We start from the raw sequence: 68,166 nt of genomic DNA on the forward strand, positions 1-68,166 counted from the left end.
GACAGTGTAAAAGGTTTTCGGTGGCTTTTAGCCAATTGACATGAGACACAAAACTCAAAATTAGTACTAGAGTTGTCTTGCACATTACATTGATTTAAAACACTGGAAACAACTCTAGAAGCTGGGTGGCCTAATCTACTATGCCACAAAACGTGATCTCTAGACTGAGCATGTGAAAGATTGGCTGAGGGAGAAGCCATACTTGAGCCGAAAAAACTGGAATGAGCTTGAGGTGTGGAGAGATGGGTTGGTGAGCTTATAGAGTTCCTGATCCAGACGACTCTGGAGTAGAATTTTCTTCAAGTATTGGTCCTTCATAAAAAAATGAGTTAGATGAAATTCAACTAAAGCATTATTATCAGTACACAACTGAGCTACACTAATAAGATTTTTTGTGATTTCTGGAGTGTGAATTTCCAAGTGAAGTGGTTTTGAGCGAGCTGAAACCAAAACATCACCAACATTATTAATTCTCTTACCATTTCCTACCATCACCTGCTCATTACCATAATATGGAGTTAGATTGCACAGGCCAGAGAAGTCAGAGGTGAGGTGATGTGAGGCTCCTGAGTCCATCAACCAAGAGCTGTCCTGAACACCGTTCGGTGTAGCCATCAAAGAGCTTGCCAATATAGCAGTCATGGGAGTCTAATGTGAGAGTTGAGCCAGGTGAGCAGTGAGTTGTGGTTGATATTTTAAATTGGTTATGTGTAACACTCAGATGTGGTGTGACCGAATTTCCAACAAATTTGACACTAGGCTCGTGGACCTGGAATTCCATCTTCCTTGTTGGGTTTGATTAGTTGGCTTTCCAAGTATGCTAGGTTGACTAGTGGGATTATGGTGGTAGCTATGTGGAGAAAATGATAGAGGAGAAGGGTTGTGAGAGTAATTGTTCTAAGTGAAGTTGGGTTTTTGATATGGGGTTTGAAATTAAAGGAATTAGGGTGCTGTTGTTCCTTTGGTGTAGGGAGAGAGGCTAAGTGGGCTTGAAGAAAGCTTAATTATTTAGAGGAATTTTGACGTTGGAGTTTGGGGTCATAAGTCAATAGCAAGCTATGCACCTCTTCAATCGATGGTTGCTCTGGTCTAGCCTCCAAGAGAGTAACAAAAGTGTTGTATTCTAGTTCAAGGCCTTTAAAAAGATATATCAACTAGTCCGAATTCGAGATCGGTTCTCCGATGGCGGTGAGCTTGTCTACTATAGTCTTCTTCTTGAAGACATATTTGTCTGCAAAAATTCCATCCTTCTTTAAGCTCTGCAGCTCAGTGCAAAGTTCTATGAGGCGAGATCTAGAGTTAGCTGCGTAGCTACTCTTAAGAGCTTGCTAGATCTCATAGGCAGTTTGGTAACCGACGATTTACCTAACCATGCTTTCGGTGAGAAATGAGTAGAACCAACTCATTAAAAGTTGATTTAGTCGTTGCCAAGTAACGAATCGGGGATTCTTATTGGTGAAGATCTAAAATTCTGGGAGGAGGTGGGTTAGAGCCGTCAATAAATTCTACTAACCCATTAGCTATGATGACATTCAGGAGCTGGTTTTTTCAAAGCAGATAGTTGTCTTGATCTAGTTTAATTGAGAGAGGTTGGTTGATAGAAGGAAGTGGATTTTGGTAGACTTGATTTGGGTTAGGATTGTGGTTTAGGATTTGGAAATTGTTTGGTTGGAAACTGGGCTGAGCAAAAGGATTTATGGGTGAACGAGCAGGAATTTCTTGGGTTTAATTTACAGAGGAAGAAGCCATGTGTGTTGTTGGAGAGTGAGAGGAAGAATCCATTAGATCGAAGAGACCTCAGAGGCTAAAATTCTCTGATACCAAAATAAATACTGCAGTGAAAGGAATAATGGAAAAGAAGAAGAATGTTATGGAATTGGAAAAGGCTCAGCCAAAAATATGTTGAGCTAAAGCAATTGTATTTATATGTAGTTTCTTCTACTGTCTTTCTAATTAACAGGCTTCCCACTCTACTCCTTCACGACAGTACTCCTTTGGAAAAACTGTTCAAGGTAAAACCCGACTACTCTATGCTTAGAATTTTTGGTTGTGCTTGTTATCCATGCTTAAGACCCTATAATACTCATAAGCTGCAATTCAGATCAGTTGCTTGCACTTTTCTGGGTTATAGTAACCAACACAAAGGTTTTAAATGTCTTAGTCTAGAGGGTCGGTTGTATATATCTAGACATGTCCAATTTGATGAGTCTATGTTTCCTTCCTCAACAAATGTTCCCAAATCCAGTCCTGAAAGTTCAACGTCCCTTTCCACTTGTTCTTTGCCAATACTGTCACAACCACTAAATGAATCCTCTCATGAGACGGATTCACAGACTCTCTCACCAGTACACTCCCCAATTGTGTCAAGTCCATCAATATCCATTAAGTCATCACATGATAGTCCTACCTCTTCATGTTCAATGTCACCATCTAGGAGTCCTGCATAGAACCAACATGTTGACAGTAGCCTAGGACTTGCGCCAGTTAAGAGCAATCATCATATGATTACTCAAGCCAAAATGAGTGTTTTCAAACCTAAGGTCTATCATGTGACTGATTTATCTTCTACAGAACCTCTTAATGTTCATGATGCTATGTCTTGTGATTAATGGAGAGCTGCAATGGACACATAATTTAATGCCTTACAGGAGAGCCACACTTGGTCTCTCATTCCCAAACCTCATGATAGACCTATTGTTGGATGCAAATGGGTTTATAAAGTCAAACGTAATCCTGATGGTTCTGTGTCTCGATACAAAGCTAGGTTGGTGGCGAAAGGATATTCTCAAACTGCAGGTTTCAATTTTTCAGAAACTTTTAATCCGGTTGTGAAGCCAATTACTATTCGGGTGGTGTTAACTATTGCCTTGACTAGAGGTTGGTCCTTAAAGTAATTAGATGTCAATAATGCTTTTCTTAATAGGGTTTTACAAGAAACAGTCTATATGGAGTAGCCTCCTGGATATGAGTAGCATTCTCCCTAAGGTTCACTTGTTTGCAAATTAAACAAGGCCTTATATGGTCTTAAACAAGCTAAGAATTTCACTTGCGCAGCTTGGTTTTTTCTCTTCTAGCGCAGACAACTCCTTGTTCTTTAAGTTTTCCACTACTTCCACCATCTTTATTCTTGTGTATGTGGATGATATCTTAATCACAGGGAGTGATAATTCTGAACTTGAGAAGCTTATTCATCTACTCAATCACAGGTTTTCTCTTAAGGATCTTGGCAGGTTGTCCTTCTTCTTAGGTATTGAAGTTTCCTATACTACTCAAGGTGGTCTCCTTCTTCATCAACACAAATACATTAAAGACTTGCTTCAGAGGGTCAACATGACATAAGCTAAACCATTGCCCACTCATATGATTGGTGGCCTCAAACTCTTAACTCGGGAAGGAAATCCGCTGGACAATCCCACATTACATAAAAGTGTTGTTGGGGCACTCCAATACTTGACTGTTACTTGACCTGATATTGCCTATAGTGTGAATAAAGTGTGCTAATTCATGTAACAGCCTTTAACAACTCATTGGCGAGCAGTGAAAAGGATCTTACGATACTTGCAAGGGACTGCTCAGTTTGGTCTTTATTTGCCTCGATCCTCTAATCTTTTGTTGCATGCTTATTGTGATACTGATTGGGATACTGATCCTGATGATCGTAAGTCCACCACTGGTTACTGCTTGTTCCTTAGAGCTTGTCCCATTTCATGGAGTTCAAAGAAGCAGCCAACCATTTCCCGATCAAGTACAAAAGCAGAGTATAGAAGTCTGGCAACCACCACTTCCGAGCTTGTTTGGTTCAATCCTTGTTGCGCGAGTTGAGAATTCTTCAGACTAGACCCCCTATTGTCTGGTGTGACAATCTCAGTACAGTTTCACTAAGTGCAAATCCCATTTTGCACTCGAAAATGAAACACATAGAGCTTGACTTGTATTTTGTCCAAGAGAAGGTCTTGGCTAAGACACTTGTAGTACAACACATACCAGATGTAGAACAGAGTGCAGACATTCTTACCAAGCCTCTCTCTTCTGGATTCTTCTATAAGCTCAGATCCAAGCTCAGTGTTGTCTCTTCAACCATGCTGAGCTTGCAGGGAGATGTTAGGCAGTGCTAATTCTTCATTAGCTCTAATTATGTTTAACACGGTTAGAGTTAGTCATGTGAATTTGTTACAGATATTTTCCTCACCCATATTTCTGGAGTTTGTTATTCTTTGTCGTGATGTGTGATTCTCTTGGGTTTTGTAATATTTCTTTTACTTTCTGATATGCCACCTGGAACCTTGCTATAGATTCAGTGATTTCTTTGTATTGTATATAAACACTGTACATGAGCTATTACAGATAAGGGCAATATACAATCATTCACATCATTTCCCTTTTCAATTATTTCTAACTCAATGTGACTCATTTTATTAATATTGTTTTGATTCTTAAATTAAAGGGACTAATTAGAGTAAGAGAATTAAGGGATTTACCTTACAGTTAGAATTAAGATGTCATATAAGGCCTTTTCTATCAATTGAAAAAATGAGAGCGACTCGCCATCTAATCTAACCATCTTAGAAGAAAATTAAGCTTATAATTCATTAAATCTATACTTGGACCAGGGAAATTAAATGTGGTCCTGAAATTAATTATGATAAAAGGTTAACGTCAATAATTTATATTTGATCACTCGAACTGGCAGCATTTAGTCCGCCAGTACTCAACTACTCTCTATGACTCTATCGTGTAGAATCTCGTGAATTTCAGATAAATGGTAATGAGAGAGATTAGAAAATAGGACAAATGGCGTAATTATATATATATATATATAATCAACTAAAGCTTAACTTTGAAGAAGACAAAACATTTTTTTAATTAATCCTGATTAATGTGGATGCATTATCACGAAGAAAAAGTGCAAGACAATCTGGTGTGTGACGACCAAAATTTTTGATCATCATCCTATGTTCATACTTAACCTCTACTACTTATTAGTTATAACCTTTTAAAAATTCAAGCCAATTTTTTTTTCATTCTTACCATGTACGTCTAAATGTTGTAGCATTTAACTAGCATTCTGTTTTCAACTATTTATAAAATGTTGTAGCATTCTGACAGCATTCTGTTACATTAGTCATACCTAAAATGCTGTAGCATTCTGACAACATTTGTTACATTAGTCATACCTTGTGACTAGATGTTGCTATGCATAGCCTCACTATCTCGTAAGCTTAACTTTCATTACATAACTCATCTATATTTATAAAACACTATTTACTTTTTACACATAAAGTTTAACAGCGTTTTCAAAACACGTGATGCATCCACAACCCACTTGCCCACACTCCGCAGCTACATCCTATCTGCATGCCCATCAACAAGTTTCAGGGAGCCGGTACCTTACCCGAGTTTCATACAACACGAACAAACTTAATGAGTTTTCGCTCAACAAGTATCAATAGGTCATAATAGATGCAATAATTATGCATACTCATATATGCATTCATGTCATATATCATAATATATTATGTACTACTAAAACATGTATGGCTTATGTTCTTCTTCTTTCATTACATACCTTGTTTTGCTTTCGTCTCATTTTAGTCGTTCACATTGTATTTTTACATTCTGAACGACTTTCATTTCGTGTTTCTCATTCTTTTCATTCTTCTTTACAGATACCGTACCTTTATATGGAATGGTTTCTGTTTTTCATTTTCTTATCTTTTACTTCTTATGGGCTCTGTCATGTTGTACCATAGCGTACATAACCAGTGAGGAGTGGGGTAGCTAACCAATCCAACTTAGTCACGGTTTCATTTCTTTCATAGTCTTATAATAACCTTTCCTTCGAAGGCTGGTTCAAACATGATGGTTGGTCTCTTACCGTTCATCAATTTTCTCATTGAAACGGTAACTTTGGTTAAATCTTATGAATTTGTTCATTTTTGAGCAATTTATCATGAGATTGACTTTTCATTAAATTTTAACTCTTTCTCTTAACTTGACCTTGACTTATCATCGATACATACTTTTCGCAGAGTAAAGTTCTACAGCTACTTAAGTCTTGTAGACACATGCTTAACATTGTATCTAACATTCAAAATTCTACCATATGCACAATTTTTTTGTGCAACATAGAAAAGTAGCTTGTTCATGATATAGTCATAGAAAAACTATTGTATTTACAAAAGTTTCACCAATGATGTGTCCTTTGTCTCACTTGATGCTTTCTGACTTTAATCGTTAATCGATCCTATTGCATAAATTTCTAATCATTAGATTCAAAATTCAAGATCAATAATTACATTAAAATTCAATTCGGAAAGGTCTACAATCCTTATGTTTGGTATTCAATCCCAAAATATTTTCTATCTTTAGAATTTGCACTAAAACCGTGCACTTTCCTCAGTCATGGCCCTAATTTCTCAGTTTCGGTCCAGAACTGTAAATTCTCATTGTGTTCAGTTTCTATACAACCCGATTATCGAAACACCTTTCTTTTCACACTTTAATCCCTTATTCCTCTTGAAATCCGGTTTTAGTTCAAATTACTCAAGCTAAATTTCGGCAGAGTTCCACCTATTTCTGCATGTTTCTCGAGCTAACCTTAGCTCATTTTATCCGTTGTTTCCACCATCAAACACCATTCACATACTTCCTCTTTCATTCACTTTTCAATTTCTAGGGTTTCATCATATATCCATAAAATTTCTCCATACCAAAAATTGATAGAAATAAAGGTTAATTAACCTAGAATCTATTCTTGATTCATCCATTTTTAAGTTCCTTAACGATCACAAGCTAATCTTCCTTTTAAATGAAATTTTTTTCATCTTTTTCCCTATACTCCACGTGCAAATATGGTTGGGAAATAACAAGAAAATTTTGAATTCTCACCTTAAAAAATGAAGAAAAAGCTTCGGTGACATGAACTAGCGGTGTTGTTCCGTCAATTTTGATCAAAATTCGCTTTTCTCACTTTGGATGAATTTTTTTCTCTTCCTTTCTCTTTGGCTGAGTTCCCTCTGTTCTTAGCGTGAGAAATAAACATTTCTCATGTTTTATCCCTTTAGTGAACCGACCATCCCAAAAGGCAAAGTCCAAAAAAATGAAATCTTGACATTTCTATGGACTTTTTACAAAATTCCCAAAATATCCCAAAAATATCTCTCATTTTTCTTCTCCATTAAGTCTTGGCCGGCCACCTCTCATGCCACATGGCTCAATCTCAGCCTTCCATCCAATTTTTCACTTTTAATCTCAACCATTGATAATTTTATAATTATCCTATTTTGGTTCAGTTTAATTCCTATCCGGTACACGTTTTTTAGACAGATAGTCAACTTAGTCAACCTTAACCATTCTTGACTAACTTTTTGAGGGCGATGTTTTGGTCGACTCTTCGTCAACAAATTTTGACTTGGTCAACTCAAATCAGTCCTAACCTCAATTTTCTCGGTGCAGCCTTTTGAACCCCTTTTTCGTCTGTTTTTCGTTCCGACTGTTTCTAAAACCCTAGAATTGATGTCTTTCAATTCTTTTCCATTTCTTAAACTTATCATTCATGTGTTTACCCACTTGTGGGCTTAACACAACATTCCATACTTCTTTCTTAAATACAGTCTGAAAATCGATAACTGCATCGTAGTTCAGAAATTTCTGAACTTTAGCTTATAACTTACTATTTCATACTTATATAAACAAATACTTATCATAATAGTATTTATATTAATGATACAAAGGATTCTAAGAAATATTATCATATACAATAATTTTGATAAATTTCTCGGCCATGACACATGGACTTATAAATTACGAAAAAATATGAGTATTGCTCGCTCACGTAAGCATAAAAAATGGCAACATTAATAATTGTTAATTCACGGTACTCTTTTTATTCCAAGTAGAGTACTTGCTCTCATTTAGCAAAATCTAATCTAATGAACTACTCCTACCATACAAACGCTAGTGCTCAATTTTGAAATGGTAGTGTCAGTAGAGATCCCAAATATTTCACCGAAGTTTTGTAGCAAGTAATGCGACAAGTGATTTATCATAATCCAATTTGTTAGTCTATGTATAGATTGAGAGTCACATTTTATCAATGAAAATAAGCAATGCATTCTTTGACAGGAAAATTTCCAAAGTAATAACTCTAGGAAATGAAATTAGTAGAATTTCCCTTTTTTATTTTTACACTCAACGACCACCTTAGTTGTTCAGTGTAAATGTCAAAATCATTTTGCAGATAAAAATCGTGAAACAATCATTTTACATAATTCTATTTGTAAGTCTATTATAAATAGAAAGTCACATTTTACCAATGAAAATAAGCAATGCATTTAATAAAATTACCTTTTTTATTTTTTATTTTTTAGTTTTTATTTTTACATTGAGCAACCATCTTAGTTGTTCAGTGTAAATGTCGAAATCATTTTGCAAATAAAAATCGTGGAAAAATCATTTTACATACACAGTTTATTTAGCTTATCTTTTGTTTGATTACCAGATTACTAGTATGATTACCAGGTAATTTGGTCAATCAATTCTTACGTACCTGTTTTGGCATCCGGTACTTCCAGATCACCTCCGTCGTCCCCAGATCCCGGCGTCGGCGGACAAGTCCTGAGGTCCAAGGACAGTTCATTCTGACAATAGCACGTCGTTTGATTAAGTATCCCGTCGTATCCACAAACGCCATTGGAGTTCTTGCACTCCCCACAAGCCTCAAAGTCCACCTTATATTTCACAGGAAAGCCTTCTGCTAACGCCTTCGAGATCACCGAAACATTTCCTAACTCGCCGTAGTTGCGCACCGGATCGGGAACTCTCGCAATCACGCGCGAGCGGCAAACCAACTCAGCTCCTCCGCTTGTCGAATTCCCTGGCAGTATAAACCCCTTCCCACTGGCCGAACAGTTAAAACCTCCAATGTAGCTGTTCTTTTCAGGTGAACAACCATACAGCAGTGTTATATCTCCAGAGGCCGGAGCATATTCAAATAGCTCTGGATCCAAACTGGTGTTCCCATATTGTGGCACGCAAATTCCGTTCATGTAATCAGTTCGAGCTATTTTGAATATCTGGGCGTTTTGGTCTACCTCCAAAACTTGGTATTTCACACCCTTAATATAAATCGTTGCATTATTTTTTTCGCAGTTCAGCTTCAGACCAGGATGGCCACAGCCTTCTGGTCTACCATCTCCGACGAAAGGAAAATCTGCTTCTATCGCCCCGCAACGGTATTTGTTACTACATGTCGTGTACCAGTCGAAGCTCGCGGATAAAGGAATTTTGTCGAAAATTAGGAGTGCAAAACAAAAAAGGACAAGAAGATGAGACGACATTACCGAGAGTTTTTGATTCATTTCCGGTGAAGAGATAAAGGAAGCGAGTTTCTGGGGATTGTGGATTGTGCAATGGCCGTTTGAATGGCAACAAAAATAAAGAAATCGATCGGACCACGACGATTTTCGGAAAAAGTACTCAATTCAAAGAAAGTGATTTTGGGTGAAGAATCAAGGACGAAGAATTTTTAGGGGCTTGTCACTTGCCTTGTTATCGTATTCACAATTAATGGCATGTCACAATAGCATGTTCCTTAATTTCTATTCCATGTGTGACTATTTTGTTTGTGTGGGATAATCTAGCATGTGAATTACTCAACAACGCCTTTCCATCCAAGCAAATGAATGTTAGAATTATGTGTATTGATCAACTAGCGTCCGTTTCATGATCATTGGCCATCCATAAATAAAATAAAGCCATTTTGAATAAATCTTAAAGAAAAACAGTGAATATGCTCTATTTTTATGGTCGAATAAATCTTAAAGCAATTTGTGAAACTTACACTAAGGTAAAATTCAAATCAAAAGATATTTTACTTTTTGCATATATACAGTTTCTGAATAAAATTCTTCAATATTAAGTTTAAACAAGTGGGGGATTGTTGGGATTGTTTAAATATAACATATAAGAATTTGTTAAGTTTTATCATATATAAAAGCGCATTGCATTCTCTGCATTTAAGAGGTAGCCATTTCCAGCAAGAAGGGCGCCGCGGCGCCAAGTTTGGGTGTTGCGGCGTTGAAATAGACACAATATAATTTCCAGCAAGCAGGATGCCGCGGCGCTGAGTTTGGGCGCCGCGGCGCTGGAATGGGCACTGCAGCGCCAGTGATGGGCGCTGCAGCGCTCGGGCTTGCACATAAAGTTTTTGGTTTGCCAGAAACTGGCGTTGCAGCGCCTGAAACATTCCACTGCAGCGCCGTAACGACCAGACATGTTTTTAAAACTTAAATTGACACCAATTCAAATGAAAAATGTGCCTTTTTAAGTTTGGTTGTGTCTATACGAATTGGTATGACAAAAAAACTATAAAATAACAAGAATTACTGATAAATCAATGAGAAATAATTTTCTATAATTCTTCTCTCTTCTTGTTCAAAAATTTCCAAAAATTCAAAGAGTTCTTGTGTTCTTAGTGTTGTTGTCATTTTGCTCGTGATTAACAACTTGAAGGCTTGTTATATCCTGCGAGCGATTTACCGAAAACCCGAAGTAATCTCTAACGAGAGGGGGCAAATTACGCTTTAAGGAAAGCGTACTTTCTACGTGTTTCAAGTCTCCTTTCCCTCAAGATTTCTAACACTACCAACACTGATCCCAACAACCATCGACACAACCCTAGCAACATTCTTAGCCTAATTTGACTTGACCATGGCTGTAGTTTCGACCCAACCCCTGCACCTGTCCCTGAACGTGAGTTCAACCCAGCGTTGACTTCCCCTGTCGCAGAATTCAGCTTTTATAGTAACCACAACCTTAAACTTAAATATATATATATATATATATATATATATATATGTTATGAAGTTTTTATTTCCACGACAAAAAGATTTATAAGAATTAAAAAAAATACGTTAGTTTCTGGTGATTCTAACAACTTAGTCCGCGGTCACTGAGCCAATGTACACGAAAAGTGAAACGGACTTGCATACATAAACAAAGATAAATTATGGTGCGTTTTCAACGAAAAAGAGACCTTTTCAATTATATATACATCCAGCTCTTTTGTCCTCATCCACTCCCGTCTCAGTCAATTGAGATTTCTAATATCTTTTAAGTTTCAATTAATAATGTCTGAACGCTGGCTTCAAGATTAATTTAAAGTCGTATATTTGTAGGGAACAAGCAAATTAACAATAAAGTGATAATGTTGATTATTGCATCAAACACTAACACACAGTACACTACGATTTTATATTTGTTAAACTATTTGCTACATAGTAATGCGTGGATCAATCTTTTGTATTGGTTTTAAATAAAGAAAGCACATAAATTAGAAAAAGTAACGAGATATATGATTTTCTTTCTCTAGTCAAAAAAGAAGACAGGGATAGTTTAGTTCCGGTTAATTCAAACAAAGACTCGTAAATATTCTTTCCAAGAAGGATCATAGTCAATAATTATGCATGAAAAGTCTACGTAAATTTCACCCACAAGAGTTAAGATCACTAATTTTCAATTTTTTCCTGATTCCCCTACCAGATAGCATTGGCAAATAAATAAATAATAACAATGGCTTTTTCAGGACTAAAACTGTTCTTCCTGATCTCTTCCATTATATTCATGTTAACAACTTCCAGCATCAATGCCCTAACAGAGTTCCTAGGTTACTCCTGCAATAACAAGCCTAATTTTACTTCATGTGAAACCTAAAACATTTCAAATAGCTCTGGATCCAAACTGGTGTTCCTATATTGTGGCGCGCAAATTCCGTTCATGTAATCAGTTCGAGCTATTTTGAATATCTGAGCTTTTTGGTCTACCTCCAAAACTTGGTATTTCACATCCCTAATATAAATCGTTGCATTATTTTTTTCGCAGCTCAGCTTCAGACCAGGATAGCCACAGCCTTCTGGTCTACCATCTCCGACGAAACGAAAATCTGCTTCTATCGCCCCGCAACGGTATTTGTTACTACATGTCGTGTACCAGTCGAAGCTCGCTGATAAAGGAATTTTGTCGAAAATCAGGAGTGCAAAACAAAAAAGGACAAGAAGATGAGACGACATGATCGAGAGTTTTTGATAACGATTTTCGGAAAAAGTATTCAATTCAAAGAAAGTGATTTTGGGTGAATAATCAAGGACGAAGAATTTTAGGGGCTTGTCACTTGCCTTGTTATCGTATTCACAATTAATGGCATGTCACAATAGCATGTTCCGTAATTTCTATTCCATGTTTGACTATTTTGTTTGTGTGGGATAATCTAGCATGTGAATTACTCAACAAAGCCTTTCCATCCAAGCAAATGAATGTTAGAGTTATGTGTATTGATCAACTAGCGTCCGTTTCATGATCATTGGCCATCCATAAATAAAATAAAGCCATTTTGAATAAATCTTAAAGAAAAACAGTGAATATGGTTGGGATTATTATAGCTAGCCACGTGGTTATGATATCAAATTCACAAATTAATATATATATATATATATATATATATATATACGCGTATACATGTGAAATACAAACTTATGTTCATGGGAGAAGAAAGATCACGGCCGAGGACGACCGCTGTGGAAGAGAGGAGAGAGAAGGCAGAGGAGAAGAGACATGGAGATGGGCGGAGGAGAGAGAGGGAGAACGTGTAGCAGACAACATCACTTTACGCTTGAGAAATAATAGCAAAAAAATAAAGTTTGGGATGGGCACACTTTGTTGATATTGTAAATGTTAAAAAAAAAAAAAAAAAAAAAAACATGATCTTGAATAACAAGTATTTTTATAAGAAAAACATGTTTAAGTTAGCTAAGTAGTGGTCTTAAAAGTCGAGTCGTTACAATATCAGTGTTCTTAAAAAGAAGGGTACACAGAAAAAAAATTTAGAAACATTTAGAAATAAAGAGAGAGAGAGAAAATAAAAATTAACATATATAGAAAGACCCGTTTTTAACCGAGGAAAAAAAAGGAACATGCAATAGAGAAAGTTAAAGTTAAGAAAACTCTATTAAAACCCTCCAAAATAGTTTGGATAAGATGGCTTAAAATATATAATTGGTTAGTCACGGTTTGGAACAAAAAATTTTGAATGTGCTATATATGTTGGTGTCATTTTCACGAATACTTCACATAGTGGACCATTTTATGACTATAGGACACAGTTTTAGCTTGGTTCACACTCGGACTCCCAGTAAGTATTTTTCCCTTGGTCATATGAAAAGATTGCACAGAGTAATTCATCATGAGGAAATTTGTTTTTCTTTTTTTTTTTTAATGAATTAGATATTCAGGATTTTTTTTTTTTTTTTTTTTTTTTTTTGCAAGAGCATGTCGAAGGAAAGATATCAAGAATTTCTTGGACATCACATAGGTTCCTGCATCAAACCTCCAACAAATATCATCAATTAATAAAAAAAAAAGAAAATTGCCAGAAAATTTATGAACCAAAAATAAAAACAATAAAACCAAAAAGACAAAGGATGCATCCCAGAAGAATGAAGTATATGACTTAACTCAAGCCATATATATATATATATATATATATAAGTCCAATTTGGAAAAACCAACGTACAGCCCCACCTGAGACAAATTTTCATGGAAGATTGTCTCCCCTTTCATGAAAATTGACATTTTGGTTTTATTGACTATTGAAAGACTAGTCCTCCTAGATATTTTATATCTTCCATGAATTATAATTGTCTTTAGGTGGGGCTGAACGTTGGTATTTCCAAATTGGAATTTTTGCTAACTCATAGTTAGGTCATAATCGATGCTCTACTCAGTTACGTGTTCAATGAGGAAAAAAAATCAAAAAGCTTGCCTTCACATTTCAAACAATCCATGTCAAGAACAATGATCGACATCGCCTATCGCCTCATTAATGACTCTTCATGACAGAAGAATTTAAATTCATAAATGGCGGCTTCCATGGTCCCTACTATATATTACTTTTCTCTGAGGGTTCAATATATTATATGAGACTTTTTCTGATGTATTCTCTTTTTTAGAAATACTAGTGTTTTCTGCTTATCAGTCATCGAATATGTATCACTTTTTCAATCTAATTTGAATTTTTACCAAATTTAATACAGATTCGAAGGTTGATAAGCATGTAACACTCACCAGAGAAAGTCCCGAGAAAGAAATGTTGTTTAATTAAAGAAATCTTGAAAAATGATACTTCAGATGGAGATGAGAAAACAAAAAAGAGAACAAAGAATAGACACATGGGACTTTCTCCGGTGTTCCCTCCTTTTTAAGAACATCGGTGTTTTCTGCTTTTCAGTTGTCAAATATGTATCCGAATCTGTCTGTTCTACAAACTTTTTATTTTGGTGTGATTTTGATTAAATTTAACGGCTGAAAAAGCAGAGAACATCGGTGTTCCTAAAAAGGAGGGAATACTGGATAAACTCCCTAGAAACATTTAGAAATAAAGAGAGAGAGAGATAAAATAAAAAATAACAGATGAGAAAAAGAGTCCAATTTGGAAAAACCAACGTTCAGCCCCACCTGCTCCACCTGGAGACAAATTTTTCATGGAAGATAGTCTCCCCTTTCATGAAAATTGAATTTTGGTTTTATTGACTATCATCCCCGAGAAAGACTAGTCCTCCTATATATTTTATATCTTCCATGAATTATAATTGTCTCTAGGTGGGACTGAACGTTGGTAGAAAGATTTTTTAGCACATTTAATTTACTGCTATTTATTTGAAATAATTTTAAAAATCTGCTATTTACTTTAATTATTTACTGAAAATTTACTATTTACTTCATTCTCCCTTTTTCTAATCACACAAAATTTAGCTATTTAATTTTTTTTACTATACAAAATTCACTTTTGATGTCAAATTTACACAAAACTCATTGTGTCTAAGTACACAAAACTCGTTGTGTCTAAAGGAAAATGATTTTCTGATAGAGAAATCCCAATACTATTAAATTTGATTTTAATTTTTTTCAACATTTGAGAGAAATTTATTAACTTTTTTTTAAAAGTTTTTTTTGGTTGATTCTTGACAAATTTGTTGTTAAAATCAAATATTGCTCAATTGATTTTATGTATGACCAAAAAACAAAAACAAAAAACAAAAACAAAAAAAACTTTTTGCGTGTAGCTGATTTTATTTAAATCTAACATTAAAGATGAATATTGCATAATTAAAAAAAAAATACTAGATTATCTAATTAGAAAAACGTAAAGAATAATCTCAATATCTTTTAAAAACATAAATTATATTCTTATATTTTGATTAAATGAGCCTAAGTAAACTAAAAGCATCTACAAGCATCTATTTAAGTCCACTTCACATAATATACACTGTCAGTCAACCATTTCAGAAAATTAACACTAAATCGCTAGCCAACAGAAATGAGTTCCTCAGCTCTACTTGTATTCGTCCTTCCAATTTTCATACACCTTCTCACCACTCCAAACCTTGCCCAGCTTCAAGACTGCACCGGAAGCGCTGAGTTCTGCTGGAACTGTTCCGGCAGTGGCAACTACAGCAGAAATAGCACCTACAAAAAAAACCTACAGAAACTCTTACTCTCCATCTCCTCATCCATCCCCGACCAGGCCGATTACTCGTTTTACAATGCTTCCTTGGGGCAAGACCCCGACAAAGTCAATGCGATCGGTCTGTGCAGAGGAGGCCTTGAGTTAAACGATTGCCAAAAATGCTTAAACGAGACTAGTTACATGCTGTTGGAGAGTTGTCCTAATCGGAAGGAGGCAATCTTGTGGGGAGAGCGTTGTATGGTCCGGTACTCTAGCAACTCCATATTTTCCATCAGAAAGGACGAGCCCATTAAGTTGTTGTCGAGCCCGAATGAAGCGGCGGATGCAGAAAAGTTTAAGGAAGCGTTAAAGCCTCTGCTTGACGACCTCATCACTAAGGCTGCATCCGCTGTTCAAAAGTATGCGAAAGGCAGCGCAAAGGTGTCAAACTCGGAACCAATATACGCACTTGTCCAGTGCACTCCCGATTTGAGCCAGAAGGAATGCAACGATTGCCTACAAGACTCGAGCTTAAAGATTCCAGAATGTTGTGATGGAAAGAATGGCGGGAGAATTCTCAAACCCAGCTGCAATCTAAGGTATGAATCAAGCAGATTTTACGACTCTAACGGCCCTCAACAAAACGGGTTATGCACGCAGGCGGCAGAGTTCTGTTGGTACTGTTATAACGTTAGCAACGACACCAGTATTGCTACCTTTGAGAAAAATCTCAGAAATGCTCTCTCCTCTTTCTCTTCTAATGCTAGTAACCGAACAGATTACGGGTTTTACAATTCTTCTTCGGGAGAAAACTCCAACATAGTTAATGCAATCGCGCTATGTAGAGGAGATCTTTCACCAGAAATTTGTCGGAGTTGCGTTTACAACTCTAGCGAAAGGCTATTGGGGCGTTGCCAGAACCGAAGGGAGGCGATCCTATGGGACGAGCTTTGTATGGTACGGTTTTCCAACAAATCTATATTCTCTTTGAGGCAAGATGACCCGAGGATGTATGTGCCGAGCCCAAATGCTGCGTGGGATCCAAATCTGTTCAGGATTACCCTTAAACCATTGTTGGATAACTTGATAAGTAAAGCTGCATCTGGCGATTCACTAAAGAAGTATGCATCAGGCGAATCTACCATTCCGGGATACGAAACAATTTACGCGACAACGCAGTGCACTCCTGATTTGGACACGCAACAGTGTAACGGTTGCCTACAAGAGGCAAGCTTGTTCATTCCACAGCAATTTTCTGGAAAGCAAGGGGCAAGGATTCTTAAACCAAGTTGTAATTTGAGGTACGAAGTGTCACAATTCTTTGTGCCTACTGCCGATGCCCCAATGACGTCTCCTAAGTCCTCTAAAGGTATATGGTATATCCGTGCTTTGTTTAACTTTTTTGAATAAGCAAACATTTGTTGCTTCATGCTTTATATAAATACCTCAGCACAAATATATATATATATATATATATTTGAATTAGCTTTCTATATCATGATTTTACTTATTTTATCTGAGAAACTGAAGGTGTGTTCTTTTCACAACTCAAATTGCAACTCAAACTTTTTAATTTGAGAAAAAATACTGTAGCAAAAATGTTAAATTTTTGTGAGAGAAAATACTGTAGCAGAAAAGAGTGCATTTTGATTGAGTTGTGAAAAGAACAAGAATGTTTTGTCAATTCTGAACTGAAAAGTAAACTCTTTGTCTGCATGGTAAAATTGCAATAATGATTTTTTTTTTTCATTTAGTCATGTTTGGTAGCTTATATTGTATTGTATTGTATTATTATAATAAGATATGGAGTTTGATATCGTGACATATTGTATAAAGGGTCAAAATGTATATTTTTAAAATTTTAGAGTTAAAATATAATTTTTTTAAAATGAGTCAAAGTGTAATTTTTTAAAACTTTAGGGTCAAATTTTAATTTTCAAAATATTTAGGGGTCAAAATATATTTATTCAAAAAATTTGAGATCAAGATGTAATTTTCTTAAAATTGAGGGTAAAAATATAATTTTAAAAATAATTATAAGTTCCGGCATGATCCATGTTAGCCTAACACCGACCCGCAGTCGTACTCAATCTTGACATTGAACATGGATCCGCTATAAAATAAATAATACAATACACTAAAAATAAATCGTATTCTCTATAATAGGACATAAACTATATTATTTTACCATCTGTGTTAGTTTATAAATATAATGGTCACACTAATCATTGTATTAATATATTACTATACAATACAGTGCTCTAATCCGGTTAAAAAAAATTAAATTTTAAAGGTTATAGTGACAATATGGATATTTTTAGTCTCCACAAAAATGAAAAAATCCACTTTCTTGTTTTCGGTTTATATCTTTTTTTTTTTTTAAGGAAAAAAAAAAAGATCTGTGAGAGGACATTTCTTTGGTGAAAGGTTGAGATTGTATTCCGTTTCATAAGTTCTAGTTGTGTGACTTTTATATATTTATTTTATTTTTTCAAAACAAGAAACGTTGTTAATGTACACACTTGAGTTTTGCAGGAAAGAGTAAGACAACACATACTCTTGTTGCAGCTGTTATTCCTACAGTTATCGTGTTGATACTTATCATCAGCACATACATTTTTCTAAAGATAAGGAAGCCACTAAGTAGAAAACCCGGAAGTAAGTTATTTTCGCTTAATTTGTTGCTGCAACCATTCACTTCCAAGATTTAGCTTCCTATTTCGGCACTTTATCCTGTAATGATTTTTGTTTTGTTTTTCTTTTTTTTCTTTCAAATGAAGAGATCAAAAAACAATTTCATGCACATTAGAGGAAACTAGCAGATCCCAACTTATCTTTTAGCATGACATAAATGTGTTATAAAATGAAAAATACTTCCAGAGTGAGGGTAAAAGTTTGTCACGTCTATAATTGAAATTTTGTTAAAAAATCTACCGTCAAAGGAAATTCTAAAAGATCTTCTTGAAAAGGGAAAAAACTATGCTAATCTAGCTTTCAGAAGGCATTATCTCATGCATACCATTGAATAACCAACGTCTTCTTTCGAAGCTTCCGACGAAATTAGCTGGGCGGAATCTTTGCAGTATGACTTCGAAACCATAAGAGAGGCAACAGACAACTTCTCCGACGACAACAAGCTTGGACAAGGAGGATTTGGAGTCGTTTACCGGGTAAAGTACAATATTTGTCCAAAATTAAATACAAACGAGCTAGAGAAATTTGCTATATATATATATATATATATACATGCTATGTGTTCACTAATTGCTATAAAAAAAATACATATTTTGAGGATTAATATACATTTTCGTTTCTTATAACTTAATACACGACTTTATATGTAAATATACACGATTTATGCAGAATTATACAACTGTCGTTCCGGTCAGACACTTTCTAAGTGTTTGACCAGAGACCTTACCTATATATACTTGATAGATTCATATTTGGTATACAACTAAGAAATACTAAACTTAAATTTGGGCGCACTAATTTATTGATTAGTACTGACAAGAATATATATACTTGTATGAACTCGCAGATCCAACCAAGCGTGCAGAGTTAAATTGGGATCAACGTTTCAAAATTGTCCATGGCATTGTTCGTGGCCTACTATATCTTCACGAAGATTCTCGTTTAAGAATTATACACCGCGACCTCAAAGCTAGTAATATTTTGTTAGACGAAGAAATGAACCCCAAGATTTCAGACTTTGGAATGGCAAGATTGTTTGTGATTGATCAAACTCAAGGCAATACAAGTCGAATTGTGGGGACCTAGTAAGTACCCTTTTCAAACCAGGGGCTGCATTTTATACGACAAATGTTAGTTTGTACTAAGACATCAATATACAAGTCCTTGATATTTGACCATAAGCAAAAAGCAACTAGTGCAACGAAGAATAATGACATTTTTCTTGCTCGTTAATTCATTAATTTTTGGTGTTACAGTGGATACATGGCACCAGAGTATGCGCTTCACGGAATCTTTTCGGTCAAGTCTGATATTTTTAGCTTTGGAGTGTTACTTTTGGAGCTGGTGAGTGGACAAAAGAATAGTTGTTTTCGGGATATTGAAGATAAAGAAGAAAGCCTTTTAACCTATGTAAGTGCAAATACGATTCCTTTATATTTTTCTTATATATACGCTACAATGTATGGGGGTATAATTACAGCATATCGTGTACATATAGTGTAACACACTCCATCTCAACTAGAGGACACCACAATAAGGCTTTGTCTAGTCAAACTGGTGGACATTACTTCATTCTATTGATTAAAGAAGAGTTTGAAAGAAAACAAATATTTACATATTATAGCATTAGTAGATACATAGAAGTACTATTTACAACAATTTCAATCAAAAACCTCGTGCCTCAAGGAATTTCACCACTATATTTTGGGTCCGCTGGTCCCTCCTGCATCCCTTGCCTACCCAAATACTAAACCATATTTTACACTTCATTTTAAATTGAAACATAGGGGTACAATAGATTTACTTTGACAAATATGTTCATAAAACAATCACCATCATACAAGTCATTCAATCCATTTAGCACAGAAAAGACTTTCAAACACATACTATTGTTTCTTGTGAAGTTTGAAAACAAGATTCTACTTGAATTCCAATAGTTCTTAGGATAGAGTGGAGAGTGGATCCTTCTTGGTAAACTTGATGTGCTATAAACCTATCAAATGCACATTATATCCATTTAAGCACAAGAGAACCATTTTGACAATCACACATGTACAAATTTGCAAAGATCCTCTTGATATATAAATTTTAAAAAAAAAAAAAAACATAAACTTCAATACACAAACTCATTGGTCATGAAAATATGTATAGTAAAAATAGACATGACAAAGAAGCATCCTGCAAAATTTCACTTTATTTGAGGTCCATTTGAGTAGGTTTAAAAATAAGCCAATTCCGCCATCTGTCAGGAAAAAGTCCAGCAGCAGACCTGATTTGGTATTCGTCTTTCAGCCTTTTCCCATGAAAGTTTCACCACAGCAAGTTCAAAGTGTCTAGTTTCAATACCCAAAATTTCAGCTTTAAACAAGTACTCTAAGAGATATTCCGCTCGCAATCAGACGTGTTCAGACAACCAAAACAGAATTTTCAGCCAAGCATTTCACCAAACAAATTGCATACACCTCACTAAAACACATTTGAACAGAGAAAAAATGAACCAAAACTCCTCCAAATCATGTCTTAAATCAGATCAAAGCAAGAGAAACACACACTCAATTCAACAATAACTCACACTAGCCAACTAAAAATATGTCTATCAACAAAGAATTCATCTCTAACCAGCGCATAAACAAAAAGCCCATGAAAACCTCATCAAAAAGCAAGAAAAACCACAATTATAATATTTTGGGCATTACATATAAGGCTGGTTGTTGTTGTGGTCTTCTGGCTTTCGGCCTTTAGGTGGATATGCTATCCTTATATATATATATATATTTTTTTATCATTTTTCTTATTTCGATAATACTGGAGTGGTAGGATCTAGATACCAATTTAGTTGAGATGTTTTTCTACATCTGATGCTAGTTATCTTGTCTCATTATTTATTTATTAAAAATAAAACCCGGCCTGCTAATTCTTCACATTTTTAAAAACATTTCAGGCCTGGAAAATTTGGAAGGAAGGGACAGCTTCAAAAGTTATAGATCCCACCATTTCAGTCGGTTCGCGAGCTGAAATAATGAGATGCATACATATTGGATTGTTGTGTGTTCAAGAAAATGCCGCGGATAGACCCACCATGAATTCAATCGTTCTCATGCTTAATAGCCACTCTGTAACTCTCGCAGTACCCTCAAGACCGGCATTTTTTATGCATAGTGACATTGGACCAGACAATATGTTAGTAGCGTCTGATGGGAAATCGGGAGTAATGACAATATCAGATCGTGATTCCCAGAATGAGGTTTCAGTTTCAGAACTCTACCCTCGCTAGCTTGAGGATCAGTACTTAGTTACAACTCGGCTCGATCCATTAAGCATTTTTAGCAGTGGTTTTAATGAAACAATGTTTCAGGTTATATGATGTTAAGAGAACCAACATGTCTTAGTGACAATGCCAGAGGAACAATGGTTTTAGTGTTGTTTCTACCAGTCAATCCCTTAATCAAGGTCGTTTACGACTAAATAAAAGCTTTGGATACGCTGGTTGTTTAGTGTAATATTGCTGGACGTTTTGCTTAGCTGTTTAAAGTGGCTGTCGTTTGCCTATTTATAGAGTCGTTTTGCTTATCAGAACGCCTCGTTTTGGTGTGGAAGTCCTAAGAGGATGAGTCTATACTGAACTCTTTCAGATATGGAAAAATAACATTTGAGCTTGTAATACAATTCGTCTGAATTTGTGGTTTATAATGACTTCTCTTTATCTTCACCCTGTGTTTAGAATTCTGCGTCATAAAAGAAATATCATTAATTAAGAGGAATCTATAGATTGGAGTAAAGTAGTCAATGATTATAGTTTTTGGGTTATTTGATGTACAGGATTAGAGAATATTGGATATGATTAAATTTGAATATTGTGTTTAGTGAATTTTTTTTTTTATATAAAAATGGAGAAAATTAGCTCTTATCCAGGTCATGTTCAATTTTTGTGTCTATCGGGTCTGTGCTATGCACCATAGTTTTATTATTTTAATTAAACATGTACACTAATAATAAACAGTTTTAAAAAATGAAAACTTTTCCACCTAAATATACAGACACTGTTGAATTTATTGGGCGGAAGATCACTCGGGCTAATGATATAAATGTTTAAAATTCGTGTTCACTCTAAAAGTTGTCTCTGATTTTATTTTGTTACAAAACTGGCTACTTAATCGCATGTATAATGACACTACTATCCTCATGTTTTTTAGGGGAACTACTATCCCTAATTTTGGTCTCACAAAAATTGCAACTATATGATAATAAAATAACATTAGAAATTTAAAAAGGTAGACAACGTTATGTATCACACGTAAATATGGTTATTATTATAAGATTGTAGCATTAATTATTATAATGTTCACCATCATTATTAGCGAAATCGAACAACCAAACCTCTATGTTAATCAAAAAATTTTCCTTACTGGGGCTTTTCATATTGGTTTTTTCCTACCAAAGTTTTTAATGTAGCACGTCCTTCTAGGGTTTTTTTTTTTCCCCCTGGCTAGAAGATTAGATACTGAACAGTATTGGGAAGATTTCTGGTTCAGAGAGAGAGAGAGAGAGAGAGAGAGAGAGCGGGTAAGGAGAATAGTCCGGCCGACTATCAAAACCGTGTTTCCGGTCAGCCGGCCCCCAAAATACACCCTCACACTCTACGTCGGCCAATCTACACAATGGTGGAGTCCGTGTTAGTATTTTCTTCTCTTTTTTCAGTCGTTGGTGAATCCTCAAAAATTACTAAATAGACATAGCTTAAGCAACAAACACAAAAATTGTCAAGAGTTGCGAATGATTTGAATGTGTGTGCTTAGTCTTTTCTCATTTTGTTCAATGTAAACCGGGTAAGTTTATGCAAACAAGAAGACCAAAGAATCTCAAAAATAAATAAGTCCCATATGTTTGCTTTTCATTCCTCTCTCCACTAATGTCAACTAACACTGTATCAAAGATCAATAGGACTTCATTAAACTTGTAATGTATGGCTAGGGTGAGGGTTAGGATATATATGGAATAAATTTATGGCTCAAGTCACCCTCTAAGCACATTAATCTTCTAAGACCTTTGAAGAGCTCCTTTCACTCACCTAAGTAGACCTCCCCCAAACTTATTTTCAACTTTCTTTATCACAAACTTTATTTTCTTTTTTTTTTTGTTTTTGATTTTGTTGCTTTTGTTTTTTGTATTTTTTTTTTTTTTGAGCTACTACACCCCAAACTTACCTTTCTTTAAGGATGTAGCATTCTTTCTCTTTTTCTCTTTTTTTCTTTTTCTTCATTTTATTTATTTTTTTTTGGCTACTACACCCTCAAACTTTGTTTTCTTTTGTTTTTTTTTTTTTTTTTAATAAGCATTCAACAATAAAGAGAAAATTAACAACATGAACACAAATAAAACGAGACATTCTAAACTCCACTCTTCCTCTCATAACATTAGCATAGCTGATAAATAATTCCTAAGAAGATCAATATGCTTAAAGAGTCTAGGACGGAAAATTGGAAAATTATTTAGAGCCTAAGCTAATATGTGGATAACAAAGAAAATGAAAAAGTTAGGCTCAAGTGGGTATACTAAAGATGCAAATATGTTATGGTAGGCTTGAAAAGCTCAAACGGTCTAAAGATGGACTAAATCATTTTCTTAGCGTAAGTGTAGTCTAGGATTTTGCTTCAAAGAAAATCAAACAAATTTTAAGACTTGTGAGATCAAAAGAATTCACATTCACATAAACCTTCTCTAGATAAACACAACAACTCAAAGATGGTGAAACTAACACAATCAAAATGAAACTAACACAAGAATCAAACACAAACCAAGACAATATTCGCACTTTTCCAAAATCTATACAAACTATCAATCATAATCTCATCATAGGAACGGCCGGGAAAATCACCAAAGAAAGCACAACGAACCTCAAATTATTCAAACATTTTAGTTTTTCTAATATTTTTCTTTTTCAAAACAAATTAAAAACACAGACAAAAGTTTCACCCTCCAAACACAATATGCTTAAGTTCTCTGAATGTGTAAGAAATCAATAAAAATTTAGAGAAAGTTTCAAGAAACTCCCCTAAGTGGTGCTCTGGTTTAATGGCTTGGATCCTTAAAGTCCAAGGAGCTTGTTCTCTTAAAATGACACCAACTCCCCTTGTTTCGCTACTTGGTCCTTTAAAAAAAAACATAACAAAACAAGTAATGAGACTCTAAAACTTGAAAGTTTATTGAAATTCAAACTAAATAAGGAAAAAAGGTTTTAGAAACTTAGGTTGTCTCCCAAGAAGCGCTTGTTTTAAACGTCTTCAGCCGGACGTTTAAAGAAGCACTCATCAAAGAGCAGTTTCCGCCCATAGTAAGTGTCAAAGGACGCTACAAATCGGCCTTGGTTGTGGACACCCTCAAACTTGGCAAAATTTGGACGGATTTGGTTCGTGGAGCCAACATGAGTTGGCTTCGGTGAATTTGCTTAGTAGGCAAAAAGGAGTGATGCTAGTGTAGGTGGAGGAGGTGTTGGCCACATAGGATATGCGTAGATGTAAGCTTCAATATTCGGCGGTGGCAAAACGAGTTGGGCACCATAGACTTTTTCTTGTGATTGTTCATCAATGACCGAGTCTTGTGTCCCCTCCTTACTTATAGAGTCGTCATGAAACAACTCCAAGTATTTCTCACATGGTGTAGGCTTCTCAAGATGACATTCTCGGATGTTTCCGTTTTGAGTATCTATGGTAGAAATGGATGCGTTCAATTCTTTAAATCCCTCTAGCAATTTATCTATCTTCACCATGCTTTGAGCAAAAAGGGTTTCTAGGTCCCCCATTGTCTCTTGAGATTGGGTGTCAAACCATGGCTCCTCAAAGTTCAAATTGTTCTCCCAACCGTGGTTGTTCCTTGAACAATTCATGTTCCAATAATCAAACTCCGCCATGTCTTCCAACATAAAGTAGGCTTCATCGACGGATTGTTGGTTGGTATCATTTCCCTTTCAACCCAACATCTTGTTAGAGCACATAAGCCATTAAGGAAAATCTCTAATTGACACTCTGTAGAAAAATCATGAAATGGAAACCTAATTAGCAAGTCTTTATATCTCCACCAAGCACTAGAAAATGATTCCAAGTCACGTTGAGCAAAATTCAAGAGGATTTGCTGATGGAACATCGTGAAGTACCTCAAACAAGAGAAATAAAACAAACAATCAAAAAAAAAAAAGAAAGCAAAATAAAAGCAAATAAAAAGTTCAAATTAATCTTAGAGCTAATTGGTATTGATATTAACTAAAAATGAAACAAAACAATCCCTAACAATGGCGCCAAAAACTTGTTGCATGGGATCTGCAGGTGCATAGAATCGTAACAAGTAATAAAGAGTGAGTAAAGTAACGTTCCCACAAAGATTGTGTTCAATTTGCGTTAATTACCGACATTGGATCAACTCTAAGATTATTCAAATGACCGAATAATTAAAATAAAAATAACAAAACTAAATCTAACAAAATAAACTAAGAAATGGAAATAAAATCTCTAAAACCGCAATTTCACCCATAGTTTAAAAAGGAGAGTGCTTCGAACGTCTCAAGGCGCGCCTTGAACTGAGGGATCCTCAAAAGTGGAAAGTAAAAGACAATCCTGACTAGTAAGAAACAATAACGCAAAATCTCCCATTTAAGATAAAAAGAAAACACACACACACATGTTAAAAACTTAAAACAAACCCTAGCAACCCTAGCAAAAGCTGAAACGTGAAGGGCTGCCTCTTCTCCGTCTTCGACTATAGCAACCAGCAGCAACTTCAGCAATTCTGGCAATCACTAAAACTTATATTGATATTTCTTGATGTAGGGAGTAGGAAGAAAACCTTGAGGCTTACGCCTCGCCTCAATTAGACAAAACGCCTCAGCTTCCGTTTCCGCCTTTTAAAACCTTGTTTCACCCAATTAATGTCATTCGAATTGATTTTACTCTCTAAACGATTAAGTTTAATCAATTGAATTGTTGGTCAAGTGCACAAACCTCTCTACTAGCCTCTTCCCATAAACTAATAGATATATCCATACTAATCACAGTCCTATATTCCCATGAAGCATGACCTAGCATAAATTCATTAAGCCAAGGCACTCACTATCACCACATATGTAATGTAGATATATTCCTATTCTATACTTACATATGCTATCCTATTATTAGGCAAAAATTTAGAATCCCTCTTCCAAGTTCATCGAAATTCCTACGATCTCCTAATTGTTGGCCAAGTAATTAGGAGCATTAAGTTCTTAATAAGATGGGCAATACCAATTAATCAACTAAAAATCACATAAGCGAAATCAACAAAAATCCATTAGTAGGGTTAGATTGCAATTCTAGAGAAAAAGAAATTACTTCATAACTAAAATAAAATATCACAATCCCAAAGAAATTAAATGACACTGAAGCACAAAATTAAAGAGATTAAGGAATAGAAAAACATGTAGTTGAAAATCCCAATCTTCAGGCTCTTCTTCTCCCATCCTCCTTGAAATTGCTCCTAATCCTAAAACTAAAATTAAAAATAAAATCCTAAAACCTTAAACAAAAAATGTCCTAAAACCTTAAACTAATAATGTAATGTTACATCTTTTTTCTTTCTTTTTCCTCATTTCTCTCCTCTTTCTTCCTTTGTTTTTCTCCTCTCTGGTTCCGCTAATGAGCTGGTGGGAATGTCCTCAGCTAAAATCAACACAAAAAGCCTTTTATTTCACGCAGATGGGAGAGAAGAAAGAGGCCAAACCCCAAAAGGCTTCTGATGCGGCGGGCCTGGTAGGGAGAAAGTGGGTACAAGCCACGTGGAAGTGGTGAGATGCTGCAGCTTTGTTGCTCAAACGTGCCGAGAGGAGAGTGTACAACACTCGCGATCTAAACCGCTAATGGAAGAAATCTGACGGTTACAAGAGCGATCTTCTTCACTTTTTCACTCGCGAGAATGGGCTTTGTTTGGTGCTGACTCAAAATTCGAGTTCGAGCCCTTTCTCTTTGCATTTTTGATCCATTTTGGTCCGGCGAACTTTTGATTTATAAATTTAAAGTTATTATTAAGAATTATTTTTAATTTACGTAAATTTTTGTGTAAAAAATATTATAATAAATCACGGTAATTAAATGCACTATTAATATTTTACTCCTTTTCACCTAATTAAATTACACAAATGAAAAAAATAATTATTTTGAAGAAAAAACTAGTAAAATAAATCAAAATTGCACCAAAGTAAAATCAATTAGAACGAAATCAGCTAAAATTTAACTATTGAAATTGCACAAAATTAAACTTAAATGAGATAAAATCTTAAGAACTTAGCCAATTTAAATGCATAAAAATTAGTAAAATAACTCTATTTTTATAGAGTTATTAGTGGAATAAAGGTAGTCATTCTGCGACTATTGGTGTTTTTTTTCCTCACAAATTGTTAGATCTGTGTGAGATTTGGTTGTTTTTGTTAATTTTTATTGTGTTCCCCCACCAAGCTCTAACGTTGTGTGGGTTTTGTGTTGTTTTTTATCTTATGTTTACTTTTCGTCAGATGATCTTGTGTTTCGGTGAGCTTGATCTGGAAGAATATTAGCTTTTAGAGATCAGTCATTACAGAGAGTTTGCTACAACCCCCTCAGGAGAGCCAACCGTGCAAGGAGAATTAAACGAGCAGAGAGAAGTGCTCCAAATTGTGTCCATCATCGGATCTTAGATCCTTGTACTAGGATGCCAACGGATCTATCGATTTGATTTGTTGCATCAAATTTTTTGTATTGAGTTCTTTGTAAACTTCATACTTTGTTGATTAATGAAATGATGTTTTGCATTTAAAAAAAGAAAAAAAAGAGATTAGATCCCTTTTCTTCTGAGACTGTTTCTTGAGTTTTTATGTATCAGATTTTGGACATTGTAAGACCATCTACAATGTAAATGCTAATACTAATTATATATTTAGCATAAAAAATATGATATGTTATGATATTTTCATTGTATATTTAGCTTAAAAAAGATGATATGTTATGTTATGTTATTTTCATTTTTGTTCTAATGCATAATACTATTTGAAATGCTAAATTTATTTTTTCTCATAACCATTGAGCTTTAAAAGTTGTAGAAGTAAACTTTTATTTTAAAATAATTAGAAAAGGTAAGAGTTGCAATGATTACATGAAAGTAAACATTTCAACCAATAACAATTAAATGTTATGTTTTTTCATCTATGATATACTTTGTGAGAAATTTGTCACAAAATATAGTATATAAAAAATTTAACACAATAAATAATATTACATTTGAAAATATTTTTTACACTCAAATATTAAATTTATAATTAATCCATTAATTACAACTTGCATTAGAGATGCCCTAAGCCTTCCAGCCGTTTACTTTTGGATTTTTGTAAGTTATTTTTCTTATATTTAATAGAATTAAAATGGTGAGCTTGATATAGATCGTTTGTTAGCGTCCTACCAACATAATTAGAAAGGCCGACCTTTCATTAGTACTAGTTACTATCTCTTAATCAATATTTACAAAAAAAAAAAAAAAAAAAAAAAAAAAAAAAAAAAAAAGTAATATTTGTAAATTTCCCCCCTTTTTTTAAAGTTCGAAGATACCAAGTGGTGCCTTACCAAGTTTCGGAAGCAAAGTAATATTTGGAATGCCACACATTCTTTTTTTTTTTTTTTTTCAAAAGTCCTTTTTATAGATAAAAAAAAAAGTCGTACGCAGTTGTATTATTTTAATTTTTCTTAAATTCAGAAGGCTGCCTTGAAAAATTCAGACATGCAGCATGTCAAATTGTCGACAATATCAGACGAAAACAATGAAAGTAAGCAATGTATATATATTCAAGTCCTAACAATTATTGGACATGGATAGAGCAAGCATTAATTACGATCAGAAGATCAACACCCTTTTTACATGGCTGCTTTGATTGTCCTTATATAATCAGCATGTTTATTGCCCACAATCGGAATCATAAATCGGATTCTACATGTTTAAAGTGGGTTAGATTCAGGATAGAAATTTAGAGTCTTAATTAATTGTTTATTTAGGGATCTCTTTCATTGTATCCAATGCTAAAATATAAGAAATAATTAAAAAAAAAAAGTCTAAACCAACCAACTAATCTAAATATTAATGACCAGTTTTCCTATCCAACTTTCTCAAATTGATAGCTTACCAGCTTACCTAACCGGTCATGATTATAAAGTTCACACCTGCATTTTCCGTTAATGCCAAAAATTAGCCATGTTCACTTCGCTGATTCGAGTTTAAAATTCGAGTTTTTCTACAGTAAAAAACTCTCACAAACAATCACATCTAACTTTTTTGTTACAGTAAAAAGCTCTCACATAAAATTATATCTCAACTCGAATTCTAAACTCGAATCAGTGAAGTGAACGGGTCAACGTACAAATCCACTGAATCAAACAGAACTGTCCTGCACAGTAAGACACTCTATTACTGTTATATTGTTATCGTTATCAATATTATTATTTAATTCAAAAGTAGAAGATATTAGAATTTAAAATTATTGGGGACTTCTTAATTGAATTGGCCCCACCATCTCAATAATATTGTTTTTCGCAAAACTTTATAACGCTATTAAATAGAGGTTAAATTAAGAGTTAAAACTTTGAAAATGGCTCTAACGAGTAAATTACAAAATAAAAATCATCAGACTAGCTAGAAAAAGACATCCAAGACGAAAAATTAGACAAACTATCCATCGAGTTTATCTTTATTAGTATAGGCAATACCTTTGCCTTTGAAGCTGAATTGATGGTTGTTATTGTAGTACAAAGCTTGTTGGATCATTGGCGCTCTTTTTTCTTTTGAACAATGCATTTTGTTGTCTCTCACAATTGTCATGATGGTAATCGGGTGGCTGATTAGTCACCAGCTAAAACGGTTCATATAGAAGATGCGGTAATGGACTTCTTCTAACTTGTGCATCTCTTATAGCTCCAGATGTATCTAGTTATAGACATAGACGTGTCAAATAGTAAATGTAGAGAGCTATTTTTCTTATCTTGTTTTTCCTTATTGTGTTTTTATCTGAAAGGTTATAATGAGACTTTTTTAAGCATAAAGGTAGTTATTTTGCCGGAAATAGTAGAAAATAAGCCAATATAAAAAGCTCAAAAAAGTATATAGGCCAATTTTTAGTTATAGAAATTAATAGACCATAACTTGTGACAAGTTATGGTTCATAACCAAATAAGTTATGGACAAACTTGTCAAGTTATGGTTCATAGCCAGACAAGTTATGGATAAAAACTGTAAATTATGGACAATAACTTGTCAAGTTATGTTTCATAACCAGACAAGTTATGGACAAAAACAATAATTTAGCCTATTTATTAACTTATGTAAACTATTAACTTATTAATTTTAATTCATCTCAAGTCTTGACCTATTTCTTTCTTTCTCTCTTATTTTGCTTGTTAATTTAGGCCCTTTGTCAGGTTGACTCTTGTATTTTTTTTATTATTATTTTCTTTCTTCTTCTTCTACATTATTAATAAAATTGAGTAGAGATTTTAATACACGATTCGTAAATTAGGAGGTAGCAACCTAGTTGAGACATGTCTCGACTTCTTTTGATATCAATTAATTATACTCTTTTGTCATTGATTATAAAATACGATGGAAAGGGTAAATCCAAGAAGATTGCTACATTGCATTTACATATTCCTTTTTTTTTTCCTTGATGCTATGGACGACCATAGAATCAAGTGATCTTAAACCGTAGTACAAACATCATGGAACTATTATATTGAAATAATACAAGTTTACAAAATTCCAACAAGTTACAAATAAAACCGAACTGTAAAATAAACTGGTCATGTGATTCTAAAACCTCATGATGACAAGAATTATGTAAACATATTCTTTGTAAGTAAACCATATAAATTCACTTTAAGTTACTTTTTTTTTCAAAGTTTAGCTTTAGAACCCTCTTGTATGATGCTAATCTCATATTTATTAGAAGTATCCTTTACATATGGCTCCTATCTTGGAACTTTTTCCTCAGGATTTAGCCTCTATAACTTTAACTGATTAGTTCATAATAAACATAAGAGTTCACTTTATACACATTAAAATAGTACTCTTCATAAAACTTTTAAAAAACATGATTACAATATAACTTATATAATCATAATATCACAAAACGTTACATAAAATTGAAACACGCTTTTAAATCATATTAATGTTCAAGTAATGCAGTGGAAAGTGTACTTTACATAAGAAACTTATTAGGTAGAATACTCCCTATTTTCGTTTCTAAATTTTTCCTTTCTTTCCCTTTCTCTCTTTTCTTTTGTTTTGCCGGAGGATATGTGGTGAGACATTTCTTTTTGATCGCTACTTTATATAAAAATCATTCCGAGGTTATTAATTACTTTCCCACAAATGTGTGACACTTGAAAGATGGTCACTAGATATCTATGTAGCCGTGTTTACTATGTCACGTGTTAAAAATCATTCCGTAATGATTATTTGTAAAAAGCTTCTAAAGTATCATAGTAGCAAATTGATAATTAGTGAAAGTATTTGACACAACATGCTTAGTAAGTTCCTCACTATCCTTTACCATTAAGGTCCCATTTAAGATCACCTTAAGTAAAATATTTGCACGAAGAGAGTTACCCAAAATCACTCTTTAAATCCCCTTAATATTCAGTAGAACTTAAAAATAATAAAACTCTAAACATTTGCTTAAAAAGACGGTAAAAATCCACAATCATGAAGAATAAATTTACAAAGAGAAAATCGCACATCACGTAACTCTTTATATATTCTCTAATCTCTCTCTAATCAACCCTAATACGGCTTTTGTTTGTAAAGTAAAACTAATAAACCGAGACAATTGTTCAGTCCCTAAATTGCCCATATAAAATTTAAGTTTCAGGGGGCGGGACGGGAGTTTTCTGCCTCCCTTCCAACCCCAACAACAATCCACCACACAATGGTTAATCCATATATTGTTTCTACGTTAAAGCAATAATTAGATTTATACTTAGTCGTTTGAACGCAGTTATAACCGCCAAGTCTATGACTTGCAATATTTCGCGCTTCCACAAATGCGTGCGGAAATATTTTGTAACCAATATTTTTCAGAAAAAGAAAAAGAAAGGAAGAAAATGGTAAGCTAGATCCAACCAATTAGAGTGACCAATATTTTTCTCTCTGATATATCACCAAACATAAGTAACTATGCCGGTTTCCCAGATAACTAGATGGAATACCATGACCAAGTCGTCTTCAACACTGCTTTTCTTCATTTTGTCTGAGCAAGCAAGGTAATTATACCACTAACAGCACCTACCAGACCAACCTCTACACCCTCCTCTCTTCCTTCACCTCCAACCGTGACTTCAACCGCCGGGTTTTACGCTTCATCCCGTGGCGAAAACCCTGACAAAGTCTACGCCACTGGACTCTGCAGAGGATATGTTGAGGCAGATGTTTGCCGCGGCTGCCTCGACGACTCTGCGCGCCTTCTCCCTCAGCTTTGTCCTAATCACAAGGAGGCCATCGGATGGTACGAAAAATGCACATTCCGCTTCTCCGACCGCAACTTGTCAGGCACCGTGGAGACAGATCCTTTTCTTGATGTGAAAAACGACCAGAATGTCTTGTTGAACTTGGATGGGTTCAACCAAAAACTCATGGCCTTATTTGAGAATTTGAGAAGTCGGTTCTTCTCTTAAGTACGCGGTGGGAAACACGACTGTTCCGAATTACCTTGAAATAGTTTATGCGCTCGTACAGTGCACGCCAGATTTGTCAGGCCAAGATTGCGATAATTGTGCAACTGCGGCTCTTGGAAAGCTTGAGAAATGTTGTTATGGGAGTCTCGGCGTGTATGTTGCTTTGCTAGCTGTATGATTAACGATGCCCTCGATCGTTTACATGACCTAGCTGCTGAGACACCTACCGATCAACCGCCACCGCCGACCGATAGCATAAGAGCCGGGAAAGGTTTTTATTTTTTTATTTTTTTTCTTGGCAAGAAGTCTGGCTAGAAACAGAGTTTCTTCAAACGTTGAGACTAGTTTCAAAAGTCAACTCTTTACACGACATTGGAAATTTCTTTTTCTTATGTTTTTCGTTTTTTTTTTCCCTTTCTTTTTTCAGGGAAAAAGAAAGCTACATCACCAAGTGCGGCCATTGTAGTTGTGCCGTCTGTTTGTGCCTTTCTGGTACTACTAATTAGCATCTGCCTTTATTCAAGAATGAGAATGAGGAAAAAGAAACGCGAAAGTAAGTTGAGATTGTTGTTATAAATCCAATACGAACATTTCTTGTGATAAATTGATACAACATCGTAAAATTATTTAACAACTGGACTGTCGGTTCGTTTCTCCTGTGAAGCGAAGGAAGAAATTGACATCGACGCAGAATGCTTGCAATTCGACTTTGGCATGATTAGCTATGCAACAAATGATTTTTCTGATGAAAACAAGCTCGGACAGGGAGGATTTGGTGCGGTTTATAAGGTAATGAAAACGCCATTTTAAAAAAAAAATGATATTATTTATATAACACGTACTTAGTGAAGAATCTATGCCATATTTTTCAGGGTAGGTTTTCCAATGGAAAAGACATTGCAGTGAAGAGGCTGATAATGGATTCTGACCATCCTGGACAAGGAGATCTAGAATTTAAGAACGAGGTCCCATTGGTTGCAAGGCTTGGACACCGGAATTAGTCAACCTCATAGGTGTTTGCTTGGAGAAAAATGAAAGATTACTTGTCTATGAGTTTGTGCAAAACTCAAGTCTTGATCGCTTTATATTTGGTATGTGGGCATTTTATCACCTTAGGAATAGTAGTCTTTAGAATTTGCTCTTAATATGATTTGAGCACTGCAAAATATATCTCTATTAACTGAATTAATCATTGTATCTGTTTAAGAATGTAGATCCAATTGAGCGTGAAAATTTAAATTGGGACGGACGCTTCAAGATCATAATAGGCATTGCTCGAGGGCTCCTCTACCTTCATGAAGAATCCCATCTCAAAATTGTTCACCGTGATCTCAAAGCTGGTAACATCTTGTTGGATGCAGAAATGAATCCAAAAATTGCTGATTTTGGCACAGCAAGACTATCTTGCTTGTGATCAAAGTAACGAAAGAACAAGGCGAATTGTTGGGACCTTGTGAGTAACTAACGTCACTAAAAGATCAAATTTTCCTACAAAGTTATACGTATATGTGTGTATTTTCTTACTTGAAAAGTGAAACTCTCCTTCCATATTTTCTTGTGAATTTGTTGACATACAGTGGATATATGGCTCCGGAATATGCTAGACATGGACAATTTTCAATTAAGTCTGATGTCTTTAGTTTCAGCGTTTTGGTTATGGAGATTGTGTGTGGATAAAAAGTCAAAAATTTTCGTGAAGGAGAGAATGTAGAGAGTCTCCTAACTTATGTAAGCACTATAATCTTGGCAATTATGTATGGATTTGATAACTTATGCACTTGTAAAACATATTATTGTAACAATGAAATTTATCTATAATATTTTCTAACTCTCTGCATGATTGTGATCATGGCAGGCATGGAAATGTTGGAATGAGGGTAAAGCTATGAAACTTACAGATCCCACAATGAGGGAAGCTTCAAGAAATGAAATAATAAGATGCATCCAAATTGGGCTGTTATGCGTGCAAGAAAAAGTAGCGGATAGACCAAATGTGGGCTCAGTTGTTCTGATGCTAAGTACCAACTCTCTTGTCCTCCGACCACTTTCACGACCAGCGTATTTTCTGAGGTTCAGTAAAAACTCGAATCAGCGAACTAAAGACTATAAATTTTTTTTTTACTATTCTCCCCTTCGATTTGTTATAAACGAGGCAAGAGTGGCCATATATATATATATATATATATATCCCTGGATGAGTACACCTTTAATACGCGAGCACGCTCCATATGTCAGGTGAAGTTAATTTCGTGAAATGTGTAACCTTTGTAGCTAAATTGTTGTTGAATGTATCAGTAAAGAGTGAATATATGGTTGCAAGCGCCTAAAAATAACTCAGGTGGACAAAAATTTAGCTGGTATTAGTGCCAGTTATTAGTCAATGTAAAATAGTAGGTATTACTAGACAACAGTACGCTTCCTAGTTGTGGTGGCTCTTTTAACTTAAACGGGGTATTATGCACTTAAAATATCTTATTATACAATTGATGAAGTAAATAGATGCTAATATTTTCTGAATGAAACTATAATACTGGTCTACATGTATAAATTTCTCATATATTTCCATCTTTTTTACTACCAAGAAAGAAAAACATTAAGAAGACTAAAACGAGAGTTGCCTACTGATAGCAAATCTATGTGCATGCCTAGTTAAGAAATCAGAGAGTGCAAAACACGAAAAAATGTTAATAACAAAGTAGATAATTGAGCATAGATGTCCAACGAAACTAACCCCATTTCTAAGAACAAACTAAAAGAACGATATAAGTTTAAAAAAAAAAAAATCACCAGTCCCAATGCTTAGGCTAGGGGTCAAGGAAAGGGCAGAGACTGAAAGTATTGCGGATGCCAACTCTTAAAGTGAAAGTGTTGTGTATTGTTAAGGAGACATTGTCGGAGAAAACAAATATGGCTTTGGTGGAAACTCCATGGACTCCAGACTTGCTTCTAACATTTCTACCACCTTGCTCATCGATGGCCGATCAGCCGGGTTTGTTTGAATGCACCAGAAACTCACTAACAACATCTTCTTTGATATTTCGTTCTCTCCGTCCATTATGTTCCCCAAGATACTTTCTTCATTTTCCATTTCTAGATCCTTATAAATTCGATTTGGGTAATATATTTCACTAGTATGAGACGCTGCAGAATCAAAGTTCTTTCTACCTCCAACCATTTCAAGAATCAACATCCCATAGCTATAAACATCGGATTTATGAGATACTCCACCAAAGGCCCGACTGAATACTTCGGGTGCAATGTATCCTATAGTTCCTCTAGCTCCCGCCGCAGACACGATACTCTCCTTCGTTAGCCAGAGTTTGGCAAGCCCAAAATCAGAAATTTTAGGACAGAAGCCGTCGTCCAAAAGAATGTTTTGAGGCTTTATGTCGAGATGCAAAATCCTCGTGTTACAGCCTCGGTGCAAGTATTCTAGCCCTCGTGCAATGCCAATCGCAATTTCATATAATGTTTTCCATTCTAAGTGACGGTTTGTACTCGAAGATTCTTGCGTGAATATGAACTTGTCTAGTGATCCGTTGGGCATATATTCATAAACAAGAGCTCTGTTTGTCCTCTCATAACAAAATCCAAGGAGAGTGACTATATTAACATGAGAAGTTCTACCAATGCTTGCGACTTCATTGATGAACTCTTCTCCATTACTTTTGGACTCATTTAGCAGTTTTACTGCAACCAAAGAACCATCAGGTAACTTACCTTTATATACAGTGCCATACCCTCCTTTACCGATCCTTTCTGCAAATGACTTTGTCATCTTCTTCACTGTTGCATAACTATATCGCTTTGGGGCCAATGGCTCATAATTCCTTATAAATGCTTTCACATCAAACTCCTGATCTCTTGTGTTTGTCTTCCAAATAACTATTCTTGTGCTCCGTATGTTTTCTCTCTTGTAGTAGCATGCGATCGCAATGGAAAATACAACGATCCCCGACACAGCAGCCCCAATGCCTACATTTAGACAACGATCTCTTGAAATCTCGTTGAGCAAAGTAAAGAAGAAAATTAAGCATCCACATTGTCAGGGTATATATTTTTCGTTAGAGAAGTGGTCCTAGAGTAAGTAAAGATTTGACAACGGTCATCGTACCTATGATCCGTCTACCATTTGAAAGTAAGTGGTAACGAGTAAATCCTGCAAGAAACTGGCAACGAGTAAATTCATGCGAAATGAATGGTATAATAGAAATTCTTATTGTTAGTGACAGACTTACGAGCACGTATGAACAGAATTCAACATCATTTTTTTATCTTATTTGAAAACTTTCCCACCAAAATTATATTTTCCCGCTAGCTTTTATAAATTTAGGAATTTTAAGTTATTCAATTGTTATTATTTACATATATGGCCATTCTTAAAATACCCTCCATCATATTCATGTACACGACATCACTCTGTTTCAATAAAACATACGGTAACTAGAAATACCATTGCTATTAAACAAGAGTACCATTTGTTTTGGAACGTTAAATCATACTCCTTTTCCATCACTGTTCCTTTTGCTCTTAATTTAAACCAATTTGAGACTTAAAGTTTGTTATCGAACTAGATGGTACAAAAAAAATGAATAAATAAATTGCATGTTACATGTACCGGAACCTGGAGTAACCGAATCAGATCCACACATGAATTTATAAGGTCTGTCTTTGCAGTAGCAGGTGAATTCTCCGGTTGTGTGATTGGATCCACAGACTCCGTCGGACTTTACACATTCATCACACCTGCTATTGTTTGCTTCCCACTCCATCACAAATCCAGAAACTAGCGCAGCAGTCAGATTCGGTTGTAACAATGCATTAACAGCTTCTTCTATAACCCCAGCTTCTGAGTCGGAAATACGAACAACCACACTTTCCTGGCAAGTTGGACTGTATGTTGAAAGCAATTTCTTTGTAGCATCTGTGGCAAAAAAATTAGTAACTGTTGTTCCGTCATTGGGGCAACTGAATTGACTTGAAACCCCAACACTAACTGCTGATGAACATCGGTAGTACAGTGTCAGGTCTTGAGTTTCAGAAGTGTAGTCAAAGAAGGTGGAATCCAAGGTGGCGTTTTTGTGTTCTTGAGGACAGGAATCGTTCCAGTAATCGGTCCTAGCAACCGTGAGAAAATGTTCCCTCGAATCAATCCCAAGCACGCGATAACCTGTCGAATTAATGGTGATCACCGGTGCCTCTCCGCTGCAGTTCAGCTCAAACTTCGGGTGACCGCAATAATCTGGCCGTTTCGGACCCCAGAAAGGATAGCCAAGTACGCCCTCCATGTTTGCGCACTTAAAGGGTGTGTTGCAGGCCACGTATTTTTCATCTTCTTGAGCAAATACATATGTTTGTATATCAACAAAGATTTTCGTTGTGATGATAATCAGGAGGGCAAAGATGGTTCGGCGGAGATGGAAATTCATCCTGAAAGAGAGAGATTGGTGGTGAAAAAAAAAAAAAAAAGAAAAAAAAAGACGATCAAGCAACTACAACTAAGATGTGAAAGCTAACAACGTTTATGAAATTTTATTGGAGATGAAGCGCATCAATGATCGTTGACCCAAGTTCACATTTTACCGATTTAAGTTTAAAATTTAAAATTTAAATTTTATTACAGTAAAAAATTTTAAAAAATAATTACATATTTAATTTTTTTATTACAGTAAAAAATTCTCACATAAAATTATATCTCAATTTAAATTAAAAATTTAAATTAACGGGTAAAAAGTACGTTTACTTCTACATGTACACACGTACCTGATCATCATGGATTCTTTTGTGCTTAGACTCCCAAGATCTCACTTCTCAACTATCGTTTTTTTTTTTGTAAATTTGTTGTAGAAATTTCGGTTCGCCGACAGTTCTTCAAAACAGAGGGATTCCCTCTTGGCATTAGACTGAATCAAGAAACAGTATCAATAACAAGGAAAGGGATTTTCCAAGTAAGCTTAATATTATAAGTTGAAATATACAGTTCAAGTGCATGACTGGAGATGAAGAAGGTGGAGACTGGAGAGATGAGATGAAGCAACATCGGTTGGTTAGTCAACTTTAACTTGTGGACAATACTTTAACCAAAAAAAATAAAATGAAATAAGATGGGCCAGGCTTCTTGGAAAATTCTTGTGTTGCACCCTTTGAGGAAAAAAAATGTATATTTTAGGGGGGAAAAAAAAAAGAATAAACATGCCTAATGGGTGCATGGTTAAGAATAGTCATCCTTGTTTTGATAGGCTTACTCAAGGTTTTTTTTTTTTTTTTTTTTTTGGCTAATCCACTCAAGTTGATTAGTCTTGGGTTTGACATATCAATTATAATGCTTGACAAAGAAAACTAGTTTATGTCATTTGGAATTAGCACGAAGCCAGGAAGAAAGAGTGGTAGTGACGAGCTTGGCCTTGATGCAAAATTCTATAGCAACAATATATGAAGAAAGAGTAGTGGTGATGTTGTGCTCTAACCCCTACCAAATAGTACCAATGCTAAACACAATGTTATTGAACTACTTTTTTATTTTAATTTGTTTCTAAAATCAAAATATCCAACTTATACCTAAGTATCCAATTAATAGATAAAAAATGATTTCTGGTGGCACTTTTTTTTTCTTTTTATATCTAAACATATATGTTATCATATTATTAATATATTATGCATGTGGTCATATTTAACACTGCAAATAACTTGTGATAAATTTGTGCTGTTATAACTTATTTTTAGAGCATTTTAAAATTTTAACTATTTCTAATTTTGATTCCTAATTTACACAGATTCTACTTAGTTAAATTTACACATAAAACCTTAAGGTCTAACTGTGGGACGATTGAAAAGGCATGGATCAAACAAGGATTGAAGATAAACTTTAGAAACCCTTTGCAAAATTAAACCTCCCTTCCCCTTAAAAAAAAGATTCTCAAGAGTTTTTTTATCAGTAAGATCAGTTCTGACTATTAAATATCATCAAGATCATATCAAATTAAAAATATATATAAAACAGACAAATTTCTAGTATAGATTTACTGTTGAAAACATATACTTTTCAGTAATTTTATTTTCATCTCTAAAAATAATTATAATAAAGAGTGCTTTGAAACTGCTAATCCTCAACATCATTTCAGTCGGATGAAAGGATAGGATCGTCCCATTCAGAGACATCTACTCTATAAAACTAGGCGCGTGAAGGAACATGGCATGAGATTTTGAATATGACATTTGATTTATTTTAATAAAAATCATACTATGGTAAATGAAAAAAAAAAAAAAAAGCTTTATATACAATTATGAAACAGTCAAATTATATTAAAAGTTGTATTAAACATTAAAAAATTTAATAAAACTCAATAAGAACATATGATTTCGTTACATATGTTTCAATAACGTTTACCATTTTCTATATCTTTTGTTGTTGTTTTTGTGTTTGGTTCCCGAGAATCCATGGAAAAATGATGGAAAGTTGGCGTCTTGGGAGTTAGGATGGAAGTTTAATTCCTGATCTAATTTTATTCATCTTCTTTCCCAACATTTCCTCTTTTGCAAACCCCATGAAAAGGATGGAAAGTTGTTTTTTTTTTTTTTTGGTTCCCGAGAATCTGTGGGAAAATGATGGAAAGTTAGCGATTTGAGAGTTGGGTTAGATTATGGCTTGTGTAAGGTGCTGGGTTAGATTATGGCACCCAGCGGACCTCTTTCGGAGCGCCACGGCGCTGGCCTGTAACACAAGGCTGCTGTGTAGCTTTCCTAGCACCATTTTCTCCACTTTTTCTTACGTGCATGATTAGGCTCCATCTTCAACAATAGTGTCATGTTATTTTTACAGATTTAGGTGCCCTGAGAAACTACTCTGGTTCACCTTTTCTACCGTCGGATTCTGAAATCTTACTAGACTCTCCAGAGCAAGATGATATAGGTAAGCTCTACTGTATATGTTGAAAAAATGTTCTTAATTTACATCTTAGTGATTTTTGATCTTCAATCATAGGCAAACACGATTTGTTTGTAATTTCTAGAAGGGCTTATGAGTTTGTGATGTTCAGATATGAATAATAAGACTAATGTCCCATCATTAATTTCCATGATGCACATTTTTAGCCCCTGTTTGTTTTATAAGTTTGAACTAAAACCTTTTTGTTACAGTTCACAAAATTTAATTTTCAAACTTATGAACCAAATGGGCCATTAGTCTATCTATGTTGTTTCTTTGTGAAGGTCATTGTCTAATAACTTTTTCTTCGTTTCAGTTGAGGACTTCTTTGCTGATTCTGTTCCCGGGCCGCCATGCTCTCAATCAGACGAGGAAAAAAGCTAAGGCAAAGGATGCTCCTTTTCACATTAATGTTATACGTAGGAAGAAAAAGTTTAGATCCCCTCAATAAAAATTTGCTATTAGTTAGCTGTGATTTCTTTTAACTTAGTTTTTTCTTTTAATCCTCAGAAAACTTCATCATCTGAGAGCTTGAGGATCATAACTAGTTTTGTATTTAGACATGTTGTCAACATTGCCAACTAGGTATTCCCTGAATTTATTTCTCGAAAGTCGGAATAGATCAATGTCACTTCTTTGAATCTTAGTTTGATTAACCAAACTCAGGGAAAGAAATAAAAAACTTGTTCTTGACTGTAAAACAACATCATACTAACTATGTGAAGGCCCATTTCTCAACTTTCAATTTGAAACCAGGCTAAAGAGTAACATCAAAAAGTAAATATGACTAATGTGTCTTTGTCTACTTGGTTGATATATAATTTGAGACTATTAAATGTGAATGTTTGCCTCATTTTGTTTTTGTTAGAAGTTGGTTGGGTTAATCAACACACCATTGTGATAGATTTGACACGAGAAAATAGAACAAGATTGTCATTTAGCACTATAAATTTCCAAATGACAAATCTAAAATACAAATTCAACGCCAAGATACATACAAAACTAAAGGAGAAGAAAATTCAAAGCTTTTTCCATCCCGATATGAGAAAATTTTAATTCAATTCAAACTTTGATCATTTCCAATTTCCAGGTGTCTATTATTTTATAACATCAGTCTTAATAGTACATATTGTGCGTTTAATATGAATGATATATCTTTGGCCTGGAAGGCATGAATTCTCTTAGAAAATATCAACCATATTATATGTGCCAACAACCATATTAATTTTATTTTATTTTGTCTGTTAAAGATCAAATTGCAGTAAGTTTAATAAACACGACTTAATTCTTTTCATGCCTCTACTAGTTTTTTAGTATGGAATGTACATTTTTGTTGTATATGTTGATTACTCACTAATGTTCCTTTTTGTTGTAATTATATTGTGAATAAAGAAATGAAAAAAAAAATTAATTATCATAAATTTATTGTTAGAAAACTCAGAATCATAGCATTATGGTTTTTTCTTTTAAGTTAAATAAGTATTTCTAAATACCAAAAATAATTATATATATCTAAATTTCATACCTTGTCTATTTTGATCATTTTAAGTACCCACAATAATTCAACCTCACAATTTACCAAACGTTATTACACTGATTTTGGAATCAGCACAGCTAGTATAATTACAGTTTACCAAACACTCAGCTACTTTTTGTAACAGCTGCTTCTTTCTTCAGCATAGCTAAAAGTATTTTTTTTCTAAAATCCACAGGACTACCAAACTAAGCCTATAACTACGGAACACAAATAACTCTACACAAATTTTTAAGGGCTACTCCGCATTCTATATCCACGTTTATGAAAAAAAAAGAAGGAGAATTTATCCTTACGAGTGCATGAGTCTAGATCTTTATCCCTTATTTTTAATAATTACGAGTGCATGAGTCCAGATCTTTAGCCATTACTCTTAATAAATACCCTTTTATTAATGTAATTATTTGACTAAAAGAGTTATGAATCAAGAATAAAAGGTAAAAATCATGACCCATGCACTTTTAAGATGTATTTATCAAGATTACCACATGTTTATTGAAATGAAGCCCAAGGTCCAACACACGCACATGTTAATCTCACAAATGGTATTTGAGGTTGTCAATTCCACTTTTATCCATGACTTTTAAAACGTCTCACAATTAATCCCTAAAGTTTTACTCTATTTCAGTTTTAGTCATTTTGTTAGTTCAATGGTAAACATCTGACGGAATATGTAAAAATTAAAGACAAAAATTAAAAACTTATAAAATTTAGGGACTAAAATAATACAAAAAATAAAAGTTAATTCCACAGATAATCCTAAAGTTTTAATTATTTCTAATTTTGATTCCTAATTTACAGAAATTCTACCTAGTTAAATTTACATATAAACTTTAAAAACCAACTATGTAACGATTGAAAAGGCATGAATTAAATAAGGATAGATGGTAAACTTCAAAGGCCTTTTGCGAAATTAAACCTCCCTCCCCTTAAAAAAAAAGAGTTTCTCTAAGGTTTTTTTATTAGTAAGATCACCATTAGATTTAGTCAAAATCACATTAAATTAAAAAAATATATAAAACAAATAAATTTTTTGTATAGATTTACTCTTGAAAACATATACTTTTCAGTAATTTTATTTTCAACTCCAAAAAAAAATTATAACAAAGAGTGCTTTGAAACTGCTAATCCTCAACATCATTTCAGTCGGATATGAAAGGATTGGATCGTCCCATTTGGAGACATCTACTCTATAAAACTAGACGCGTGAAGGAATATGGCGTGATATTATGAATATGACATTTGATTTATTTTAATAAAAACCATACAATGGTATATGAAAAAAAAAAAAAAGCGTTATATACAATTACGAAACAGTTAAATTATATCAAAAGTTGTATTAAACATTAAAAATTTAATAAAACTCAATAAGAACATATGATTTCGTTACATATGTTTCAATAAAGTTTACCATTTTCTATATCTTATTTCGAAATTCCCCTTCCTCTTATATCGTTTTTGTATGATTCGGAAGAAGTCAAGGAAGCAAAATATCTTTCAAACTTTTGGCGAATAAAATAAAAATATCATGTCTTTGCCTCTTCACTAACGAAGGAGCTATACGCATCCGCCTAACTTACGTGTACCCTCGTACACTCGTGTATGTTTTGTAGAGATAACAACTCACGGCATGTTACCACTGAGATACCATGTCAGCACGTTACTGTAACAGAAAGAACGGCCGTGTTTGAAATTGATTCTGTTTTTATTTTTTTACAATTTTTAAGAAAAAAAATAAAAACGTTTTCAAAATGATGTTTGGCGTAATAAAGACAAAAAATAAAAATAAAAACGATTTTTTAGTTTAGTGTAAAATGAGAAAAAAAATGAAAAATGACTTTTAGTCATTTTTTATTTTTTATCTTCGTTTTATCCTCTTTCGAGTAGAGAGAGAGATAAAGAGAGATATTAATGAGTTTTTTTACACTGAAAATAATCTCTTGATAAAACTACTAAACGCATTTTTAAAAATTATTTATGTCTGAGATTGAAAACGTTTTCGTTTTTATTTTCATACAAAAAATAAAATTATTTTGGAACGAATTTTAAACACGCTTAACAATACATAATCTAACAATATAAAACCGCACCTCATTAATAAAAAATGAGTCTAACAATATAAAATCGATGGTGGTGCTTCTATACGTTTTTCTAACGAAAATGGAAAAATGCTCTAATCATTCAATATGCAGTGGTATTTAAATTTGCAAGTAAGAAATCAAGAGAAACTGTGTAGTGTGCTAAAATTTTTTGTCATTATAGTTTCTATTGGGTTACTATTGAGGATATGTAGATTTTTTTTATCAGTAAAAGTGACGTGATCTTTTATTATTAAACACATTCATTCAAAACTTTAGCATCCCAAATAAAGAAAAATCAACAATATAAACACATAAGTTTTAAACACTTCAAACTTTCAATACCTAGTTTAATTTACGCCCCTGAAAATTTCTTTTAGCTCGGGATAAAACAATTTTAGAAATTCGATCATACCCCGTTCACTTCACTGATTTGAGTTTAGAATTCGAGTTGATATGTGACTTTATGTGAGAGCTTTTTACTGTAGCAAAAAAGTTATATGAGATTGTTTGTGAGAGCTTTTTATTGTAGAAAAACTCGAATTCTAAACTCGAAACAGCGAAATGAACGGGACCTTAAATTATATAAATAATCAAAGAGTTTTAAAATTTGAAGCTGTAGTTTCCTGTACTTTAACATTATGTTTGATAGGAGAGAGATAGAAGGAGGAAAAGTGGTTGAAGAAAGAGTGAATGTTTTGTTTGGTTAGTGAGAAAGGAGGGAGAGGAGACATGCATGGAGAGAGAATCTCCCTTGAGACCCATTAATTTGGATCATTTTATTAATAAAAGAATCTAGACTCATTAATTTAGATCATTCTATTAATAAAAGAATCCAACAAATTCACTGAAATTTAATGAAAAAAAAATCTTTCAATAGAAATGATTAATAAATAATAAAAATAGTCAATGTATGAATAAATAAATAAATATCATTCATTCTTTCAGTTACACTTTACTTCTCTAAGGATTACCATAATCCTCTTCTTCACTCATATATTGCATATATAACATGTTTTTAACTCTGTCTGTCCTTTCTACTATTGATCTCTCTTATTGAACAGTCTAAGGTCACGTTCATTTTACTGATTCGAGTTCAAAATCTGAGTTTTACTACAATAAAAAACTCTCAGAAACATTCACATCTAACTTTTTTACTGCAGTAAAAAGCTCTCAGATAAAGTCACATCTCAACTTGAATCAGAGAACTACACGAGTCATAAAAACTACCTAACCAATATTAATATTTACATTACCTTGATGTGAAATATATTTCTATTTTCTTAAAAAAGGGAAATAAAAAATATGTATTATCTATAATCTTATTCATTTTATCGATTTAAATTTAAATTTTTATTATAATAAAAAATTTTAAAAAATAATTACATTTAATATTTTTATTATAATAAAAAATTAATATATAAAATATTATATTTTAATTTAAATTAAAAACTTAAATTAGCGAAAATGCTTAATAGAAAGCTACCCATAAACACTAGGCAACATATTTGCCCACAAGGCATGTGGTGCGCAATTTGAAAAAAACAGCGTCGCGTGAGTGGTGGTGGAGTGGACCTACACTAGGCAATCATATAAAGTCGCCGTCAGCCACCTCATTAAACACTTTCTCTCTCCTCCTTCTCTCTCTCTCTTTCTCTCCTATCTCTTTCTGTGTTTTTTTTTCTGTCTCCCAAACGTTTTAAGTCATAGACTTCAACGTTTCAAAAATTCATGGAAATAGAAAAGAAAAAGAAAAGATGATGATGATGTGATATTCCTCGCCAAACTTTGACACGCACTTTCCTATTCCCTCCTTCCCTTCTCTCCCACGCGCCACCGTCACCGTTTCACGCGCCACCGCCACAACCACAATATCCTCTCTTATCTCTCTTTCCTTCCAACTTTTGTTCTCTGCCTTTCCTTTTTGCTCACTTTCTCTCTTTCTTTTCCTGAATTCCAAACAAAACTCTTTCTCTCTCTCTCAAGAAGTTGGATCTAAAGGTAAAGGTGGAGCTTTAATCTTTATGAATTCGGAGCCTCTGATGAGAAGAAGAATATGGGCGGAGTGACGTCGTCAATCGCCGCCAAATTCGCTTTCTTTCCTCCGAATCCGCCGTCGTACACGCTTGTCGCCGACGACTCCCGCGGCGGTCGGTTCCACATTCCGGAGATTCCGAGGAGAGACGACGTCGACGTCCTCAAGCTCAGGACTCGCCGCGGCAACGAAATCGTGGCCGTCCACGTCAAGCATCCTAGGGCTTCCGCCACTCTTCTCTATTCCCATGGAAATGCCGCCGACTTGGGCCAGATGTTCGAGCTCTTCGTCGAATTGAGCGCTCGGCTTCGCGTTAATCTCATGGGGTAACCAAACTGCCTTCTGTTTGAAGCTTAATATTTTAGCTATAATAACATAGGATTATATTCTGGACTTTGAAATTTCTTCTATTGTTTGTTGGTAATCCAAAATTCATGTGTTAAAATTGTTAGTTGAAGCTAGTTCTGATTAAATGTTGGCCTGCGAAACACAGAAAAACTATTGCAATTAACTTGAAGTTACTTGTTGTAGTCGAATTAGTTGAAGCTCATTCTTATGTTCTGGTTATAAGAGGATTTGAAGCTGAAACCATGGGGTTTGGTTATGGTGACTTTACGACCAGGACAGTTGTTGGGGGCAGCTGTAGCTCTGTTTATGGCTGAACTGTCTATTTCGTGTGCTGGTTGAATCCATTTTCCGTTCAAGATAGGGGGATGGATAGAAAATGAGTATGAAACTGCTCCAACTTAGAAAACAAATTAGCATAAGTCAAATAGGTGGGAGCTCATTACCTAAGGGTTCAGAGAAAAGAGAATTGAATGCATTATAAATGGCACCTTTACGCTTACTATTAACGATCGGATGAGGGTTTGGCTTTTTTGAGGAACGTGACTGTTCATTTTTCTGGTATATAGTGAAGCTTACCTGGTCATTGGATGGATCCTTTACGTGTTATGTTAGGAGAAGAGAAATTCTGGATAATATTTGTGTTACTCATAATTTTCTTGTCTTTGCTGAATGGCTAGGGAAAAAAAAAATACTGCCATTTCAGTGTGCGTTGTGATTAGTATCACACTATATTATTGGATCTGTCTTCCAAGTTTTCAGCAATCCTTCTGTACTTTTAACTAGTATAGGTCCGCCGTTGGTCTTATTTCTTGTCCAAGGGGGCATTCCCTTGATGTTTTTCTAAACCGAGTGAATGGATTGACGAAATGGTAACATTTGATTTCTAGAGCTTCCATTACAATTAGTTAGGTTTGGGCTACGTTGGGTGATGTCCACCCTCACTTTTGCTTGACCCGATTTAGTGCTTACGTGCCTATATCATAGAATCTAAGTGAAGTGATTACTCATGACTTTTGGCTTAATGAAACTCCCACATTCTGAATTTGTAGCATACTTCACATTTTTAGTTAAATTTTATATCTGAGAAGAATGTTCATTTAAGACATCCAGCTTGTAAAAAAGTTCCGTTCTTGCGGCTGTCTAATACTATCGTGCTTATAACCAAAAAGTATCTAAAGACTTAGTCACAAACCAGCTTCTTGCACACATACTTGGCTTATAAGCATTCAAATGTTTCAAAGACTAGCTATGTTAAAAAGTGAGTTATAAAAATGAAAACAAAACAAAATCGCACCCTCTAAGTGTTTCCCATGCATGCTCCTAGTCCAAAGTTCTGAAGAATGATGGCGTCGTATCCTTTTGTGCTATGTTCAGCTTTACACATTTCTATGTATATATAGACATATAAATTGAGTTATTCAATCATACTTCAGATATGAAATATAGCTGTGCTCTGTAGGATATGTATTGCTTCAGGTTTGCACAATAGAATGTTGTCTGCATGTTAGTGATATATATATCTCCTCAAAGATTAAAGGTGTGTGCTAGGTTTCTTTTGCTGGTTTCTCACCCACAAAATTGACGTCCTTACATTAATCATTATTTTCGTATTCTGATGGATTTGGAAAAAACAAAAGAAAAAATCCTGTTTTATTCGAAAATATTCTTATGTTATTTTCAATGTTTCAAATTAGTTTTATGAAAGTATCATTAGGGCCCAGTTGACCTTTTTGTCCTCTTGCATTTTTTGCGTCTTTCAATCCCCATCTGGGGAAAATTGTAATTCAAGTTATGTGGTGCTTTCATTCATATACATTTTTAAATTTTACTGTACTTTGGATATGAAATTAAATTACTTGGTATTTTTATTTTTACTAGATAATAAAAGGGGAAAAAAAAAAGTTCTTATGAAATCTTACTTTGTGCAACAGGCGTTAAAACACATATAAACTAGTTAGAGATTAAAGTTACTGCAAAGGCAAAATTGACTTATTTTGAGTACAATACCATCTGTTTCTCCAACTATCTTGTTGAGTCACTCTCAATCTCTTGACATGGGTTTTGTAGGTATGATTACTCTGGCTACGGACAGTCAACTGGAAAGGTTAGATTCTGAGCTCCCATCCATAGTTTCCCAATGATTGGAAATAAACATGAGGTTTTTTTATTTTTTATTTTTTTAACATTATCAGTGTATCTATCCGTCAACATTTTTTTGCTGAAAAATGTAACCTATTTTGATGGATTACATGTTCTTAATGCATCCATGGATTTTCTTAATGCATCCATGGATTTTCTTAATGCATTCCAATGTGTCAATATCATACTCCATGTGGCCATTTTTTCTTTTAAAATGCCTAATTCCAGGCATGCAGGATTATATAGCATGTAACAAGCATGAAAAATTTGGTTCCGAGTTTCTAACAATAAAATGAGGCAATGTTTAGCAGTAAAGGGTTCACTGATAAACCATGCGTTGTCTCTTCTTTTGTTTGTTTCTTTTTATATCTTTGTTGATATGTATAATTTTATATTTATATTCCATTTTGTTATGAAAATGTGCCATTGTTTCTAAAATGCGGAGGATATATTGCACTTGAAAGGATGGTAAAAAGAAGAATAGATTTTTATAATGTTACCCTTTTTGCATAGTAGACCAACAATCTGCATATTTCGTTGAAAGGATTGTAAAAAGAATAGATTTTTATAATGTTACTGTTGGACCCGACCAACAATCTGCATATTGCGTTCCCTTTGATTATTATGGTTTTTCTTTTTATAATTTTTATGTTTAGAGGTCATTCTGCGTTTTAGAAACTGACATGTTTTGATTAAAAACAAAACGATAGAATATAATAAAAGATACATTATGATGCTTTTTCGATACGATTTGTGGATAATTGTTTGAGAATAATTCCAGACACTCCTTAGTATGTAATCGATGGCTCATCAAGTAATAGTACTGTCTTTTTCCCCCTTAACCAGCCGACAGAATACAATACATATGCAGACATTGATGCAGCATATAAATGTCTCAAGGAGCAGTATGGAGTTAAAGATGAACAATTGATATTGTATGGCCAGTCTGTTGGTAGTGGTCCAACAGTTGATCTTGCGTCACGATTGCCAACCTTGAGAGGTGTGGTTTTACATAGCCCAATTTTGTCTGGGCTGCGGGTGTTGTACCCTGTCAAGCGAACATACTGGTTTGATATTTACAAGGTCTGTTATCTTAATACTTTTGTTATGCTTACTTCATTCGTATACTACCCCTATAATCATTTTTTTCCCTTTTCAGAATATCGACAAAATGAGTTCAGTGAATTGCCCTGTTCTGGTTATACATGTAAGTAGTAACTCAGTTTTAATTTTGACTATATTCCTCTCTTCTCCGTGTGTCTCCCCTTTGGCCCTTTTCCCATTATTTGGTAACTTGTCAAACAACTGTTCTTTTTCGTTAAATTCGTTTAATTTCTGGATAACTACTACAGAATTCTAAGTAAGTTTCTTACTATCCTGAACTTCTTATTAGGAAAGCCAAAAAAAAAAAGACATCCTGAACTGGAGTAAGCACCTGAGGTTCTGAATAGACTCTTTTGATGGTTGGCTGGATTGAAGTGGTTCTTTAAGTGATTATAAATCTAGTGAGCTTTATGAAATTGATACTTTGTGGGTTATTTGCACCGAATCTCTGATTAGTTACTAAGGCATTGTTCCAGTTTCAGCAAAATGAACTCGAATAATCCAATCAAGTTTCATGCTTGAGTATAAAAATAGATTGACTATCAAGTTAATATAGGTTTTTAGGTTAAAGCTTGGAAAAGCAGAGAAGAAAGATTTATAAAGAAAGTGGGTACCTGAAAGATTCTAATTGTTCTTCCTATGTCTCAGTGCATACATATATCTTAGCTGGCTAAAAGTTATGGTAGTATCTTGGCAACAATATTCCAGAAATGCATCAGATTTTATCCTATGATGCATTTTTTGCGAAGCTCTTGTTCGGGTTGAAATAGGGTTGCTCCTTTAATTTATTATTACCCTTCATGTCATCTGCATGCACCAGCTTGCACCGTAAACTTTGAGATACCTTCGAGATTTTTCATCGATGCTAATAAATTCTCTCTCTGTATGTGTAGGGAACAGCAGATGAAGTTGTGGATTGTTCCCATGGGAAGCAACTTTGGGAGCTTTGCAAGGAAAAGTACGAACCCTTGTGGCTTAGTGGAGGTGGACACTCTAATCTTGAGATCTACCCAGAATTCATTAAACAACTAAAGAAGTTTGTACATTCCCTTGGCAAATCAAGATCGAGTGCTAATGGTCCGAAGAAAATTGGAGTAGAAACTGATGGTCAGACCAAACCAGCTGAAGCTGGAACTTCTGACACATTTGAGTTGGGTGCTGATCTTCCAGAAATTTCTAGAAACAGTTTAGATAGTCGGCTCGAGAAGTCTAAAAAGCCAAACAAGCCTGAAAAATCTAGGATGAGCACTGACCGCGTTGACAGGTTTAGAAGAAGAAAGGGTTTAGTTTGGTGATCTGTTAAGAGACGATTACAATAAAAATGAAGTGCTTGTTGGAAAAGGTTTAACTCCTCCTACCTCTTTATTTAACGATGTATCAATTCTAAAGCGAATAGATCATCTTGTGACTTCTTTTGACATAATTGTTACTTTTCTTCTTTTTATGTATATTCAGAAACCGAGTGAAAATTCCACGTCTGTATTTCTCGTGTAATATGAGCTTGAGTCGGAAACGAAAGTCTTGCAGTTTCATTTTTTTGCTAGAACAGTGATCACCGATTCTTGTTGTTGACTTGAAAAGCTACGCATACTAATGTCCTGTTTATTTTACCGATTCAAGTTTTATTACAGTAAAAATTTTTTAAAAACAGTCACATTTAACTTTTTGTTACAGTAAAAAGTTTTTATATAATGTTACATATCAATTCGAATTAAAAATTTGAATCAACGAAGGTCCTTAAATTGTGTTTTTGAACTTACATATGATCAGAAGGTATAAGGTATTATGTACGCGTACAGACATGTATTGAGTCCCGGAAAAAGGTAATAACTAATAAGGTATAGGGTATTATGTCCGCAACATATTCGTGTTATTAGTGGTTCCTTGAGAAAAAAAAAATTTATTAAAGTTCTATTAGTGGTTCCTTGAGAAAATTATAAAAGTTATTAAAAAAAAAAAAAAAAACTCTAGTTGACTAGAGGCAAACTCAACCGTAAAAAGTAAAAATTAAACTCTTATTTTGATTTGCTCTCTTATCCTAATGATCAGGTGCACTGCAACACACCATTAAAACTGAGATCCTATCCAACTTACTAGATAGAAATGATAGTATAGATATCTTGTACACGTCCCAAGGTGTCAAGGGAGAGAGAGAGTAAAAAGAATGATTGGTACTATTAATTCATGAACTTTGAACATAGTGATATTTTAGTTCCTAGACTTCTTAGGCCACATTCAGTTTGTCAATTTGAGTTTTTAATTTGAATTGAGATGTGATTTTATATGAGAGCTTATAACTGTAATAAAAAAATTATATGTGACTTTTTGTGATAGTTTTTAACTATAATAAAACTAGAATTGAAAACTCGAATCTTTAAATTTTTTTTTTAGAGGTTTAAGTCCCTAATACTAAAATTAACAAACGATTTCTGAAATTTAACAAAAATAATCATGTTCTATTATGTGTTGATTTAAAATTTTGCAGAAAGAATTACGTTGTACGTAAAATTTTCTCTTGTTACTATTAAAACTTGATAAAAACTACAACTTTTTGCCCTTATTATACCTATTTATGTAAAAAATTTCAGTCATTATGTAATAAATATAAGATTATCTATATCTAAATTTTCAGAAATTGCTTATCAATTTTAATGTTGGGGACCAAAGTTGTCAAAAATTAAAAGTTTAAAGACTAATCTGCTAAAAATTAGTTCATAGACTAAAATATTCCTATAATCAAAATTTAGAAATTAACAGTGTCAATATCCCAAATATAAAAAGACAAAAAAGCCCAGTAAAAGATGTCTATATAAAATTGAGAACAACAGAATAACAGACAATATTTAACCGAAAATAAATAATAATAATAATAATAATAGCGGACAATAACCAAACAGCACGGAAAGATGCTAGAAAGCGCATTCTTATATCTTTTCATAGTCACTTCAACAATATCTTTTCATTTTCCTCGCCGATGCGTGTACGGCCGCTAAACTTGTAACGCGTTCATACTTGTTGCCCTTTTTGGTCAATTAAAAATAATATAATATATAAGGCTTAACACTATGTTTACAGATAACATACATATGACGTTCTTGCTTGCTTCATATTTTCTGCATTGAATTAACATATTGTACACAAAGCAACGATATAGGAACCGTTCAATATGTATTGTAATTAAGGCCTGCATATCATATTGTCCTTTGCTAATTTTCTGCTGTTATTACTCCATAGCTGAAACCTGCATCAATACAACTCCTTTTGAACCGATATCATGTATCAAATACTGCCTCAGATAAAGACTCAGATTTCTGATCTTCCCAGCTCCCAAACAACGCCATCAGTAATACCGGAAGATCATCATTTCCTAAACGAAGCAATCTTCGCTGGAGGTCTCTCCCTCTCTATATATATGTATATATATACATATACACATACACATACACACACACACACACACACACACACATATATATATATATATCATATGTGATGTTAAAACTTTGCTGTGAGATGATTGTACGCACAGATAACTTCTGGGGTCTTGAAGCTGCACTTGGGAGAGCAGATGGAGTTGTCAAATCAGCTACAGGATATTGTGGAGGAAGTCTTCGAAAACCCTCATACAGAGAGGTATAGAAAAACAAGAAAAATACGTACAAAACCCACTATTAATCCAAGCTCATGTATAAGTCTGCACACATAAAGTCGATATGTTCATGAATATGCAGGTAAGTGAAGGAGGAACAGGCCACACTGAAGCTGTCAAAGTCATATACGATAAGAGAAAAATCTCGTACAAAACTCTCTGTGATCTCTTCTGGGAAACCCATGATCCAACCAACAGAAATTACCTTGTAATAAATTCTCACTCATGAGCCAATTAGTACTACTTTACGGTAAAATTTTGTACATATAATTTAAAAGCATCTATATTAGTAGCGTGTACATTTTTTATCGTCAAAGTTCATATCTTCCTTATTTGATTTATACACTCTTTTATTATGTGATATATTATTTTTGTTATTTAATTTGTTGCATGTTTAAATGGTTCGTGAGGATGTAATTAAATTAATATTATTTTGCAGAACTTTGGAACAGGAACACACCATAGATCAGCCATATTTTACAGAAGTGAGGAAGAAAGGAAGCAAGCGCAGGAGTCAAAAATCAAAAAGCAGATGAAACTCAACAAGAGGATAGTGACCAAAATAACTTCTCTAGAATCTGAGTTTTTTCTTGCAGAGAATGAGCACCAGAAGTATTATTTGCAGCAAAAGCATTGGCTTTGCCAGAGTTTGGGCCTGAGAAGCACATTGCATTTCACTGAGTCAAACATTGCTTGCAAACTCAACGGGTAATTAATTACGATAGTGTAAGACCTTTATTTTTAGCCATGTTCAACAATAAAATGATCAAAAAATGTCGTCAGTCCTGACTTGAGATAAGGTCAAACGGAAACTATGAACGAGACACAGCCGAATTACGGGGCCCACAAATATTTAGGTCAATAGTCTTATGCATTATACTATATATAGATGGACCATTGGTTTTGGAATCAACTGCACCCACTAACCCGGTATTAGGATCTGTAAGTAGCCACCTTCTATGCTTAGCACCGATAGTTCTTCCTAAACTTTTTCTTGATTTAGTCAATTTTATTGAGCTATGTCTGACCTCCAATAATCATCTAATGAGCATCATAATTTTAATTATTTTTTTCTTAATTTTAATTAGATAATTTACTAGAAGTCAGAAAAGTAGTGGGAAATTTATTATGCTTATAAGATCTTAGGTTAATCCTATTAATGATCCTTGAAGTTTACCATCAATTTAACTTTAGTCTCTAATTTTTAAAAAGTCCTACATGTAGTCCTTAAAGTTTTACTCTCTTACAGTTTTAGCCTTTATGTTAGCTAGGTGCTAAATATTTGACATAATCTGTGTAAATTATGGAGTAAAACATCTAAAATTTAGAGAATATTCATGGAAATCAACTTTCATTTTTTGTATTATTTTAGCCCCTAAACTTTAAATATTTTCAATTTTGGTTTCTAATTTCTACAGATTGTCAAAAATTTAACAACTAGATGACGAAAGAATTAAAATTAAAATAAAGTAAAACCTCAAAGACCAATTATGAGACGTTTTAAAAGTCAGACACTAAAGTGGGATTGCAAATAAGCCTCCAGAACTATTTGTAAGATTAACCTAAGTTCTTTATTCAGTAGCTATAGAACATGTACGCAAATACAGTGGAAATTTTTTTGTTACATGTACTATCTTTTCTTCAATTCATTTTTCAAATTAGAAAAGCTTCATTAATTAACATTGCGGAGACTAAACTGATCAAGTTAAGACTTCCTATTACTAATAACGACTCACTAGCTTCAAAACAATGTTTACGAAAATAATGCCTTAATTAATACTTAATGAGCGATAATATTGTTACTTCTACTTCTGACCTCGTCATATTTTGTCTGCTGATTTAGAATCAGATCGAATTTTGTGTTAAATGATAAATACTATTTCTCATAAGTAATTCTTTCTATTTAACTTGTATTTTTTTTTTTTTTTTTGGACAGAATCTTGGCCATGGAAGGAACACAAACTATTGCTCAACTGACAAAATTTCTGAAAGAACATGAGCTTCCAAAGCAGACGAAGTCCATATGTGAAGAGATCATATTAGAATTAGTGAGAAAAGACGATGATTTTGAAAATCCGTGAGCTTTATAGAAGCTCTATGCTTTTAGCCGCTACCTTGCAAAATATTATACACAAAATCAGCCTCCGCAGGACCTACAAGTGAAGAAGTGCGAAGAAATGTAGCCCAAAAAAGTACATCACGTTTCATAAATTATAGGCAGCTAAAATAGCTTCCTATAAATTTTCATTTATGTTGGAATTTCCAATTTATAGCTCCATTATTGATTATGTGGAGGGAAAAGCTTGGATGTATTATTACAAGGCCGAAAAATGCCGCCCAAAAACATGGACCATGTCTACAGCACCATAATAATGCATTTGTCACAACATAGAACAATTACCATCACTTGATCTGAAGTCCGAGCATCCGGTTGTTAGGCTGTTTTAGATCAATAGACAATTACTTTTTTTTTTTATATATATTTTGGTTTTCTTCTAATATATGATTGATAGATTATGATTTACCTTTGATGACGGGTCCCAGACATGTTCATTCCACAATATATGGGTCATGTCTCGCTTAGGTAAAGAGAAAGTACAGTGCACCTCTATAACCCAAAAAATTGACCGAACCTATCCGGTCTTGGTTATCTAGATATTTGTCTCATTTTCTCTTAAAAAGAGAAAAACTATTGCTCCATACATTAGATTGATTTAAAATATGAAAAAAGCTTATTTAGAATACCAAATATTGCATCATATACTACATTTGATATAAGATATACTTTCATAGTATCATACTAAGATATCAAGAGTAGGCACCAGAGACATCTGATATCCTACCACGATAATATGAGGTATGTCGTCGTGATACTAAAAATTTTGACAGCTAACGATAATTGACTACGACTGTTGATATTCTACCATAATTCTGATAGGCAGTGGTAGAGCCACTTGAAGATGAGCGGGGGTAGCCGCCCCCACTTAAATTTTTTTGAAAAAAATATTACCTTTAAAAATTTTAAAATTTTACACTTAAGCCTCCATTAAAATAATATATGCCCTCACTGAAATAAATATATTTTCTTATATGTCTCCAATAAGATAATTTATTAAAAAAAAAAATTTAATATACGTTCCCACTAAAGTGAAAAACTAGTTCTGCCACTGCTAATAGGTATTCGGGAGTGATATCAAAAATCTCGGCAATCGGCTATAGCCAACTGGCAACCATGAGTATCCTTCCAGGACATGCCAAGCTTCCATCAAGCTTTCACGAAATCTCCCTTCTTTTTCTCTCAAATTTGTGGCTATCAGATTTCATCTTCCTCAAGCTCTCTTCAAGACTGTTCCTCGAAGTTATCATAAAAGCCTTCCAGAAACCCAGAAAATCTTCAAATCTTTGTCATCTATACAACTAATAGAACCTCCAAAGCTCGAGCCATTTCCTAGAAATTCTCGGAATTACCTCCATAAACGACCCGAGTTCGTCTCCAGAGCACTGCTTAGAAACCCAAAAAATCCTTCAAACCTTTCGTCTTCTTTACCACCATTGAAGAAACTTCAATTCTTACTCATAACCTAGAAACTCCCAAAGTTGTCTCCGGAGCTAACTCGAGTTCGTCTCCTGAGCTAACTTGTCTCCCAGCAATTCCAGAACCTGTGTCTCTCCATACCAAGCTCCGAACCATTTCTCCATTAACCATTTGTTTACTCCAACCATTCTTCGATTCTGTTTGTTCCATTATTATTCTCTTGATTTTGTAGGTGTTATTTTCGTAGTTTCAGTAACAAAGTGGGATCTAAAAGCCGTTCTTCTTTGATCTCCTTCAGGGCTAATCGACTCTATTCCAAGTTGGAGATCCCTAGTTTTATCTCATCTTTTACACATGATCGAGTCTTTTCGATTGGCCACGTGGGAACCGCCACAAACGAACTAGAGACTACCACTTCTGCTATACCCCACCGCGTCATACCTACCCGCCGAATCTATTAGGGTTCATTTGATACAATAATTTAAATTAGAGTGATTCTAATCATGATTCTGAAATCAGAATTATGATTCATGATTTTAGGTTCAAATCATAATTCTGAAACCATGATTTAGAATCAGTGGTTTAAATCACCTTAAATCAAGAGATGGTGGTTTTAAAATCATGATTTGAGCTAGTTTAAAACATCACATCAGATTCTGAATCATGATTCAGAATCATCCAAACCAAACATTAATTCTGAATCATGATTTAAAATCACTGTAAACAAACACTAATTTTGAACCAGGATCCAGAATCATGATTCTGGATCCATCTACCAAACGCACCCTTAGATTCCGACAACAACTAAAATTTAGGTAATGAATATTGTTGTTATATCAAAGAAATAAAATAAAAATGTTGCCAAAGAAAAGTTTTTTTTTTAATCAAAATTGATGATTTTCATGAAATATCAAAATTTAAAAATAAATTTCTAAATATTAGAGTTCGTTTGGTATGAGAATTTAAATCAAAGTGATTCTAATCATGATTCTGAAACCAGAACCATGATTCATGATTTTAGGTTCAAATCATGATTTTGAAACCATGATTCAGAATCAGTGGTTTAAATCACCTTAAATCAAGAAGGAGATGGTTTTAGAATCATGATTTGATCTAGTTTAAAACATCACATCAGATTCTGAATAATGATTCAGAATCATCCAAACCAAACACTGATTTTGAACTAAGATTCAAAATCATGATTCTGAATCCATATACCAAACGCACCCTTAGATCCCGACAACAACTAAAATTTAGGTAATGAATATTGCTGGTATATCAAAGAAATAAAATAAAAATGTTGCCAAAGAAAAGTTTTTTTTTATCAAAATTGATGATTTTCATGAAATATCAAAACTTAAAAATAAATTTCTGAATATTCTGAAAAAAAAAAAACTGCACCCTCTCGTGAATGTCGACAGTATCAAAATCTTGAACTTTCGGTAGAAATTTAGATCAAGTTGTCAATTTTTCATCCGTAACTTGTCCCGTTCATTTCACCGATTCGAGTTTTCAGTTTTAGGTTTCTACAGTAAAAAGCTCTCATAAAATGTCACATCTAACTTTTTTTGCTATAGTGAAAAGCTCTCAGAAAATGTCACATCTCAGCTCGAATTGAAAACTCGAATGGCGAAGTGAATGAGACTTTATTAATATCCTAAATATTGAAGCTTTTGAAACAAGTAACCGACACAAAATACATAATTGTACATCTATCGAGCTCAATATCACATAAGCAGTTGTTGCGAGTGTTTGTTTTCTTTTTTCCCTCAATGAAAATGATATTAACAAGTTTCTTTTTCTTTTTTTTTTTTTGGAAAAAATAAAAGAAAAGAATTAACAAGCTTCTGTATTCTGACAGGTTATAAAGCGAAACTACGTGCAACTGGGAAAGTAGAACCATGGATTTTGGCACTTCAATCGAGTGAGGAAGAAGCTTCTTAATTCTTCATACGTACAAGAAAGGGGAAAAGATGGATCCAACCGATCTAGTGAAATGAGTCTAGAAAAAAAAAAAAAAAAAGTACCACCCGTTATTTTTCTTTTTAATTTGGATAATTCTTTTGTCACGTATCAAAAAAAAAATTACTAGTAAGACAATAATTTAATTATGAAAATCAAATGCAACTTTTAAATGTTTGATCAAATTTAAATTATATCAAATGAAATATAATAAAGTATTATAATATGCTTAGACAGTGGTTTTTTTTTTAACCTTTTTTAATGTCTTGAACAAGTAGTTTTTAGGCCCCGTTTATTTTACCGATTTAAATTTAAAATTTGAGTTTTGTTACAGTAAAAAGCTCTAAAAAACGACAACATCTAACTTTTATACTATAATAAAAAGCTCTTACATAAAGTCATATCTTAACTCGAATTAAAAACTCAAAGCAACGAACTAAACGGTCTTAAGTCCCTAAACTTTTTAGAAAATTGGTCGAACATATTTACAGCTGTTCACCCTTTCCACCTTTTGAAATCACGTGAATTTCTTATGCCCTTCCACAGCTGAGAAGGGCAAAAATAGATTCCTCTTTTACCTTGTTATAGAAAACAGGCATTGGCTTGAATCCAAGGCTTCAAGCCAAATTCGTACAAACGTTTGTTGCTTAGCCTTTTGTATGTTCTGAGTTGCGAGCAGAATGGAATCTTATCTCATCTGGAAGAACCACTTTTGATTGGGTTCTACAGAAATGTCTCTTTTGTATGGGAAACAAACAAAGAGGTTAATATTGTCAATATATGAGACACCATAATATGCTAATAGTTTGATGGATGAGATTGCATGAAGTTTAGTTGGAAATGGAAGGTATTTTCAGGTGAATTATACGATGACACTGCAAGTTATTAATTCGTGATTACAACCAAAAAAAAAAAAAAAAAAAAAAAAAAATTATAATCATCACACTTAGTCTTTGATCTTTTAAAAAATGTTTAGAAGCATCATCGGTGGTGCAGGCACCACTATTAATAGAAAGTGTGTCCTTTTTGTTGGCCCCGTATCATGAGACTCATCTTCTATCAGTGAGTGATGCTAAATAATATCAGTGTCTTACATCATTATTTGATCTTTAGGATGGTGACAAATTAGTCCACAACCTTTTAATTTAATTTGAAAAATCCCTCTCCATGATTTTTTGGATTTACTAGAATATTTTACCTAATTGATAAGAGACTGAATTTCGAATTGAAAGAAGCATGTGCCATCAAGGTAAGGTTAGTTTGAAGGGTAATTAGTATTTTGGAGGGAAAAATAAAAGGGATTGGGAGTGAAAAATTAGATTCAAAAATGGGGAAAAATATCTGGAAGATTTTGGATGAAATTGGCTGTAATGAATGACCCAGAACACCCAATTTAATACTTCTTTTTTGGCTCTTTGGTTGTGGTTTATCGACAAAAAATGAGGTGCTTGTGTAGTAGGTAAAAAATTGTAAATACAATCGCTAAAAATAAATAAATAATAAATAAATAAATACACTATGGCACACCATCCAACACGTTTCGAATAAAAATTATAAACAAAAATCATAATCTTCAATTTCATCACTTTTCAAAAAAAAAAAAAAAAACTCGTAACATATAGGTGGCTCCGTTAAAGAACCAAAACGAAAAGCCCCAATTTTGATGAAATCCTAATTCCTAGCACAGAAATGAGACGGACGAAATTAGAGATTAATCCGCTTTCTTCTCTCCCATTTGAGACAATTCTTTCTTATCTTTCGGTCAATTAGCCAAGCACGATGATCACTCGTGCTTCTTTTCCCTTCTAAATTTGGACTTTGCTATTAAAAACACGAAATCTGCTAGTAAATCAAGAGATCAAAGAACGGTTTGGTAGAATTGAAAGGTCGGGGACCGATTTATTAGAAACTTAAAACATCAGGAATCAATTGTGCTAATATTACTCCTTGGAAAAAGAAAGTATTTTTACGTAAATTAAATAAGGTGTATTATTATATTTTCAAAAAAAGAAAAAACAAAGATATATTAGGGGGGACTTATGTGGCTGGTATCCTTATAGCATATAACTGCCAAAAAAAATATAATAATAATAATAATAATAATAATAATAATAGTAACAATAATAATAGTAACAAAAATAATAATAATAAAAATAATAGTAATACTAATAATAATAATAATAATAATAACATGATAATAATAATAGTAATAATAATAATAATAACAATAATAATAATAATAATAATAACATGATAATAGTAACAATAATAATAATTTCCTTTTACTACACAGCTATTCTAAAAATGACTATGACTAGGTTCTTTCATTACACTTTAGCTTTTTTCAATTTCCTTTTACTTTTTTGTTTGAGGAATGGATCTAGCATCGTTGACTAGTCTGGTGCATCTTGAGCATCTTCAGCCAATTCTTTCTGTTTTTCTTGTTCCTCTGCAGAAACCACAAATGAATAGTGGGTAAGTCGGCTGCAAATGGAGAGATCCAGACTATGACATTGTCAGCGCAAGGGCGCAGGCGTCGTTTCACAATACTATCAATATCAATAACTTTTCATTAAAATCTATAAGAGAGAAAATATGGTAAGCTGCATGAGGGCTTGATCCGTGAAAACGTGTTATGACAAGATAAGATCATAAATATACATCGATGGTAAAAAAAATGAGATTTTTGTTGTCAAGGGTTGATTATCTATTTAGAATTGGATAATTTGGGAGTTTTGCATGACACTAATGTTCTTTTTTAGTCGCACAGAGGAGCTTTACTTAGTATTATATTGTTTAAATAAAAGAAGCCATGCAAATTTTCATCTCTGACAATTTCATTCGCTTATGTAAAAAGAAAGCAGTGAGTAACATAACAAAACCAAGTAAACCAAATTGGATATCTAGTAGATATATCAAGATGTTGATAGCCAACAACATATTCTCAACAATGTAAATCCTTGCTTCACAAAAACGATGGATCTTTTGTCTTTCATTTCGGCCTACCCTTGACCAAGGAAAAAAGCTTAACAGAAATGAATAATCACCACCCTCAAAGAATGGGATTTCGTTAACAAAATTAGCATACTTCCATAAACTCTTTCAGTTCGTTCATTGGCGTGTTGTGCCTCCTAGTTTTTTAGCCCTTTTGATGTACGGAGAGTTTTTCCACATATAAAGGTTCAAGCTTGATTCCCCATTTTTTATAACATGCTACCTCTCATGTACGGAGAGGGATAACAATCATGAAGTACGAAGAACACCAACAAGGAGGATATGGGCAGTCCTCCAACTAAAGCAAGAAGAAAGAAACTATATCAAAAGATTCAATACTTAACCAAATCTGACAAATTGAAATTACAAAAAATCTTTGTCATTGGACAACCATATACTTACCAACCCAAAAGCTCAGGCAACACCCCAATGTATATATTTGTATAAATGTCCAAGTGTTTTATTTGCTACTAACCCAAGTTGAAGACGAGAAATTCGCTCACACGAAGAACACAAATCCAGTTTGCCTAAACTTCCTCTCAAATCAAATAATCTAAAAGATAGCAAAAAAGTACATTTCCACATCACTGCAGAAGTTTTCCCTAAATCAACCAATAGGCTTATCATCAGAGAAAAACCAGGATAGGAAAGTCCAGATTCTTTGAACAATACTCCAAAAATTGAGTGAGAGAACCATGAAAGAAAATATGATCAATCAATTTATCACTAGCTCAACAAGAAGTACAAAAGGAACAGGCCAGAGCCAAGTGCAATCTTTTATGTTGCTCATGTCACAAGTATTAAGTATTAAAAGTTATATTTTAAAATCACCTTCGAGTCATTTAAATTAATATAGCGTTTTAATAATGTCTGCATCATAGCTATTAAAGGTTGAGCATCCTAGGTGAAAACATTACTAAAAAAATGATAAGCACGTACCCATGAGTTTATAAATTGCCTTCTGAGTTCGTCTTTCCAGCTTATCAAACTTTTTCTGCACATCCCTCCTGAGGTCCCAGTTTGGTTTCTTAGGAGCTATATTTACGAATGGATCCTGAACAATTAACCATATTCAGAGCACATAGAGATGTAGCATAACAGACGCACCTGTTATCACACACGCTTATGCATGTGCACACATGCACACTCACAAGAAAGTCAGGTATTATAATGGCAGAAATTGAGTACCTCTTCCTTCTCTGATGGTGGAGGCATTGCTGCAACAGGGTCTTCGAACTTTGGTAGAACTGGAGGAGCAACCTTTCCCTCTTGAAGATGCTCATCATGAGGAACATAATTTCGAAATTTCATGTTAGGATTCCTGTAACAAATTAACCAGGACAAAGGCAGCTTGTTAGTGTAGCACAAACAAAGGGGGAAAAAAAAAGATAAACACCTTTCTCCATTTGTGCGCATATAATCATTACGAGCCAAGTCTCCTTCAAGTGTGATATAGTAATCTCTCCATAATCTACCCAAACTTAATCAACTTCCTGCACTGTAATTCTTTATCATTTATCTAACTGTGGCATGTTCCCACTCTGGACTTGAGCAGGCCGCTATAGTATAGCAAGTAAAATAAAATTAAGGGCCTTCACAGACCATTATATGACGTACCCACAAATTAAAAGTCCAAGATAAAAACCAGTTGACATCTATAAGTACAACATAGTATACCAAAACTGGAAATTGAGAGAGAGAGAGAGAGAGATATACAAAATATGAACATCCTACAGGAAAATTGTATCAGAGAATAATCTGCGTTATCTATTTTGCAGTAATATGTTAAGCTAAGATTAATTATCTTATAAACAGAGTACCTGCACAGCTACTTAAACTGGGCCGTCATGTCCCCTTGACCTCGTTTATGTAAATAGTGAATGTGCGGTAAAACTTACCAGCAGATCTCCTTCACAGGATTTTAAGGAATTGCCTATTCTCTGTGCCGTTCTTCTGTGTTGATCTCGAATTTCAATTACTTTTTTCTGCAAGGCACAAGCCAATCAAAGATGACAAAGTTAAAGAAGGGGGAGCAAGAGGATGGGAGGGAAGAAAATATACACACAGACCCCAATAAAATGCACAGGATGGAAGCATCTTAAAAGAAGCTTACAGACCAACTTTTCATTTTTCATGACAGAATGAAGAAAGAGCAGAATGAAAACATGTTAAAGATTCTCAAGATAGAAGCGCACCATGGCATGATAGTTCACAAAGTTCTTATGACACCACTGTGAAGATTTACCAGACTGGAAAAATCCTTTATAAACATTCAAGAAGGTCACATGGTCCCCCTGCTCGCCATAACAAAAAAGTTTAAAAGTCAACCAAACTGATGCAGAAGCATTTCAATAGTTGTTTATGTCCTATAGTCATTTGGCATTTTGAATAGAGTTGTGTTGTTTTGGTGTATTTATATTTGTTGCTATGTGATTGTAATGTCATTTTGACTTATTAGATGTACTAAACTACATGTCACTTTGGGTGTTTGGTTATTTTCCCTAATGCCTTAAAAGGCAAGGTCTATAGGAAGATTAGCAGTTTTTGATCATCTGAGTAGAAATTAGAGAGATCTTTCTCTTGTTCCTTTGTTTTAGGTGGATTTGGAACCTCAATTCCTTGCTCCGTCCGGGTTAGGCCGATAAAATCTATCCCCAAAAGGCTTTCTACGTCACAAACTAATAGGTATAAGAACAAGAGTATTACTTATCCACCCTGGAAAAAAAGTAAAAACAATCTGTTAGGATCCTGGTTGAGTCCCACATTGTTAAAGTATGAGATTAGCATGTGGGTTTATAACCACTTGGGCACCCTCTCCCTACAAGCTAGCTTTTGGGGATGAATTCTACGTAAGGGTTATAACAATTGATAACAGAGCATGCCCCTCCTCAGGCCCATGTTGCGGAAGGGGCGACCTGGAAAGGCCAGAGTGGGCCATCCAAAGTGGGCCGCCGTGGACGTCGGTGTCGGAAGCGTGGTGGTATGTTAGGATCTTGGTTGAGTCCCACATTGCTAAAATATGGGCTTAGCATGTGGGTTTATAACCACTTAGGCACCCTCTCCCTACAAGCTAGCTTTTGGGGATGAGTTCTACCCAAGGGTTATAACGCAATCATATGGAAAATAAAAAAAAATAGTACCTCAGCAGCAGCAAATCTCAACTTTGCCTCATCCAGTTCCTTTTGAGCTCTATTTCCAGAAACCCAGATAGACTGCAGAATATCACCATACTTGTTAACAGTGTCCAAGGGAACATTACGGTTATATTTTATTTGACGCTCATATATTTATACCATATTCTACTCGTTTGCTATACTTCTTTTTCCTTGTTCATGTAGCAGGTTCTTTTCCGTTGGAAAATAAACCTAAGAATTAATTGAACGAGGACTTACTTGAATGGAGAGAATGGCAGCGATAGTTATTATCTCCTCTGAACATCCAAGTTGACTTGAGGACAAGATAATTTTTGAAATCATAGGATCCTAAAAATATTGCAATCAAACATGAGTAAAATTATAAAATCATAATGTAGAACCATAGAGAGATAAAATCAAATCTTAAGACTTATAGAACAGGGATAACAACACCGACTTGGGGCATAGAAACGGCTTAAAAATATGTAAAGAGAATAAAGTTTAACATACTAATGGAGTCTCTGCAACCTGGAATCCAGCCGGAGAAGTAAGTTTGGCATCATCGTCCAGGACTCCAAGTGAATAAAGTATTTCAAGTGCCCGAACCATGGCTTCAGGTGATGGAGATGCTGGCCAATCAAAGCCCAAGATATTATTTATTCCCAAGGCTTTTAACTGAGAAGTGGAAGAGCAAGATCAAAGTCAATATACCATTAGAGTATGATTTTCCAAAAGTGACAAGGCATTGTGGAGTCAAAAATGTGTAGTAAGGACACGTTATACTATTTGAAAGAAGGAACTCTAGTCAATTTATAGTCTCTAACAAAACTCCAACTCCTAACTTAAAACAACAATAAAGTCAATTTTGTAGGTAAAGCAATCTTTCATACAGCATGTTCACTTGCAAATGATGATTAGCACCATGAAATGAGAAAATACATCTGGGATGTAACTTTTTTAAGAAGCTAGTACTCTTTCAGATATGATAGTTCTGCATACAATCAATCAGTTTCACACCATTACGACATAATGGCATACCTGAATGACGCAGGAAACAAGATTAGATCGTTGGATCACTGGAATCCCCTCTGTGGCCATTTCATTGATAAAATACTCTTCTGCGTATAGCCTTGTTGCACCCACAAACAAATATTTCAAGGTTAAGCCATAATTTCTGGAATATGCTTTGAAAGAGAGAAGCATGGATTTACATGTAAATGTAAATCACCTAACTTGATTAGTATCAGGGTTTTAGGTACAAGTAAATTATATAACTAAAAAATAGATACTAATCAGAAGGTTTTAGTGGGTCAAAAATTCTACATCTAAATATAAAAGGGAAAGTGCATTGGGAATAGCGATTATAGATATTGGAGCAGTAGAGCACTATAAAGTTATAACTAGTCAGAAAACGATGGGAAGGTACAGGCACAAGTATAATAGCATCCTGAGAACGATGGTGAGGTACAGGTGCACAAGTATAACCAAAAGCAACATGACATGTTAACAAAACAGTATTTCATGTTCATGATTAGTTCCTGACACAGTTCGCACTCTTAAATTAATTAAAATTAACGATATTCTTTGCAATAAAAAAATCATTCAGTGACACAGCAACTCCAGTCACACACTTGTAACATTTCCCTGGGCGAATTCTTCCTGCCTTACCAGCTCTTTGCCTAGCAAAAGCCTTCAATATTGGTGCGACTACGAGATTTTCAATATCCGATATCTAGAGCAAAAACAGTTCAATCAATTTCAAAAACCACAAATGTAAGAAATTCGGTATTTCAAGACTTTAATCAGTTAGAGCTTTAACATATATCTTTAGTCCATACTAACAAGGTTAATCCCTAAGTTATTAATTGATAAGTTACATAAAAAAGGAAATAAAAAAAAAGTATCGAAAATGACAATAAAAGAAACGACTAAAGCATACACTGCATAGTAAATCTCTATTTATCTGTATGTATAATGATGACAATGCAACACTCATAAAGAAAGTAACGTCTTTTAAAAAAAAATAATTGTAAAATAAAGCAACGGAAAGGATGTGATAAAGATCATAATTTTAATTTGTCTTAATATTTGGTTTACTTTAATTAGTGATTTATGTTATTAGGGTAGTTTCTCATTATAGAATCTCCCTATTTTATTTTGGTTTAGTAGTTTGTTTTGTTATTTGGTTTTCCTACGAACATGGTAGTTTGAAAATCTCCATTCAGAGAATGATTAAAATACATGAAAATTGATATTATTGGCTTTCCTTATACTCTTGAGTTCTTGTACTCTCTCTAAATCCTGTCTCCATAGGTTATTGATTGGTGCATGAAAATGCACCATAAATACTACTTTTGATTTATATAATATTAAATATTTAAGCTCTAATTAAGCAATTTCATTATTTTTATTCATAATATTTTAATTGGAATTTTTCTAGTTTTTGCTTAATTATTTACAGATGAAAGCAGTATAAAAAAAACAAGAATAAGCCATGAAGCCATGTTTTCAAACCACTCGGAGCCAAGCTCTCAGCCGAGCCGTACAAGCCGATCAGAGAGAGAGAGAGCCGAGTAGCTTAGCCGAGCCAACATCAGCTCGTGGACCCCACCACTCAGCGCAGGAATCCGCACGCGTTTCTTTCCGCCGTCTCACGCCTCGCGCGTCACCAGGACGCCCAACTCTCAGGGCGCGCGTGCTTCCCACGTAGCAGTTAAGCGCGTCTCAGTTTTATCCCCCAGGGGTCCCGCGTGTCAGCGTGCCAGCCAACCGCCCAATCTACGCACGCCACCTGTCTCGGTGGGACCCCAGTGTTGGCCAGCTTCCCTCGTC

At 34.2% G+C, this 68,166-nt stretch overlaps 5 protein-coding genes across 5 annotated transcripts; 3 read left to right on the forward strand and 2 right to left on the reverse strand.

Annotated features, from left to right (window-relative positions):
- Nucleotides 1-8,540: 8,540 nt before the first annotated feature.
- On the reverse strand, nt 8,541-9,338 carry LOC21409687 (LEAF RUST 10 DISEASE-RESISTANCE LOCUS RECEPTOR-LIKE PROTEIN KINASE-like 2.8). The gene has a single exon (XM_024173820.1). The coding sequence runs from the start codon at nt 9,336-9,338 to the stop codon at nt 8,541-8,543; it is 798 nt and encodes a 265-aa protein (XP_024029588.1).
- A 6,004-nt stretch (nt 9,339-15,342) lies between these two features.
- Nucleotides 15,343-34,575, forward strand: LOC21409689 (cysteine-rich receptor-like protein kinase 27). Its single transcript, XM_024173821.1, is given in 8 exon segments — nt 15,343-16,868; nt 18,035-18,157; nt 18,548-18,669; nt 33,771-33,894; nt 33,897-33,989; nt 34,113-34,300; nt 34,302-34,351; nt 34,476-34,575. Coding segments are annotated over 8 exon segments (2,298 nt in total). The 5' UTR covers nt 15,343-15,370.
- Nucleotides 34,576-35,634: 1,059 nt separating this feature from the next.
- LOC21409692 (LEAF RUST 10 DISEASE-RESISTANCE LOCUS RECEPTOR-LIKE PROTEIN KINASE-like 2.5) lies at nt 35,635-38,874 on the reverse strand. The gene is made up of 4 exons (XM_024173792.1): nt 38,662-38,874; nt 37,517-38,328; nt 37,013-37,057; nt 35,635-36,873 (listed from the first exon to the last, which is right to left on the reverse strand). Exons 1-4 carry the CDS (start codon nt 38,670-38,672, stop codon nt 35,777-35,779), a joined length of 1,965 nt encoding a protein of 654 aa, XP_024029560.1. The 5' UTR covers nt 38,673-38,874; the 3' UTR covers nt 35,635-35,776.
- Nucleotides 38,875-46,073: 7,199 nt separating this feature from the next.
- On the forward strand, nt 46,074-51,578 carry LOC21409693 (protein ABHD17B). The gene is made up of 5 exons (XM_010110570.2): nt 46,074-46,795; nt 48,885-48,921; nt 49,803-50,039; nt 50,116-50,163; nt 50,954-51,578. The coding sequence occupies exons 1-5, from the start codon at nt 46,491-46,493 to the stop codon at nt 51,353-51,355; spliced, it is 1,029 nt and encodes a 342-aa protein (XP_010108872.1). The 5' UTR covers nt 46,074-46,490; the 3' UTR covers nt 51,356-51,578.
- A 1,718-nt stretch (nt 51,579-53,296) lies between these two features.
- On the forward strand, nt 53,297-56,106 carry LOC21409694 (peptide methionine sulfoxide reductase). The gene is made up of 5 exons (XM_024173793.1): nt 53,297-53,452; nt 53,590-53,693; nt 53,792-53,917; nt 54,149-54,417; nt 55,646-56,106. Exons 1-5 carry the CDS (start codon nt 53,335-53,337, stop codon nt 55,788-55,790), a joined length of 762 nt encoding a protein of 253 aa, XP_024029561.1. The 5' UTR covers nt 53,297-53,334; the 3' UTR covers nt 55,791-56,106.
- The last annotated feature ends 12,060 nt before the right edge of the window (nt 56,107-68,166 follow it).

Source organism: Morus notabilis, unplaced genomic scaffold (genome assembly GCF_000414095.1).
Source record: "Morus notabilis unplaced genomic scaffold, ASM41409v2 Scaffold518, whole genome shotgun sequence".
Classification (NCBI taxonomy): Eukaryota; Viridiplantae; Streptophyta; class Magnoliopsida; order Rosales; family Moraceae; genus Morus; species Morus notabilis.

What these genes read in the sequence shown, in the direction of transcription:
- LOC21409687 (XM_024173820.1), bottom strand. Translation starts at nt 9,338, where the DNA reads ATGTCGTCTCATCTTCTTGTCCTTTTTTGTTTTGCACTCCTAATTTTC.
- LOC21409692 (XM_024173792.1), bottom strand. An exon ending in TTCGGTTACTCCAGGTTCCG is followed by an intron (nt 37,058 to 37,516) that starts GTACATGTAACA and finishes AGTTTCTTGCAG; the next exon opens with GATTTACTCGTTACCACTTA. An exon ending in AAATGGTAGACGGATCATAG is followed by an intron (nt 36,874 to 37,012) that starts GTACGATGACCG and finishes GTCTAAATGTAG; the next exon opens with GCATTGGGGCTGCTGTGTCG.
- LOC21409693 (XM_010110570.2), top strand. Translation starts at nt 46,491, where the DNA reads ATGGGCGGAGTGACGTCGTCAATCGCCGCCAAATTCGCTTTCTTTCCT. An exon ending in ACTGGTTTGATATTTACAAG is followed by an intron (nt 50,040 to 50,115) that starts GTCTGTTATCTT and finishes TTCCCTTTTCAG; the next exon opens with AATATCGACAAAATGAGTTC. An exon ending in GCCCTGTTCTGGTTATACAT is followed by an intron (nt 50,164 to 50,953) that starts GTAAGTAGTAAC and finishes CTGTATGTGTAG; the next exon opens with GGAACAGCAGATGAAGTTGT.
- LOC21409694 (XM_024173793.1), top strand. Translation starts at nt 53,335, where the DNA reads ATGTATCAAATACTGCCTCAGATAAAGACTCAGATTTCTGATCTTCCC. An exon ending in CGAAGCAATCTTCGCTGGAG is followed by an intron (nt 53,453 to 53,589) that starts GTCTCTCCCTCT and finishes TTGTACGCACAG; the next exon opens with ATAACTTCTGGGGTCTTGAA. An exon ending in ATTGCTTGCAAACTCAACGG is followed by an intron (nt 54,418 to 55,645) that starts GTAATTAATTAC and finishes TTTTTTGGACAG; the next exon opens with AATCTTGGCCATGGAAGGAA.